The 72,089-nt window shown below is 43.7% G+C and overlaps 1 protein-coding gene across 1 annotated transcript; it reads left to right on the top strand.

Moving 5' to 3' along the window:
• The first annotated feature begins 28,756 nt into the window (after positions 1–28,756).
• LOC134226698 (probable cytochrome P450 28d1) lies at positions 28,757–46,154 on the top strand. The gene is made up of 3 exons (XM_062707646.1): positions 28,757–28,994; positions 29,059–29,305; positions 42,841–46,154. Exons 1-3 carry the CDS (start codon positions 28,810–28,812, stop codon positions 43,906–43,908), a joined length of 1,500 nt encoding a protein of 499 aa, XP_062563630.1. The 5' UTR covers positions 28,757–28,809; the 3' UTR covers positions 43,909–46,154.
• The last annotated feature ends 25,935 nt before the right edge of the window (positions 46,155–72,089 follow it).

Raw genomic sequence — 72,089 nt, 5'->3', positions numbered from 1 at the left:
GTTCGTGTGGTATATTTCATTAATTGAAATTTTCATAATTTAAAAATGAAATGGTTTTGCATTTTTGTGAATGGAGTTACTTCTAGCTATTGCCAAAACGTTGGGACAGATCTTAAACGGTTGTTCTAAAAATATCCAGACTGAAAATCCGAAACCTCTCAAAAAGATTAGCATAAGCTGTCGAACTCCCTATCTCTTCTCACTGCTCACTGCTCACTCCTCAATTCTCGTTTCCACTTTTTACTTTCCACATCTCACTTCATACTTTTTACTTCCACTTCTTTCTAAGAAAGAAAGAAGGAGAAAGAAGAAAGAAAGTGAAAGAATAAGGATAAAAGAAGAACAAATAATTAAAAGGGTAAAAGAAAAACAATAAGAAAGGAAGTAGAAGAAAGAGCACATAAGAAAGAAGAAACTTATTATTATTTATTTATTCAGACTAAGGCCAAAGTGGCCTGTGCGGTATATAAAAGTCTTCTCCATTCGGCTCGGTCCATGGCTACAATCCCAACCACGCAGTCTACGGAGGGTCCGCAAGTCATCTTCCACCTGATCGATCCACGTTGCCCGCTGCGCACCTCGCCTTCTTGTGCCCGTCGGATCGTTGTCGAGAACCATTTTAACCGGGTTACTGTCCGACATTCTGACTACGTGCCCGGCCCACCGCAGTAGTCCGATTTTCGCGGTGTGAACGATGGATGGTTTTCCCAGCAGCCGGTGCAACTCGTGGTTCATTCGCCTCCTCCACGTACCGTCCACCATCTGCACCCTACCATAGATGGTACGCAGCACTGTCCTTTCAAAAACTCCAAGTGCGCGTAGGTCCTCCATGAGCATCGTCTAGGTCTCGTGTCCGACTACCGGTCTAATGAGCGTTTTGTAGATAGTCAGTATGGTACGGCGGCGAACTCTATTCGATCGGAGCGTCTTGCGGAGTCCAAAGTACGTACGATTTCCAGCCACTATGCGTCTCCGAATTTCTCTGCTGGTGTCATTTTCGGCAGTCACCAGTGAGCCCAAGTACATAAATTCTCGCGGTGGGTGGCTCACATTGTCTTCTCTTGAACCTCTTCCTATCATGTACTTCGTCTTCGACGTGTTAATGACTAGTCCGATCCGCTTGGCTTCCCTCTTTAGTCTGATGTAGGCTTCCTCCATCTACTCAAAGTTACGTACCATACTATCTATGTCGTCGGCGAAGCCAAATAGCTGGACGGACTTATTGAAAATTGTACCGCTCGTGTTAATCCCTGCTCTTCGTATTCTCCCTTCCAAAGCGATGTTGAATAGCAGACACGAAATACCATCACCTTGCCGTAACGCTCTGCGCGTTTCGGAGAGACTCGAGAATACCCCTGAAACTCGAACTACGCACATCACCCGATCCATCGTCGCTTTTATCAACCGTGTCAGTTTATCCGGAAATCCGTGTTCGTACTTAGTTGCCATAGCTGCCAGAGAAAACTTACTTAGCACTTCATATTTCTTACTTTTCACTTCTTACTCTCCCCTTCTTTCTGCTCTCTTCTTACTACTTACTGCTCATTACTCATTTTTCACTTCTCGCTTCGAATTTCTTATTTCGTATTTCTCCCTTTTCACATCTCAATTCCCACATCTCAATTCTCACTTTTCACTTCTCACTTTTCATTTCTCACTTCTTGCTTTTCATTTCTTACTTCTTTTTCCATACTTCTCACTTTCTTCTTCTCACTTACCTTTTCGCACTTTAGCTTTGTATTTCTCCAACTTTTCACTTCTCATTACTCACTTTTCACTACTCACAATCAAAGTTTGTTTCCAATTATTTGGCCAAACAAATTTCTACCAAACGGCCCCAAAGTTTATCTATCTCAGATAGATATCTGAGTGTATTTTACAGTTAACAGATCCCTAATTTAAGTTCAATCATCATTCATCCTTGATATAAGATATTTTACTCCAATTTTGGGTTGTTCCATTTTTAATGAAAGTGAGATAAATTCGACTCTATTTTGAGTAGATAATATTATTATACGCCGTTGATATTATTATACGCCTGGAGCTGATTTTGACTAAGTCGTTTTTCATTCCGGCCAGACGGTGGACCTCAGATGTTCTTGTCCTAGGAGGTGTGTTGAGGATCATCCTCGGGAATTTGTTTTGTACCCGTTGAAGTTTGAGGTGGTGGGTTTTAGCGCAGCTCTCCCAGATCGGCGGGTGGAGTCCGTTAACACTAATATTGCAAAACGGCATATAAGTCACATTGTCAGATTACGGCAAAACAGTCCGACTTCCTCAGTTGTGCCCTACGGCTGCTTCGTAATGAAACCTCGTTGTAAAATGTTGGCGAGCCTGGTCGTCACTCTTGCAATAGCACTCCTCTACTCTGCGTTCCAGCACATTCTTCCGACGATGGTTAAGTGTCCATTCCGTACGCCAACCTCGCATTCTTCTCTGCTACGAAACGAACCTTGGACAAGTGAACAGATTGTGCTCAGTCGTATGTCACGTCTGAATGATCGAACAGGCATGGGAAGCCGCAAGGGCAAGGGTGGCTCAAAAAACACTTTTTCAAATTTTTTGATGGGCCGCACTCCTATTCGGTTCTATTTCATGCCCTGATGCTCTGGACCAAAATTCAGCCAAATCGGTCAACGTTTGGGCGGTGCTAAACTCGTTGGAAGTTTAAATAAAAAAATGTATGCAGAAACACCCAAAAACAGTGATTTACAGTTGAACGCCACAATTTATGATCAAGAAACATGATACTCATTCAGTTCTTGTAGAATTAAATACAGAATGTTATGCTGAAAACCGCGAGAAGATTAGAGTTTATAAGGCAAAGATATTAGCATTTTACTGGAGTGTTGTAGGGGTGAATTTATTTCTTTTCAAAGGTAAAAGAAACGAAATTTGCTCAAACCCCAGTTCAGAGAAATGCTAATAACTTAGTTGGGCAAACTCTAATCTTCTCGCGGTTTTCTGCATATCATTCTGTATTAAATTCTGCAAGATCTGAATGACTATCATAGTTCTTTATCATAAGTTATGCCGTTCAACTGCAATTCACTGTTTTTGGATGTTTCTGCATATGTATATTTTTGCATATAAACTTCCAACGAGTTTAGCACCGCCCAAACGTTGACCGATTTGGCTGAAATTTTGTCCAGAGCATCAAGGCATCAAATAGAACCGAATAAGAGGGCGGCCCATCAAAAAAATTGAAAAAAGTTTTTTCTATACTAATTTGAGCCCCCCTACTGTACAAGTATCACTTGAAGCATCCGTGACCTGGGTCAAGCCAAAGAAAGTCCAGCTCTTCAGTAGATCTGTTAATCCAGTTCAACACAATTGGGACTAGGCGGTACACATGCACTTGGTCGAGTTGTCCCTCTCCCTCTACTATTTGGCTACCGTTGCTGCCTTGATATTCATCCGCGCTTTAACGGTCCTTATGAAGGCTTAGAATTCCTCGTTCTCCTTGACCAACATTTTGATAATCATCGTACCCGCGAATAGTACTCTCCATAGACGGATGTTGCAGTTCACGCTCAACAGTCTCGAGCTGGGCGCTATCATCCTCGATAGTGTTGCTATCGTCGTCGACGCGCGCTTTTAGGCTTAGTCGACATGGCTGCTAAACCTCAGATTATCATCGAACATCATCCCAATTGTTTGTGAATTCTCTCGAAAGTGATGCTGCAGACGCCGACTCATTTCTACCACTACCGACTACCATTTCTTTTTTTATGAAGCGCCACGCCCATCATGCTAACGATTTAAAAGCTTCTATAGTATAAGAGAAAGGCAAAACCATCTCCCGCCAAACAATAGTTTTACGATGAAGATCCAAACAAATTCATTCACATATACAGCCGAGATGGTGCCTTGATAGTATTGAGCTAATGTGACCAGACGTCCGGCATTTTTCAGCTTCGTTTGACAAATTTTCAAACAGCCTTACAAATATTTTTCCAATTTTTTTGGGCCAAATAATCTATGCGAATGCACTTTTGGAGCATCCATTTCCAAGCCAGTGACGCAAACTAGATAAGCGTCCCGCGTTTCGCAGGACGCTTGCTGGTCACATTATATTGAGCTCATTTTCCTAATGCCGTCTTACTAGGTACATAACAAATATCAAAATATATGTAAATTTCGCAAGTAATCGTTACCGCAAGTACAACCATTTCCTCTACAATCGACACGTGAGACGAACCGAAGCAAACCTACGTAAGAACCCAAAAAACTTTTGGTCGTTTGTTAATTCCAAACGGAAGGAATCTGGGCTTCCTTGTTCTATGTTTCTTGGAAATGACACAGCAGATACCGAAAAAGAGAAATGTAATCTGTTCGCCCGACAATTCAAGCAAGTGTTTCACGATTTCACTGCCTCGCCGGTGCAAGTGTTATGGGACGCCACGTGATGTGCTGCATTTTGACATTCCCCGCATTACTGAAGACATGGTGATGGCCGCAATGCGCAGACTGAAGCTCTCCATCACAACCGGGCCAGATGGGATTCCATCATCAGTTTTGAAACGTTGTGCTGTAAATCTCTGCCGCCCACTTGCCAGAATTTTCCAGCTTTCGGCACTGCAAAGCGAGTTTCCTTCGCACTGGAAACATTCGTATATATTTCCGGTGCACAAAAAGGGAGATAAGCGGAACATTCTCAATTACCGCGGAATCACATCTCTGCCTGCCTGTTCGAAGTTGTTTGAAATTATCATGCATGACGCTTTATTTGCGTGTTTTAAAAACTACATTGATTTCGATCAACACGGTTTTTATCCGAAGCGGTCGGTTACTACGAACTTGGTTCAATTTACGTCCAGCTGCCTGCATTGTTTGGATTCCGGATGTCAGGTTGATGCAGCATCCCGGGTAGACGATAATGCATGGTTTCCCAAACTGTGGGTCCCGACCCCCAGGGGGGTCGCGAGCGGGTTGTTGGTGGGTCGCGCTGAACAAATAATAATTGCAGCTCGAATGCCGAACCTTTTGATCATTTTTTAGGAACATTATTTCAAGTTCAAACATTCTGATGACATTCTGATTCAATTAATGCTTAATACTATTTGGTAAAATACATTTTTTCATAGGTGGGTCGCGAGACATATAATTATAAGTCTATCACTGATTTATTCTAAAAAAAAGAACTTTATTTGCTACTTTTACATTACATGCAATCACTTTTATAACTAATACGAAAAAATACCGATCCTAAAGACTGATTGATTAATACTGACTCTCGAAGAGTCGATTGATTCCTATTTAAAACCTAAACTTGCCTACTCTGCTTTTCCTGGCCGACCTAGTTGGACGGTTCTGATTCTGCTGACGGTGGCTTGGTAACCGGGCTGCATGTTGGACGGCGTGGACGGTGGTGTGACCGCGTGGCGTACTTTGGACCTTAATACTCAGCATTAATGCGATGACCGGCGCATAATTCCTCCGGGGGTAGATCGAAGGGCGTCCTCGAACTTCTTTTCATTCCTCCTGGGATGGGGTGTCCTTTTGAATTCCAATTTTGATGACCGTTCTCTTTCTAAAAATACAGATTATTGCTATGACAATTAAAATTACCATTGTCGTTGACAATCCTCCAAAAGCGGCCAACAATAAGTTTTTGTGCTCGTACTGCTTCAGTTTGACGTGCTCCAATTGGTTTCTATTTTGCATGGTTTGATTATGGATGACGGGTATCTCGTGTCGTTGTGCGATGTTCCAATTTATCGCAAGATTTGGAAATGCTCCTTGAATTTCTCTTGTTTTGCTTATCAACTCTTCTGAAGTGAAAACGTGATCGTCAACCTGAATACTGCAATTGTAAAATGTTAAGACGAAATTTCCTTGAAGTTTTCGATTATGTGGTCCGCAATTTGATTTCAAATGTGAATTTTTAGCGTTGTTAATCAGGACCTTGTTGTTGGCTATTAGCGTGACTTTTGTTGTGTCATCGAATTTCGCTTCACAATGGCTTTCTATTCCAAGGATTATATGAAGCGAGCAATTATTCCTTAGTGGTTCAAGGAATGTACTTTGCTGGATAAAGCTCTCTGGGTTTGTGGTACTAAAACATCGTTTCCACTCCGTATGACGTGTGGAGGGAGTTGTGTTATGACATAGTCATGAACTGTTAAGGGTATAATCCTAATAATTTCGCAATTTCCTGTGACTTTAGGAATTTGCAAGATATACAGTAGAAGATCACCTTTGATTGCTACTTTGGGTTTAGCGTAGTGGAGGGCTTCCTCAGGAAAATTTGTGTTTATCCCTTGTTCATTAAGTAAAGTTTCCATAGTCAGAATTTCATTAAGTGAGAGCAACTTACTGTTGGCGAGATTGATCCGAGTCCTCAGAATTGTGTCTTCCAAATCTTCCAGGATTTTGTTCGTTGTATCCATGTAAAGAAGTAGTGTTATGGCATCCATTTCTTCTAAAAGGATTTTGTTTTCTGTTGATTGTTGGTCAATAAGCCTATTGACAGTCGTCATTATTGTGTCGATTTTGGTGTTGAGTACGTTGTTGATTCTTATTTGTTGATTATTTTGGGATATAAGGTCCTCGAACGTAGTGTTGATTATTCTCAGGTCTTCGGCGTCGGGGAGCCAGCGATCCATTTCAAGCGACTCCTAATGCGTCCCATCTCTTGGGTCTCCTAGATTTCATCGGTTTAAGTTGGTACAGGTTATTAACAAGTTCCCTACTTTTTGAAAAATAAGATTTGATATTGGAATTTCCCTATTTATCTGCCTAGCTATTTTGGAAAATAAATAAACATTGTTCTCTAAGTTTGTAATATTTATCGGATGAATGATTTTAATAAATCCTGTTTGTAATTTGCAATCATTTAACTTCAGCAATAGGATCGGATCGTTCATCAAATTTTTGATTTCTAGAGATTCTAACTTAGCTGTTGTTGAAAGTATTAAAATAAAAATGATATTGTCAGTGAGTGCATCTGAAAATATAAGAAAAATTATAAGATTTCATTAGTATGTAATTTAGGATTTTCTACATCTTTTATCTTGTTTTTGTGTCTTTTAATGGCCTTGTTATTCTTAAATGTCTTGTCAGTAATAGCATTTGCGTTAGTCGGTTTAGCCCTAGGGTCTAGTTTTTCCTGATGTTGGGTATCAAAATACTTCCTGCTGGTTTTCTAAATGAGGCGGGTTCTCTTTGTTATTGTTCTGATTTTCTTGATTTGATCTAGCTTTTTCGATGTTTGCTTTAACTTTAACGTATACTTTTTGAGAATTATCTTCTATCTGATTCGGGTCAAGTAAATTGTTGTTATTAAAGATGACTTCATTGGGGTGAATTTCGTTGCTGAATGAATGGAAGAATTGTAAAGAGAAATTGCTAACTTTACTAGCGCGGTAGTGTCTATATCTGGGAATTTATACTTATTTGTGTTTATAATTTCTATTATAGTCGAGTGGGTTTTTTCGACTTGGCCATTAGATTCAGAGCAAGATGCATAAGCTAACTCGATATTCAGAGCGTCTAAGTAATTTTTAGTTGTAATGACATAAACGTCGTTTCATGGTCCGTAATGATCTTCCTTGGTGTACCATAAATTCCGAAATAGTCTGCGAGAGCAGTTTTGACGTCTGTTAAATTTTTAGTTTCCATAAAGATCATCTGGGCATGTTTTGAAAAGGAGTCGACTAATGATAGAAAGTTATGTCGGTTTATCTGAAAAATGTCCATATGGACCCGGTCAAAAGGTTTGTCCGTTGTTGGTCTTGGTGAAAGTTTAATATTATACGGTTTCCTCTCGTATTTGTGCATGTTGCACATTCTACATGTTTGGGTCACCATTTTAATTTTTGATGTCATCCTAGGAAAGAAATAGCTACGCTTCAACTGGTTGTCGACTTCCGTAACTCCACGATGAGCTCGGTTATGTTCCTTGTTGATGATTATGTCTTGTCTTTGTTCGTTAGCTACGTCTTCAACTTGCAACTGGGTCAAAACAAAGTGTCCCTTTTGGTTAAAATGTGTTTTATAGACTTCTTGTATGATTGGGATAATGTGTTCTGGTGCCATAATTGCTGTTTGTCGGTTATTATGGTATTTCAAAAGAACGTCTTTAATAATGTCCTCGTCGTATCTATCTCTGCAAATAATTGTCCTATGAAAATGTGTAAATGGTGTTTCTGTAATGTCCGTGTTTAGTCGGGATATTTTGAAAATGATTTGGTTTTTGTAGTAATTTAAGGGACGTTCGACACAGTGTATAAAATAGTCATCGGAAGTGTCTGCGGAATGTACCGTTTGTGAGTCAGTGTCAATGTCTAATTCTTCTGCGGGTGATGAGCTTTCCGAAATGGTTTGTTCTCCTGGATTACTGGTGGTGTCTGAAACAAATGAATTTTCATTATTATTTATGTTCATGGTATGTTTTTCCTCTTGGTTGGTTTATTTTCTGTCTTGTAATTCTTCGGTCGTGTATTATCTGAAAATAGAAAAGTACTATTAGTATTTAGTTCCGGTGAATCTTCTGTTTTCCTGCTGAGAGCATCAGCTACAACGTTTGTTTTGCCTTGGCGATATTTGACATCGTAATCAAAGTTCTCCAAGTCAAGGCGCCATCTCAAAATTTTGCAATTTTTTGTAGAATTTTTAATAAAGTCAATGGTTTATGGTCAGTTATTAAGGTAAATTTGTTACCATGTAGATAATTACGAAATTTATCAACTGCCCATATAATTGCAAGGGCCTCTTTTTCGGTAGTCGAATAGTTTATTTCGGCTTTATGCAAAGTCCTACTACCAAAAGCTATTGGTCGTTCGATATTATCTTGTATTTGAGACAGTACTGCTCCTAGCGCGTAGTTACTAGCATCTGTCGTCAATATGAAAGGAATATTAAAGTCCGGGTAAGCTAGTATTTGATCGGAAGTTAGTATCAGTTTCAGCTTTTCAAACCCATTTTATAATCTTCATCTTTAGTATTAACATTCTGCTCTTTCTTTAAATATTTTGTAAGAGGCTTAGCCAATTTAGCATAATCTCTTATAAAACGCCTGTAATACCCAGTTAGACCTAAGAATTGTTTTATTTCTTTTTTGCGTCGTGGGAATCTTCCAATCCAGAATCTTCGTAATTTTACTAGGATCTGGTTTTACACCATCAGGTGTGATAACGTGCCCCAAAAACTCAGTCTCTCTTTTCAAAAACTCGCATTTATCGAGCTGAATTTTCAGATTGAATTCGGAGAGTCGCTTCAAAATTTTATTAACATTTTCTATGTGATTTTTGAGGTTGTATCCTACGATAATGATATCGTCTAGATACACGTAACATATTGCACCGATGAAATCATGCAAAATGTTATTCATAGCACGCTGGAAGGTGGCAGGTGCATTTTTTAAGCCAAAGGCATCCTTGTAAATTCAAAGTGGCCTTGGTCTGTAGAAAAGGCTGTCTTAGCCTTGTGTGAGGGATCCATTTCAATTTGATGGAAGCCTGATTTGAGGTCGAGCGTTGTGAAGTATACGGACTTCCCAAGGCTGTCTAAGATATCCTCTATCTGTGGAATTGGGAATTTATCGTCAATTGTTTTATCGTTCAGTTTACGATAATCGATGACTACCCTTACTTTCCGTTTTCCTGATGCATCCAATTTTTAGGAACTACCCATATTGGAGATGAGTATGGGCTGGTAGAGTGGCTAATTATCCCGTTGCGTAACATCTCGCTTATCTGTTCCTCAACATCCCTTTTAAAATGATGCGGATATCGATATGATTTTGTATACGTTGGTTTTTCATCGCTAGTATGTATCTGATGTTTTATGGCAGTTGTTGCCGTAAGTTTCTCATCAGCCTTCAATAACACAGCTTGGTTTCTCAAAACAGTTTTAATTAATTCTTGTTTTTCCATTTTCGACAAATGATCCATTCTAATGAAATTAGAAATAGCAGTTTCATCTAATTCAGTTTCTCCATTAATCGGTATAGGTGTTACTGTTTCAAAATTATTTACTCTAATTTCAAGTTTAGCTTTGAGGCAAGGTGGCACTCTTTTATTGGTAAGAATTTTCACAGTCGTCTTTTTGTTTCGAGATCTGTAAAGACCTGGTTCAATGACGGCGGTGTTGCATAATTTCTGAAAAGATGGTACTAACCAATCGCCATCTGTTGTAGTGTCTAGCTCAATTTGGTAGGAATGGAGCTTTTTGCTGGAAAATATTTTTCGAAAGGAATGGTGATATTGGAAAATTTAATTTCTTCACGTTCATAATCTATTTTTGCTCTATTTTTCGCAAGGAATTGGGATCCAATTATCCCATCAAAAAAATTGTGAAATTCAAGTTCATAGTATGTTTGAAGTGGAACATTTGGTCCTAGCAGACTTGCCCTTCCTTTCTGATTTATAATATGGTTCCCGGAAATGTTCTTGATTTCTGTTTTTCTGATAGATTTCACGTTTGTTAAGATTCCAGGGCGTATGACATTCTTATTTGCACCTGTGTCAATTAATAGCCTAATATTTCGATTTCCATTTAAGGTGGTAATGAAGGGAAGGTAATTTAAGTTTGAGTGTTCGCTTTTGTTGCCAAGCAAAAATTTAAATCAATATCCTCATCTTCCCTTTCAGAATCTGAAGATTTTTCATCTTCGGACACTTCATTGTTATTAATTTGTCTTTTGTTTAATGTTAATCTGGATTTAATAGACCCTGTTTCCATGGGTTGCGGGTCGCTACTTATTTGCTCTGGATGTGTCCTTATCCTATCATCTTTTGAAAATTGCTGCTTAGTTGTGTTTGGATATTTGTTGTTACGGAATTTATCTTCTTTGGGGTCAAAGCTGCTCGGTTTTTAAAATTATCTCGGTTAGAAGCTGTTTCAATTTTGCTTCTGAACTTACACACGAAAGCATAGGCTGCTTCCATGTCTTCGGGTCCAGCTGCTTGAGCGTACCCGAAATAAGGCTCTTTAGACCGGCAAGGAATGCTGCTAATGCATCCTCTTCGATAAAAGAGTTGATAGCATCCCAGTTATCTTGGTATTTACGCTTCTGTTTAGCAAGGGACTTGATATTTTGGACTATCTCTTTACATCTATTATAGTATTTATGAACTGACATGTTGTCAGTCATTTTCGTTTGCCACAACTGGCTTTTGTAATACGTAAGCTCTTGACGATCGCCGAGAGCGCTTGTTAGGATGTCCCTAATCTCCTCAAACGTTTGTGGATTTCCAGCAAGGCAAATGATATCCTTTGCTTTTCCTTCTATTTTATTCGCAACCGCAGTTACGAAAATATCGAATTGATCAGGATTAACCAGATTCTTAAACCTGTTCAGTGTGTTTTCCGCGGTGGTTAACCAAGCGGACAATTGCTTCCTATTCCCATCAAACTTAGGTAATGATTTTATTAGGTCAGGAATTTTATACAGAGACTCTACGCTTACTGCTGAGTTAGCGCTTTGTTGCTGTATGTGGTTTTGGGTTGCACTCGCTTGCGCTTGGCCATGCGATAGTGCTTCAATTTGTTGTTGTTGTTGCTGCTGTGTGTTTCTCATTAACTCGAGAAGTTGAGCGATGTTATTGACCTGAGCGGACAGCTGTTCCATATCTGTGTCAGTGTCGTCCAGGGAAAACTTTTCAATGTTTGGCACGGTGTTAACTGGAATATGCGAAAATTCCGCGCTTTCCTCACTTGATGCCTCAGACTCGGTGCTGCTATCAGTGATTCTCACTTTAATAGATTTTAGCATGCGCCTTGTCTCTTTCAAAGCACTCAAAGACTGTTTGACTTTTGGCATCTAAATTTGCCGTAATACTTAGTCTTGTGGCTTATTTTGGGGATTTTAACAAAAGATTTCGAAGCACACTAAAAGTGTTGTATCACTTCATGGAGGCCCACCAAATTGGTGTTGTTTCGCTTCCCTACCCGCAAATTCAAAGTTTCAAATCAATTACCCGTTTCTCGTTGTACCTAGTGTACGTACGATCTGCGTTAGCTCGCAAAAGAGTTGTAATGAAATTTGCAGGGACGCAAGTTATTTTGTGCACTTAAATTCAACTACACACTTCTCACTGCACCTATCTTATAGTATGCGAGCAATACGTGTCGTCTCGCAATTGAAAAAGGAGAAACAAAATTACTTACGGTTTTTGCTGTCGTGGTGTCCTGTGTAGGCCGGGCTGACGATGCTGGTACTCCAGGTGTAACTCGCAGGGGATCCTCAACTCCTTGACCACGTTTCCGTCCGTGTGTCTTGGATGCGTAAATAACTGGGTTCACAGTTATTGTGGCAGAATCACTTTAATCGCGTTTGTTAATCGCGACTTTTCCACTGTTCTCACAAGTTATCACTCAGCCGACTCCGGACGGCTGCGCCAATTATAAGTCTATCACTGATTTATTCTAAAAAAAAGAACTTTATTTGCTACTTTTACATTACATGCAATCACTTTTATAACTAATACGAAAAAATACCGATCCTAAAGACTGATTGATTAATACTGACTCTCGAAGAGTCGATTGATTCCTATTTAAAACCTAAACTTGCCTACTCTGCTTTTCCTGGCCGACCTAGTTGGACGGTTCTGATTCTGCTGACGGTGGCTTGGTAACCGGGCTGCATGTTGGACGGCGTGGACGGTGGTGTGACCGCGTGGCGTACTTTGGACCTTAATACTCAGCATTAATGCGATGACCGGCGCATAATTATATAGAATTTTGCTAGGTGGGTCGCATACCCAAAGGTGGGAAGCTCTGCGATAATGGCTCATTAACAGTAAAACGTGATATTGATAACAAAACATGATGTTAACTTGTTTGAAATAAGAGTAAAAATAACAAGCGAAAATAACAAAAAATTGCACCAAAATATAACAAATAAAAATATCAGGTTTTGCCATTAATAAGAACTAATCAATAACTTGAGCTATTAGTTTGTTCTTGTTAACAGCAAAACTAGATATTTTTATGATATTTCGGTGTAATTTTTTGTTATTTCCGCTAGTTATTTTTACTCTTATTTCAAACAAGTTAATATCATGTTTTGTTATCAATATCACGGTTTCTACCCGGGATATATGGATCTGAAAGCCGCTTTCGATACTGTGGACCATGAAATTCTGCTTGCTAAGCTGATGTTACTCGGCGTCTCATCAACGGCTACCGATTGGTTTAGGTCATATTTGCAGAATCGTTCGATGCGTGTGAAAATTGGCACTTCAGCTGTTGTCACAAGGCTGCCGCCTCTTCTACGCAGACGATTCAAAAATCTATTACGTTATAAAAAACTTGACAGACTGCAACGAACTGCAAAATATGTTGTATATTTTTGCGGACTGGTGCTCAAGAAATCTCATGGACTTAAGTATTGAAAAATGCAACATCATTTCATATCACCGGAAAAACGCACCAATCATCTTCGACTATGTTCTGTCAGGACGATCGCTCACTCGCGTTCAGTATATTAAGGATCTTGGCGTTATCCTCGATAGCGGACTTACATACAGACCTCACTACGATGACATTGTAGCCCGAGCTAATCGTCAATTGGGTTTTGACGTAGAACTACGTCTGTCTTTTCTATATTGGGGTACACTTAAAAATTGCAAAAAATCGAAAAAACGTCACGAAAATATGATAGACTTTGATCGTTAATATCTCAGCCATTTCTCGATGGATTTTCAATTTTCTTGGACCATCCGATCAAGGAAGAGTCAACGCTTCATTCCCGTGTACACTGAAGTCGTTTTTTACGCGGTTGTTTTTTACACGAATCGCTTTTTATGCGATTTTTTTTCACTCGAATTTCGGGATTTCTGCGGTTCATTCAGACATACTTTGGAATTTACGCGGGGCTTAACTTTGTTTTAATTCACGTGGCCCATATCATCCGCATAAAAAATGACTCCAGTGTATTACAATATATATACGTATGATAATATTTAGTATTGAAACTTGCTAACAGTTTAGGAATTGGTTTCGGTGAATCAGTCAATCTCATAAGTGCTTTGCAAGCTTCTTCTTCCATAGCACTACATTCCAACTGGAACTTGTCCTGCTTTTCAACTTAGTAATCTATTAGTATTTCTTTAGTTATTGATTAAAAGCTTTCCTTGATCGCCATTGCATTGGTATGTATCTTGTGTGGTAAATACAATGGATACACTATGCCCAGGGTGTGAGAATGTTTCCCACCCGAAACATCCTAGATCGGATCGAGAATCGATCTCGCCATCTCCGGATTCTGCGCCTTTGTTCTCAAGGCTAACTGGGAACCTCAAGCCGGCATAGACGTCAAATTAATGCAACTTACAGGACTTTTAACTCGATTCTGCTAACTTACACGCGCGTTTTCTCTGTAAAGCATGGGGGCGTTTGACGACAGCTGATCGCTTACGTCTATTGATGCCAGTAGAGAGGCTCGGAATCTTTTTCGCTGCTGCAATAAATGCGTTCTGGTAATCTTTCTTCGGCTCTTGGTGTCTGCTGGAGTAAATGCAAAGTCCGACTCCTCACGTGAAGGAATGATAATTATTATCAATAAACTCTCAAACTGTCAAGCAGCGGCCAAGGCAGCGCAGCGGTACACTATCAGCCAGATTTTTGGAATTATCATTTGATAACTTCGCAGGTGTGAAAAGTATAGGCGAGTTGTTATCGGCGATAACTTTTCAAATCTTGCAATACAAAATTATTATTTTAATGTAAACCAAACTAATCTAATACCAATTTAATGTAAACAATGAAGCTCACTCGAATGTTTGGCATTGTGTTTTGGTGTTATGTAGGGAAAAAAAGTTCAAAAGTAGCATTCACCAATAATGCTTCGAATCAAGATACAATTATCGAACGATTCTTACTCTCTAACGAGTTTTTATTAATTGATAATTTGCATATGTGATCGCTGGAGAGTGTTCTTCATCCTCGTTTATTTGAAAAAAAATATTTTTTATCATCCTTTTTGAATGTTAGTTTAAAATCTCACTCAATCTCAGGAGAGCAGGATAAACAGCGAAAACAGATTCACCCTGGGCTTGAAACAAAAGATATTTTAGTTACTAGATAAAGATTGTCGCTTCGGTTCTCTTTGTTCTGCTGTCCGGAACATGTTGGGTACCAAGCTGTCAAATCGTATGAATTTTCCTTCTTTGACATTTAGCTCCCCTATCCTCGCCAGCAAAAGATGTTCCGGACAGCGACGACAGCGACAATCTTTATCTGGTAACTAAAATATCTTTTCTTGAAACACGCTTGTTTTGGTCTCATCGAACAGAAAAGTCGAAAACCTGTACATTACATACAGCTACGTAGTTCAACGTCACCTTTGCGTACAACCCGATTGGGCTGCACCTTTGAGTTTTATTTTCAAAATTGCCGGTGAATTCCGTGATCCGTCATGCTTTAGATCCCTGTACTTTTCCCTTGTGCGATCAATACTGGAATCATCCGCTGTTATTTGGTGCCCTTTCCAGACCACATGGATCGCTAGGATCGAAGCCGTTCAACGGAAGTTTCTAAGATACGCTCTTCGATTCCTAAGGTGGCGTGATCCGACGAACTTGCCACCGTACGAGGAGCGGTGCCGGTTGATTAGCATCGAACCACCAGAGTTTAGACGGATCGCCGCTCAAGCTACGTTTACTGGGAAGCTGCTCACGGGTCACATCGATTGTCCAGCACTACTGTCGCAGTTAAATCTATACGCACCTGAAAGACCTCTTCGTCAACATCCATTTTTGCTTCTAGAACCACAGACTAGCAACTATGCACTACACGAATCAATTCGATTCATCAGTCGCCGCTTCAACGAATTCTTCGATATTTTTGACTTTAATTCATCAGTTGACGTGTTTCGTCATCGGTTACTAGACTTTTTCCGTACCGCTGACCGTAACCAATTAGTTTAACTAATATTCATTTAGACATTCATTGTCAGTTGAATTATTTTAATAAATAAACAAATAAACAAATAAATAAAAATATAATTTGTATTGATGTGTTAAAGGGGCATAATTGACTCTAAATTGGGCAAGACTCTGCCAAACATAGTGTCTTGGTACCTGACAGGAGAGGAAAACCACAACCAGGAAACTGCGAATCTTCTCAGGAGAAAAACCATATAAAACTATTGCAGCGGATACGAAACAAAAAATGTGATATTCATGAGCTACAGTAATCTTTCACAGCCAAAAAGTAGTGGAAATGATGATCTAAGTATAATTACTTATACTGATACTCACCTTATAAACCCATTATAAAAATCCCCCTGGAGCGAGAGGAAAATGTTCATTAATTTTCTGTGCCATAGGTGTGACGTGACGAGGAAATTATATGCACATAGAGGAACTGTGCCTTTTTCCATCTTACCATCCATTATTTTCTATATCGAAGCAAACAATAATGAGTATAAATTGAGTTGTCCAAATAATGCTTTCAATTCATTGGATTTTTATATATCTTATATGGGAACCAAGAGTGGAAGAACCGGATAGACTACCCTAGGTGTTCGCGATTTTGAGTCCCTGAAAAACCTATTGAAGTTTCCCCAAGGCAACTTAACTGGGAAGTGGTACGATGAGAGCAACCTTCGTGGGTTCATTAAATTTTCAAATTAAACTATACCGCTTGAACGAAAATAGTTAGTAAGAAAAAGTTTTTGGCTCGATGAATCTAGCGTAAGGGATGACGATGATGATGCAGTCAAGAAAATAATGGTGCTGGCGCTGAGCTGAAACCAATCGAAAATACTACAACTTGATCGGTTCAGTGCAGTGTAATGTGATTCGCATCTAAACGCAAATGAACAGCCGTAATTGATATCATGTGCATGTGAAACAAAGAAAAAATGCAAGGAAATCAAAATTACACTCATATATAATATATGATCGAAGGAAATGAACTTAACCTATGTATGATGTGTCAAAATATCACAATTTCCTTTATTTTGTAGGCTCAGTCGTGTGTGACACTTTGCGAAGCCGCAATTTTTGAATTGATAGTTTTTACGGTTAGTTAAATAGGGGGAAGGGTCGTTTGGCCGAAAGCCATTTGTCCGAAAGCCACTAGGCCGAAAATTGTTTGGCCGAATACACCATTAAGCCGAAAGTCATTTAGCTGAATGGGTCATTTGGCCGAAAGGGTCCTTTGGCAGAAAGGGTCATTAGGCCGAAAGGTTCATTTGAACGAAAGTGTCATTTGGACGAAAAGGTCGTTTGGCCGAAAGTGTCATTTGGCCGAAAGGGTCGTTTAGTCGAAAGGGTCGTTTGGCCGAAAGGTTCGTTTGGCCGAAAGGGTCGTTTGGCCGAAAGGGTCGTTTGGCCGAAAGGTTCGTTTGGCCGAAAGGGTCGTTTGGCCGAAATGGTCATTTGGCCGAATAAAACATTTGGCCGAATAAGTCATTTGAAAAGTGAGAAATTAGGAGTAAGAAGAGAGAGACGTGTAAATTCTCATGTCCTATTCGGCCAAATGACTCTTTCGACCAAAAAACCCTTTGCTAAATAACCAGTTCGGTCAAATAACCCTTTCGGCCAAATGACCCTGTCGGCCTAATAACCCTTTCGGCCTAATGACCTTTTCGGTCAATTGACCCTTTCGGCCAAATGACCCTTTCGGCCTAATGGCCCTTCCAGCCAAATGACCCTTTCGGCCAAATGAGTTTCGGCCAGATGAGCTTTTTCCTAGTGACAGTCGGTCAAATGGCTTTCAGCCGAATGGGTTTCGGCCAAACGACCGTTCCCCGTTAAATAGAGTAGTTCACTGATTCTGATCCCGCCGGTAGGATTTGTTTGATGATGGATTATTCCAAGTGTGCGATGGGTGAAAGGTGATTTACTTCGGAACAAGGCGATATGAACCGGTTTAGTAAGAATGTTTATATTAAAGTGTGATTATCAAAACACACAAAATAATTTTGAATTTTGTTGATTTCCTATGTTGCTAAAATTCGTGAAAAGTACTTTTTGAATGTTGCTCCGTTAAAAAAAATTAAAGATGCAAGTTCAGCGGGGAGTTTAATAAAAAAAAGTTCTATTGGTTTAGTTAAGGATGGATCACAGTTCTGCGTGAAAAGACACCTGCGTCCAAGTTTTCCTTCCTCTGCGTTGGTGGGACGCCCGCAGGAAGAATTGTGTTATTGTGGATCGGAATGATCACAATCCTGCGTGTTGGGACGCCCGCATTCAATGTAAGCTTCCTCTACGTTGGTGGGACGCCCGCAAGCAGAGTGGCGTTACTGTGGATCGGAATGATCACAATTCTGCGTGGTGGGATGCCTGCATTCAAGTTGTCTTCCTCTGCGTTGGTGGGAGGCCCGCAAGAAGAATAGTATAACTATAAACCGGAATGATGAGAACTCTGTAGTAGAACGTCCGTAGGCAAGTTTTTATTTCTCCACAATGGTAGAACGCCCACAAGAATTATGATTTTATCGTGGATTCGTAAGGTGCTCGTGGAGATTGATTGCATTGAGAAAGGATATCCGTCTATAGCTAAGCACAGTTTATCGATACTCTTCCGGTTTGGTTTCTAGTTTTTGTTGCTGGTTGTTTGACATTAAATAATAAATTTTATAGTTACACATTGACATAGACGTGTGCTCAAAGAAAGTAAAGGTAGTGTTAGTTCTGATGATTTGTACTAGAAGCAAAAGAGGGTTATTAAAAATTGTGTTTCCATTGCGAGTTACCACTGCACGGGAATGTCTTGAGAATGATTTTCCATATTTAGGTTGGGCTACCATAATGATAGTGTGTCCACAGTGTTTTTCGATTACGAAATTAGACGCTCGCTGCACAATAATGCGCCGAAAGTGATCGTTTTATTCAAGATGCCTTTTTTATCATAGTGAGAGAGTAAACAATCAACAAGAGAGTACGGACCGGAACCATCGGCGAAGACCACTGCGACGAAAAAGGACTAGCGATTGGAAACTCGGTTCGTGGAACTGCAAATCTCTCAACTTCATCGGGAGCACACGCATACTCGCCGATGTGCTCAAGGACCGTGGATTCGGCATCGTAGCGCTGCAGGAGGTTTGTTGGAAGGGATCAATGGTGCGATCGTTTAGAGGTAATCATACCATCTACCAGAGCTGCGGCAACACACACGAGCTGGGAACAGCTTTCATAGTGATGGGCGATATGCAAAGGCGCGTGATCGGGTGGTGGTCGATCAATGAAAGAATGTGCAGGTTGAGGATCAAAGGTCGGTTCTTCAACTTCAGCATAATCAACGTCCATAGCCCACACTCCGGAAGCACTGATGATGATAAGGACGCATTCTACGCGCAGCTGGAACGTGAGTACGACAGCTGCCCAAGCCACGACGTCAAAATCATCATAGGAGATTTGAACGCTCAGGTTGGCCAAGAGGAGGAGTTTAGACCGACTATTGGAAAGTTCAGCGCTCACCGGCTGACGAACGAAAACGGCCTACGACTAATTGATTTCGCCGCCTCCAAGAATATGGCCATTCGCAGCACCTACTTCCAACACAGCCTCCCGTATCGGTACACCTGGAGATCACCACTGCAGACAGAATCACAAATCGACCACGTTCTGATTGATGGACGGCACTTCTCCGACATTATCGACGTCAGGACATATCGTGGCGCTAACATCGACTCTGACCACTATCTGGTGATGGTTAAACTGCGCCCAAAACTATCCGTCATCAACAATGTTCGGTACCGACGACCGCCGCGGTACGACCTAGAGCGACTGAAGCAACCTGATGTCGCCACTGCATACGCGCAGCATCTCGAGGCAGCGTTGCCGGAAGAGGATGAGCTCGATGGGGCCCCTCTTGAGGACTGCTGGAATACAGTCAAAGCAGCCATTAACGACGCAGCGGAGAACAACGTCGGGTATATGGGTCGAGGTCGACGGAACGATTGGTTCGACGAAGAGTGCAGACAGATTCTGGAGGAGAAGGACGCAGCGCGGGCGGTCGCGCTGCAGCAAGGTACCCGGCAGAACGTGGAACGTTATAGATGGAAGCGGAGACAGCAGACCCGCCTTTTTCAGGAGAAGAAACGCCGCCTGGAAGAAGCGGAGTGCGAGGAGATGGAACAGCTGTGCCGTTCTCAAGAAACACGCAAGTTCTATCAGAAGCTCAACGCATCCCGCAAAGGCTTCGTGCCGCGAGCCGAAATGTGCAGAGATAAGGATGGGAGCATCTTGACGAACGAACGTGTGGTGATCGAAAGGTGGAAGCAGCACTACGAGGAACATTTGAATGGCGCTGAGAGTACAGGCAGTGAAAGTCAAGGCAGCGGAGGAGATGACTACGTCAGTTCAGCGGACGATGGAAGCCAACCAGCCCCCACCTTGAGGGAAGTTAAGGATGCCATTCAACAGCTAAAGACCAACAAAGCCGCTGGTAAGGATGGTATCGGAGCTGAGCTCATCAAGATGGGCCCGGAAAAGCTGGCCACTTGCCTGCACAAACTGATAATCAGAATCTGGGAAACCGAACAGCTACCGGAGGAGTGGAAGGAAGGGGTTATATGCCCCATCTACAAGAAAGGCGACAAACTGGAGTGTGAGAACTTTCGAGCGATCACCATCCTTAATGCCGCCTACAAAGTGATATCCCAGATCATCTTCCGTCGTCTGTCACCATTAGTGAACGAGTTTGTGGGAAGTTATCAAGCCGGCTTCGTTGACGGCCGCTCGACAACGGACCAGATCTTTACTGTACGTCAAATCCTTCAAAAATGCCGTGAATACCAGGTCCCAACGCACCATCTGTTCGTTGATTTCAAGGCGGCATACGACAGTATAGACCGCGTAGAGCTATGGAAAATTATGGACGAGAACAGCTTCCCTGGGAAGCTTACCAGACTGATCAAAGCAACGGTGGATGGTGTGCAAAACTGTGTGAAGATTTCGGGCGAACACTCCAGTTCGTTCGAATCGCGCCGGGGACTAAGACAAGGTGATGGACTTTCGTGCCTGTTGTTCAAGAAGGTGTCATGCGGAGAGCCGGGTGTAACAGCCGGGGTACGATTTTCAACAGATCCAGTCAATTTATTTGCTTCGCGGATGACATGGACATTGTCGGCCGAACATTTGCAAAGGTGGCAGAACTGTACACCCGCCTGAAACGTGAAGCAACAAAAGTTGGACTGGTGGTGAATGCGTCAAAGACAAAGTACATGCTTGTGGGCGGAACCGAGCGCGACAGGGGCCGCCTGGGAAGCAGTGTTACGATAGACGGGGATACCTTCGAGGTGGTCGAGGAATTCGTCTACCTCGGATCCTTGCTAACGGCTGACAACAACGTTAGTCGTGAAATACGAAGGCGCATCATCTGTGGAAGTCGGGCCTACTACGGGCTCCAGAAGAAACTGCGGTCGAAAAGATTCGCCACCGCACCAAATGTGTCATGTACAAGACGTTAATAAGACCGGTTGTCCTCTACGGTCATGAAACATGGACAATGCTCGAGGAGGACTTGCAAGCACTCAGGTATTCGAGAGACGGGTGCTTAGGACCATCTTTGGCGGTGTGCAAGAAGACGGTGTGTGGCGGCGAAGAATGAACCATGAGCTCGCCCAACTCTACGGCGAACCCAGTATCCAGAAGGTAGCTAAAGCCGGAAGGGTACGATGGGCAGGACATGTTGCAAGAATGCCGGACAGCAACCCTGCAAAGATGGTGTTCGCTTCCGATCCGGCAGGTACGAGACGGCGTGGAGCGCAGCGAGCAAGATGGGCAGACCAGGTGCAGAACGACTTGGCGAGCGTGGGGCGTATCCGAGGATGGAGAGATGCGGCCTCGAACCGTGCATTGTGGCGTCAAATTGTTGATTCAGTGTTATCTGTTTAAATGTTAACTAAATAAATGAAATGAAATGAAATGAGAGAGTAATCCCATCATTAATAATATGTCGGTAAAGCTATTTTTTTCTTTAAACATAGATGCCAGCCGTTTTTTTTTTTAGATAAGCGGAGAGATGTGTGGCGTTGGACAGGCCTACAAACATGAACAAGTCTAATATACTGTTCCTCAGTCACATGGCAGATCGTAGCAGCCATCGCATGCAAGAGACACATTTGCAGTCAGTCAATTCCTTCTCCATCACGAGGTGAGTCGCTGGAACGATTACGCTTCTTCCTCATCTGGTGTCAAAACTGTATTGAATGCGGAATCATTGAGCAGTTTTTTGATCTGTGGGCCAACACCTTTCTTTATCTTTGCGTCAGATAAATTTAGTAATACAGATTTCAAGTACTGGAATGCAGGCCCTTCTTTTTGCAACGCTTTGACGAAATTTTTGAATAGCCCAAGTTTTATATGTAGTGGTGGAAGTATTATGCGTTCTTCCAAAAGAGGATCATTTTTAACGTTTTCTTTACCAATTGTGAAACTATTTTGTTTTGGCCTATCTTTTCTGACGAAGTGTTCCTTACGAGCTCGACTGTCCCATTTACACAAAAAAAAACACATATATTTTGTGTATCCCTGTTGCAATCCAGTCAAATTTTGCAATTGAGTTGATTGTAATTTATCAAATTGAGCAATAGAGCCATTGATTCATACGTTTCCTTCATATTAACGGCATGAGCTAATGGAATAGAAGGTTTCTCATTCCCTTGATCCAGTAAAACGGCTTTCAAGCTCAACTTGCTACTATCGATGAATAAACGCCATTCAGCTGGATCATATAGCTCACCAAACTCTTCAAACAAGCCGTTTACGTCATGGCAAAAACATGCCTTGTCCTTTGTAGAATAATATTTGTCAAATTTCTTATGACGATTCCTGTGATAAGAAATTTTGACCTCCTTGCTCAGCATGTTGTGTTCTTTCAAGCGTGATGCCAGCAATTCAGATTTCTTCTTCGATAAGTCGAGATCTCGCACCAAATCATTAAATTCGGATTGTGTAAACAGTTTTGGGTTTCTTTCCAATTCCACCTCGAAGTCTTCCTCGCATTCCTTCTTGAATTCCTCCTCACTTTTTGTAACGGTCGATTCAACAGAGGGCGCTCGTTTCCGCTTTGGATAAACAGGATACGGGACCGAACTTGAATGTGGAACAGGTTTTGTCATAGAAGCCACTTATGGATACTCAACTGTTTTGTGACGTCCTTGTTGCTTAACTTTTGTCAAGCAGAAATAACAATCCGTTGCATGACAAAGCGGTCGAAACGGTTATTTCAGGAACAAAATTCTGGTATCATTTTTGTTATGTTGGCTGTTAATTCAACCAAAATGATAACAAGTTCATTTATCAAAATGTAGAATTTGTTATCAATCAGTTATTCGTCATCCTTGACCGGGTCGAGAATCGAATTCGCCATCTCCAGATTGGCAATCCTACGCCTTTGCGACTGGAGACATATAATCAAACCTAATGAATTATGTTTAAAGCATTACCCATTGCTCGTTTTCCTTTTGATTTAGAATTATATAGTCCACAGGAAGGATAAAAAATGTAATGAATAAGGTACCAGTCAAAACGATTGATGCAAGAGATGGCGTTTTTTCAGTGGTAGTAAAATCGAAATTTAATCACTATAAAACTACTAATCAGTGCAAACTAAGTGCAGGAGATAATCTTTTCACCTCATACTTCATTCCTTATCACTACTTTCTTCTAAAACACTTCCATTTTCCATAAATTTGCAAAATACTTGATTTTCCCATACATTTTATCGATTTCCAACTACCATTCTTCCATGAGCTCATGGTGGAAAATGTGAAAATCTCAGAACATAGAGTAGCAGGCTTAACAACACAGATAGAAACGCCGGTATCGCCACTCAGTGACGAGTACCGTAAACATGGGGCACGGAAGGTTGTTGTCTACACTTTTTACGGCTGCTGCACCCTGGAAGTAAATGTCATCGAAGTAAACAGTCGGTCCCTTATTAAATACAAATCTTTAGTGTATATGAAATCATATATTTCGGCGTTTTGTCTAACGCTGCAGATCCTGAATTCTCAAACATTACACAGAATCATAGGTTCATGGACCCTCCTTAGCCATGCGGTAAGATGAGCGGCTACAAAGCATGATCATGCTGAGAGTCGCTGGGTTCAATAAGGCAAAGACAAAGTTGTTGTTTGAACGAGATGGCGCCACAACATTTAAAGTAAAATGAATTTCCTTGTATGGACAAATCATCCGTTCTCATCAACTACGCATCGCATCAATATGAAAGCTAGGTCAAAAAGCAACAAATAATTTTTAGATTTTGTGTACCCACGACTTGTTTTACAGTTCTAAACAATAAAAGAGATTTCATTGTACTTCCATACTAAATTCTAGCTGTATACTTTCAATTTCTTCAAGACTGTTCTCCACCTCGTGTGTGTGGAAGGAACATTGAATGCTTACGATATCGAACAGCAGGTGCCACTAGTGTATATGCAATATTACATTGATACAAACACGCAGCAACACCACATGTCGCCTGATAATGGAAATATTGCAATGAATTATTGGCAGTGGCTGATTTTCTACCCGCCGCTGTCACATCCAGGCGCTATAGTATATGCGCAAAATAGACAGCAAGAGTTAACCGCCAGAAATTTGTATGGCGAAAGTCATCTAACGCGGGTTTTCTCAAAATAAGAAACTTTTCATGAAAAACTATTTGGTACCGATTATGTAGGAAGGTGTCCGCTCCCATGCCTACCAAATATTTTTTTGATGAAAGTGCTTAATTTTGAGAAATCGAACCTTAGATGCCTTTCGCCATACTGATTTCAGAAAGTTAACTCCTAGTGTGCCGCTGTAAGCACGCTCAAAGCAGGCGATTCATTAAACCATCAGGTGTAGTGGCTATTGTTAAAATGTTTTGAAAGGGCCTCAAGCGGATTTTTTGCTAAAATGCAACTGACGACCTCCTATTCCCGGCGCTGTTCTAGGCAATTTTTGGATTGGAAATTGTCTCGACATTCCTGGGCATAAAAGTATCATCGTGTTAGCCTCATGATATACGAGTATTGTAATCCTAAAAATCTGTACTTTCACCGATTAATCACTAAAACAAATAAAGTTTTACCGAAAATGTAGAAAAACCTTTATCGACGATTTGTTTTTTTTTTTTTTTCAAACATTTCTGGTATTAAAATTTCTGAACACGACGTTATTTTGTTACCGAACAAATGAATGTCAATATCCTAGCTTCAACTGGACATATACTAAAATTGGAACGATACAGAGAAATTAATGTCAGGTCATAGTGGACCAAGGCTTTCCGTGCAACGAACTACTGGTGAATAATTTCAGAAAGTAAGCATACGACAAGGTTGTTTTTGCATTTCTCACTCTGTTGCTAAAAAAGAGTTTTTAAGAAAATTATTAAGCTCTTTTTTAGTGGAATGTTTTTACTGTTATGAGACGAGTTTAGTACAATTCCATTTAGTACCACCCCCGCCTATTGATTTTACATATACGTATTTCGACCTCAACTGTGAGGTGTCTTCAGTGTCTCGTACTAGATTCGACTTGGCATGGCTAAACACCGCTTTAGAGTTTAGCAGAGGTGAAGTAATTGGCCCCAAATAAATTAATCAAATGATATTCAGTATAATGCAATCTTCATTTCCCTCATTTTCACCATCTTTCATTTTCATAGACAGTTTTTGTTTGATAAAACAAAAGAAAACTTTTGCGATGACATCAGTGCCATCTACGTAGGGGCGGAAACGAAATCTGTAAACAAGCATTAGACTGGAACCCAGCGGGACATCGCAGCAGAGGCAGACCCAGAGGCTCATGGCGGCGAGGCCTCAATAAAGAAATAAAAGAAGTCGACCAAAATCTAACCTGGCAACAGGTTAAAGCGATAGCCGGGCAACGCTCAGTATGGAGATCTTTCAAGTCGGCCCTTTGCACCACCGGAGGTGTACACGATCCATAAGTAAGTAAAAAATCAGTGCCAAAACTCGTTCTAAAGGGACATCAATTGATGTCGGTTGAATACATTCCACTAAAAGAGCGTTATATATTTTTCTATCAATTGATGGCTTACAGGGTATTGTTGTAGATGGTTCACAACATGAGCAACTGGAACCACGATAATAGTTTTACAATTATTGTTAATGCAATAATCAATCCTTAGAAAAACGAGGTGAAAATAATTAGAATTTGCCCAAGAGACTTATCAAAATCTGTTAAATCAACTTTCAATTTCATTCAAAAAATGTTGCTTGGTTCTTAAATAGAAAAAAAGTTATCCTCAATCAATAAAGTGTACCTAATAATTTGGAAAACTTTGTTCCAAATTATTAGGTACACTTGATTGATTGAGGATAACTTTTTTTCTAGAAGAAAAATATTTATTATTTGATTAATGTAGTGCTTCCTCGAAGTGCCGCATATGAGCGATGTGTTGATCACCCTGTCTCCCTTCGCACTAGCACTCCTGATTCCCTTCTACTACTTATGCTTTCCAAGAATAACGAGCCGTCGGAAGCAATTCTTTTTCATGGGTCCATCTTTCGGAATCGCTTCGAAAAAATTGGTTCAATCATAATATCATGTTCCTCCCGAAGTAAAGTTATACTTGAGTCTGACGCCTCTCAACCACGTCGTCGGCACCGGGCGGGCAACAATTCGCAATGCTCGCTTTGCTTTGCGTGGGAGTGCACTCATCCTGGATTAGTTCACTTGGCACAGACCAACCCAACCAGGCCCAACATACGACAGAAAAAAAATCGAGACCGGATGATTGTAGCTGGTGGATACCTCGCACGTTTTGCGGGTTGGTATTAAACTCCATGAGCTAAGCAGTAACGACCTGCAAAGCTGGCTGGATTTGCCTGCTCTGGTGTCAGAGGAGCCACCTCTAACCATGTTCGGCCTAGCATTTGGGGATGGCATTATTATTTTTCCAGAAAGCCTCTAAGCTGAATAATTCTAGGAATGACCGGTTTGCATAAATAAATATTCTGGGAAGCTGGGAAGTTTCGTTTAATCTGGCTTCGACTTAAGTTCAAATACTTGCAGTCTCTACCTACGGTTTCGTAAGGAAAAATTCTGCAAGCTAATCGAATCGGGATTAATGAAAAGGCCAAAATATATTCGATTAGCCTAAATTACGAAATTATTCGTTTCATCCCTACATACGTTAGGTTGGGCGTGTGAACCGAGAAAAATCTAATTCGAAAACCGACCATTTTTGGATTTGTCAACGTTTTGCAGTTGCGTGAAAGCCTTTTGGTGAAAGAAGATGGAATGGCGAAATTTCATTTGTATTTTTCCGAAATAAGTAATGTAGATCGTCCTCCTCATGATTATCCGAAAACATCTTCTCTTGAAAGAGATTTTATTATCCGCTGCCTAATCCAAAAAATACGGCACCTGATCTTATCACTTTCTTCGGATTACATTTACTGTTTACGAAATAATATCACATTACAATAATTGGAGCTTATCGGATTCGGGCGACGAAAACATCTCCCATTTCCACACACGCACATCTCATCGGATGGTTTCCACGATTGCAACCATCTGGTTGAGTGGGTGCTTATCGATGGTGCGGCTTTATCACGAATAGTCGGACTTTGGTAATGCGACATTGACTTTGATTCTCACTGTGCAAGCAACAACATTCTTTCGTTCCTTTCGTACCATCGCATCGCCATTCATCTTAGAAAGGAAGATCAACCATCGTTGATTAGCGCACGGTGAAATTGATGATGGGAGACGAATTTGGCATTGATGGGTTTCACAGGCCATGGATGTTGCGCTATTCATTTTTACGACCCAAATTAAGCCACGATGGAGGGTGACGACGAAGTTAGAGAGGTGCTATAGATTGTGCCGAAGTCGTTTCGATAAGCTGGTGGGTCATTATGAAGCTGGCCGTTTGCGAGTAAATCCGTTTTTAACTTCGAAGCCAATTTTGAAAGAGTGGTAATAGTCTTAATTGAGTGATTTTGATTTCAGAGGATGATTACTTTTAAGCTTGTTTTCCAAAGATAAATTTTCGAACCAAATTTTTAACTTCTTTTCTCGATTTCCACCAACGTACAACTTCATGAGAACAAGTAGCATATTTTAGAAGTTCGTATTTGTCTAGACATGGGGTCTTCCTTAGCCGTGTGGTAAGATGCGCGACTACAAAACAAGACCATGTTATCAGGCTGGAAATTTTATCGACTTTCCTGGGCATAAAAGTATCATCTTATTAGCCTCATGATATACCAATGCAGAAATGGCAACTTGGCTTAGAAACCATACAGTTAACAGTTAACAGTTGTAAATAAATTCTAAGCTGTGAAGCGGCAATACATCAGTGAGGAATGTAGTTCTGAATCGAAAAATATTAAACACACAATTTATTTAGTCGTGCGATAACATTTCTTAGATGCTTCAGTAGTAGGAAATGAAGTAATCTAAAATTTCATAAAGAGAACACCGAACCGTTTATCAATGAAAGACATGAATGTCCAAATGTAATCAATTGCGCATCAAATATTGTACTGTTTGCCATCAAAACAACACCTAATCTATATGAGCAAATATTACGATCCATACGTAGCATGTACTGATTCCACAGGTCAGGCTTTCTAGATTGTTCTGGATCATCGCCTTTTTTGAATCAGAGTTTTTTCCAGTTATCGGCTCTTATCAAACCCAACGAGTGCTAAAAAAAATGCACTTTTACTTATGATTTATAGCCCCCTGGGAGTGGCTTTGACAATAGAACTAATCGGCATTCTGCGAACCGTTTCGTAAATAATTTAAATTCTCGCTGATAAGATTCACGAGGTCACTATCAATGGCTCACGGAAGTCGAACCAACCCATCACGCCAGCGATGAGCTGCTGGTCAGTGATGCTTCGGTCGTTGATCGACGCGCATAGGAATATCAGCAGCCATGCTCGTATCAGTGGTATTACTTTTGGCGGTGATCGTTGTCCTGTACCATTATCTAACGTGGCATTTTGATTACTGGAAGAGCCGCGATGTTCCGGGACCGAACCCTTGGCCGCTGGTGGGCAACTTCCCGGCGTTTTACAGAAGAAATCGACCAGTGATGGAGGAGAAGTACCAGATATACAAGTATGGAAGATGATCGACTTGGTTTTATTGGTTTGTACTTAACATCCAGCGATTGCTTTTGCAGAGACTACAGCTCAAAGTTCAACTTTGTAGGAATATTCACCAATCGTGCGCCACAGATCTTCATCACTTCGCCAGCGTTGGCGAAGGATATTTTGGTAAAATACTTCAAACATTTTCATGACAACGAGATTGGCATGATTACCAACAAGGAGCTGGATCCTTTGTTTGGAAGAAATCCCTTCGTGATGAATGGAGCTGCATGGAAAGCGAAGCGAACGGAAATCACTCCGGCGTTTACTTCTGCAAGGGTAGGTAGTAAGGGTATGTGACATTCCGAATTATTCCGTTCGAGACAAACGATTCTAAGAAACTCCAAAAAATATTTTTAAACTTTTTCAACTAAGCACACATAAAACGAATCCTATTCGACTACGCATATGAATGTTCCTAATTTGTTACTAATATTTTACCTTTTTTGAATGCTTCACACTCGACATAAAGCAGGGTCATTCCAAGTGACCGAACCACTTGTGATCGATTTACACTGTTTTGAATCAAATTTCGGGCCTCTTGAAAGGAAGCTTCCGGGCCTCTTGAAAGGAGGCTTCCGGGCCTCTTGAAAGGAGGCTTCCGGGCCTTTTGAAAGGAGGCTTCCGGGCCTCTTGAAAGGAGGCTTCCGGGCCTCTTGAAAGGAGGCTTCCGGGCCTCTTGAAAGGAGGCTTCTGGGCCTCTTGAAAGGAGGCTTCCGGGCCTCTTGAAAGGAGGCTTCCGGGCCTCTTGAAAGGAGGCTTCCGGGCCTCTTGAAAGGAGGCTTCCGGGCCTCTTGAACGGAGGCTTCGGGGCTCCTGGAACGGAGGCTTCGGGGCTTCTTGAAAGGAGGCTTCTGGCCTCTTGAAAGGAGGCTTCTGGGCCTCTTGAAAGGAGGCTTCGGGCCTCTTGAAAGGAGGCTTCGGGCCTCTTGAAAGGAGGCTTCGGGGCTCTTGAAAGGAGGCTTCCGGGCCTCTTGAAAGGAGGCTTCCGGGCCTCTTGAAAGGAGGCTTTCGGGCCTCTTGAAAGGAGGCTTCGGGCCTCTTGAAAGGAGGCTTGGGGCCTCTTGAAAGGAGGCTTCCGGGCCTCTTGAAAGGAGGCTTCCGGGCCTCTTGAAAGGAGGCTTCCGGGCCTCTTGAAAGGAGGCTTCGGGCCTCTTGAAAGGAGGCTTCTGGGCCTCTTGAAAGGAGGCTTCCAGGCCTCTTGAAAGGAGGCTTCGGGCCTCTTGAAAGGAGGCTTCCGGGCCTCTTGAAAGGAGGCTTCGGGCCTCTTGAAAGGAGGCTTCAGGGCCTCTTGAAAGGAGGCTTCCGGGCCTCTTGAAAGGAGGCTTGGGCCTCTTGAAAGGAGGCCTGGGCCTCTTGAAAGGAGGCTTCCGGGCCTCTTGAAAGGAGGCTTCGGGCCTCTTGAAAGGAGGCTTTGGGCCTCTTGAAAGGAGGCTTCTGAGCCTCTTGAAAGGAGGCTTCGAGCCTCTTGAAAGGAGGCTTCTGGCCTCTTGAAAGGAGGCTTTCGGGCCTCTTGAAAGGAGGCTTCCGGCCTCTTGAAAGGAGGCTTCCTGGGCCTCTTGAAAGGAGGCTTCCAGGGCCTCTTGAAAGGAGGCTTCTGGCCTCTTGAAAGGAGGCTTCGGGCCTCTTGAAAGGAGGCCTGGGCCTCTTGAAAGGAGGCTTCCGGGCCTCTTGAAAGGAGGCTTCGGGCCTCTTGAAAGGAGGCTTCCAGGCCTCTTGAAAGGGAGGCTTCCGGGCCTCTTGAAAGGAGGCTTCCGGGCCTCTTGAAAGGAGGCTTCCAGGCCTCTTGAAAGGAGGCTTCGGGCCTCTTGAAAGGAGGCTTCTGGGCCTCTTGAAAGGAGGCTTCCGGGCCTCTTGAAAGGAGGCTTCAGGGCCTCTTGAAAGGAGGCTTCAGGGCCTCTTGAAAGGAGGCTCTGGGCCTCTTGAAAGGAGGCTTCTGGGCCTCTTGAAAGGAGGCTTCCGGCCTCTTGAAAGCAGGCTTCCGGGCCTCTTGAAAGGAGGCTTCCGGGCCTCTTGAAAGGAGGCTTCCGGGCCTCTTGAAAGGAGGCTCGGGCCTCTTGAAAGGAGGCTTCCGGGCCTCTTGAAAGGAGGCTTCGGGCCTCTTGAAAGGAGGCTTCAGGGCCTCTTGAAAGGAGGCTTCCGGGCCTCTTGAAAGGAGGCTTCCGGGCCTCTTGAAAGGAGGCTTCTGGGCCTCTTGAAAGGAGGCTTCCGGGCCTTTTGAAAGGAGGCTTCGGGCCTCTTGAAAGGAGGCTTCGGGCCTCTTGAAAGGAGGCTTCGAGCCTCTTGAAAGGAGGCTTCTGAGCCTCTTGGAAGGAGGCTTGAGGCCTCTTGAAAGGAGGCTGGAGCCTCTTGAAGGAGGCTTCTGAGCCTCTTGAAAGGAGGCTTCGAGCCTCTTGAAAGGAGGCTTCTGAGCCTCTTGAAAGGAGGCTTCTGAGCCTCTTGAAAGGAGGCTTCTGAGCCTCTTGAAAGGAGGCCTGAGCCTCTTGAAAGGAGGCTTCTGAGCCTCTTGAAGGAGGCTTCTGAGCCTCTTGAAAGGAGGCTTCTGAGCCTCTTGAAGGAGGCTTCCAGGCCTCTTGAAAGGAGGCTTCCGAGGCGTCTTGAAGGAGGCTTCCAGGCGTCTTGAAGGAGGCTTCTGAGCCTCTTGAAAGGAGGCTTCTGAGCCTCTTGAAAGGAGGCTTCTGAGCCTCTTGAAGGAGGCTTGAGCCTCTTGAAGGAGGCTTCTGAGGCCTCTTGAAAGGAGGCTTCTGAGCCTCTTGAAGGAGGCTTGAGCCTCTTGAAAGGAGGCTCTGAGCCTCTTGAAGGAGGCTTCCAGGCCTCTTGAAAGGAGGCTTCTGAGCCTCTTGAAAGGAGGCTTCCTGAGGCCTCTTGAAAGGAAGCTTCCAGGCCTCTTGAAGGAGGCCTGAGCCTCTTGAAAGGAGGCTTGGGCCTCTTGAAAGGAGGCCTGAGGCCTCTTGAAAGGAGGCCTGAGCCTCTTGAAGGAGGCTTCTGAGCCTCTTGAAAGGAGGCTTGAGCCTCTTGAAGGAGGCTTCCGAGCCTCTTGAAAGGAGGCTTCCAGGCCTCTTGAAGGAGGCTGAGCCTCTTGAAAGGAGGCTTCTGAGCCTCTTGAAAGGAGGCTTCTGAGCCTCTTGAAAGGAGGCTACTGAGCCTCTTGAAGGAGGCTTCTGAGCCTCTTGAAAGGAGGCTTCTGAGCCTCTTGAAAGGAGGCTTCTGAGCTCTTGAAAGGAGGCCTGAGCCTCTTGAAAGGAGGCTTCTGAGCCTCTTGAAGGAGGCTTCTGAGCCTCTTGAAGGAGGCTGAGCCTCTTGAAAGGAGGCTGAGCCTCTTGAAAGGAGGCTTGAGGCCTCTTGAAAGGAGGCTTCCTGAGCCTCTTGAAAGGAGGCTTCCAGGCCTCTTGAAAGGAGGCCTGAGGCCTCTTGAAAGGAGGCCTGAGCCTCTTGAAGGAGGCTTGAGCCTCTTGAAAGGAGGCTTGGAGGCCTCTTGAAAGGAGGCTTTGAGCCTCTTGAAGGAGGCTGAGGCCTCTTGAAAGGAGGCTTCTGGGCCTCTTGAAGGAGGCTGAGGCCTCTTGAAAGGAGGCTTCTGAGCCTCTTGAAAGGAGGCTTCTGAGGCCTCTTGAAAGGAGGCTCTGAGCCTCTTGAAAGGAGGCTTCTGAGCCTCTTGAAAGGAGGCTTCTGAGCCTCTTGAAAGGAGGCTTCTGAGCCTCTTGAAAGGAGGCTTCTGAGCCTCTTGAAAGGAGGCCTGAGCCTCTTGAAAGGAGGCTCTGGAGCCTCTTGAAAGGAGGCTTCTGAGCCTCTTGAAAGGAGGCTTCTGAGCCTCTTGAAAGGAGGCCTGAGCCTCTTGAAAGGAGGCTTCTGAGCCTCTTGAAAGGAGGCCTGAGCCTCTTGAAAGGAGGCCTGAGCCTCTTGAAAGGAGGCTTCTGAGCCTCTTGAAAGGAGGCTTGAGCCTCTTGAAAGGAGGCCTGAGCCTCTTGAAAGGAGGCCTGAGCCTCTTGAAGGAGGCTTCTGAGCCTCTTGAAAGGAGGCTTCTGAGCCTCTTGAAGGAGGCCTGAGCCTCTTGGAAGGAGGCCTGAGCCTCTTGGAAGGAGGCTTCTGTGCCTCCTGGAAGGAGGCTTCTGAGCCTCTTGGATGGAGGCTTCTGAGCCTCTTGGAAGGAGGCTTCTGAGCCTCTTGGAAGGAGGCTTCTGAGCCTCTTGTAAGGAGGCTTCCGGGCCTCTTGAAGGAGGCTTCCGGGCCTCTTGAAAGGAGGCTTCCGGGCCTCTTGAAAGGAGGCTTCCGGGCCTCTTGAAAGGAGGCTTCCGGGCCTCTTGAAAGGAGGCTTCCGGGCCTCTTGAAAGGAGGCTTCCGGGCCTCTTGAAAGGAGGCTTCTGGGCCTCTTGAAAAGAGGCTTCTGGGCCTCTTGAAAGGAGGCTTCAGGGCCTCTTGAAAGGCTCCTTCTGGGGCCTCTTGGAAGAGGGCTTCCGGGACCTCGTGAAAGGAGGCTTCCGGGCCCTCTTGAAAGGAGGCTTCCGGGCCTCTTGAAAGGAGGCTTCTGGCCTCTTGAAAGGAGGCTTCTGGGCCTCTTGAAAGGAGGCTTCCAGGGCCTCTTGAAAGGAGGCTTCAGGCCTCTTGAAAGGAGGCTTCCGGGGCCTCTTGAAAGGAGGCCTGGCCTCTTGAAAGGAGGCTTCCGGGCCTCTTGAAAGGAGGCTTCCGGGCCTCTTGAAAGGAGGCTTCTGGGCCTCTTGAAAGGAGGCCTGGGCCTCTTGAAAGGAGGCTTCTGGGCCTCTTGAAAGGAGGCTTCCGGGCCTCTTGAAAGGAGGCTTCTGGCCTCTTGAAAGGAGGCTTCTGGCCTCTTGAAAGGAGGCTTCCTGGGCCTCTTGAAAGGAGGCTTCCGGGCCTCTTGAAAGGAGGCTTCTGGGCCTCTTGAAAGGAGGCTTCGGGCCTCTTGAAAGGAGGCTTCTGGGCCTCTTGAAAGGAGGCTTCTGGGCCTCTTGAAAGGAGGCTTCCAGGCCTCTTGAAAGGAGGCTTCTGGCCTCTTGAAAGGAGGCCTGGGCCTCTTGAAAGGAGGGCTTCCGGGCCTCTTGAAAGGAGGCTTCCGGGCCTCTTGAAAGGAGGCTTCGGGCCTCTTGAAAGGAGGCTTCCGGGCCTCTTGAAAGGAGGCTTCCGGGCCTCTTGAAAGGAGGCTTCGGGCCTCTTGAAAGGAGGCTTCCGGGCCTCTTGAAAGGAGGCTTCAGGCCTCTTGAAAGGAGGCTTCTGGGCCTCTTGAAAGGAGGCTTCAGGGCCTCTTGAAAGGAGGCTTCGGGCCTCTTGAAAGGAGGCTTCCGGGCCTCTTGAAAGGAGGCTCTGGGCCTCTTGAAAGGAGGCTTCCGGGCCTCTTGAAAGGAGGCTTCCGGGCCTCTTGAAAGGAGGCTTCTGGGCCTCTTGAAAGGAGGCTTCCGGGCCTCTTGAAAGGAGGCTTCTGGGCCTCTTGAAAGGAGGCTGGGGCCTCTTGAAAGGAGGCTTCCGGGCCTCTTGAAAGGAGGCTGGGCCTCTTGAAAGGAGGCTTCCAGGCCTCTTGAAAGGAGGCTTCTGGCCTCTTGAAAGGAGGCTTCCGGGCCTCTTGAAAGGAGGCTTCGGGCCTCTTGAAAGGAGGCCTGGGCCTCTTGAAAGGAGGCTTCCGGGCCTCTTGAAGGAGGCTTCCGGGCCTCTTGAAAGGAGGCTTCCGGGCCTCTTGAAAGGAGGCTGGGCCTCTTGAAAGGAGGCTTCCGGGCCTCTTGAAAGGAGGCTTCAGGCCTCTTGAAAGGAGGCTTCAGGGCCTCTTGAAAGGAGGCTTCTGGGCCTCTTGAAAGGAGGCTTCCAGGCCTCTTGAAAGGAGGCTTCAGGGCCTCTTGAAAGGAGGCTTCCGGGCCTTGAAAGGAGGCTTCGGGCCTCTTGAAAGGAGGCTCTGGCCTCTTGAAGGAGGCTTCTGGGCCTCTTGAAAGGAGGCTTCCAGGCCTCTTGAAGGAGGCTTCCGGGCCTCTTGAAAGGAGGCTTCCTCTTGAAGGAGGCTCTTGAAAGGAGGCTTCCAGGCCTCTTGAAAGGAGGCTTGAGCCTCTTGAAAGGAGGCTTCCAGGCCTCTTGAAGGAGGCTGAGGCCTCTTGAAAGGAGGCCTGAGCCTCTTGAAAGGAGGCTTCCAGGCCTCTTGAAAGGAGGCTCTGAGCCTCTTGAAAGGAGGCTCTGAGCTCTTGAAGGAGGCTTCCAGGCCAGCCCTCTTGAAAGGAGGCTTCTGAGCCTCTTGAAGGAGGCCAGGAGCCTCTTGAAAGGAGGCTTCTGAGCCTCTTGAAAGGAGGCTTCTGAGCCTCTTGAAAGGAGGCTTCCAGGCCTCTTGAAAGGAGGCTTGAGCCTCTTGAAAGGAGGCTTGAGCCTCTTGAAAGGAGGCTTCTGGGCCTCTTGAAAGGAGGCCTGAGCCTCTTGAAGGAGGCTTCTGAGCCTCTTGAAAGGAGGCTTCTGAGCCTCTTGAAGGAGGCTTCCAGGCCTCTTGAAAGGAGGCTTCAGAGCCTCTTGAAAGGAGGCTGAGCCTCTTGAAAGGAGGCTTCTGAGCCTCTTGAAAGGGAGGCTTCTGAGCCTCTTGAAAGGAGGCTTCCAGGCCTCTTGAAGGAGGCTTCTGAGCCTCTTGAAAGGAGGCTCTGAGCCTCTTGAAAGGAGGCTTCTGAGCCTCTTGAAAGGAGGCTTCTGAGCCTCTTGAAAGGAGGCTTCCTGAGCCTCTTGAAAGGAGGCTTGAGCCTCTTGAAAGGAGGCTTCTGAGCCTCTTGAAAGGAGGCCTGAGGCCTCTTGAAAGGAGGCTTCTGAGCCTCTTGAAAGGAGGCTTCCGAGCCTCTTGAAAGGAGGCTGAGCCTCTTGAAGGAGGCTTCTGAGCTCTTGAAAGGAGGCTTGAGCCTCTTGAAAGGAGGCTTCTGAGCCTCTTGAAGGAGGCTTCTGAGCCTCTTGAAAGGAGGCTTCCGGGCCTCTTGAAAGGAGGCTGAGCCTCTTGAAAGGAGGCTTCTGAGGCCTCTTGAAAGGAGGCTGAGCCTCTTGAAAGGAGGCTTCTGAGCCTCTTGAAAGGAGGCTTCTGAGCCTCTTGAAAGGAGGCTTCTGAGCCTCTTGAAAGGAGGCTTCTGAGCCTCTTGAAAGGAGGCTTCTGAGCCTCTTGAAAGGAGGCTGAGGCCTCTTGAAAGGAGGCTTCTGAGCCTCTTGAAGGAGGCTTGAGCCTCTTGAAAGGAGGCTTGAGGCCTCTTGAAAGGAGGCTCTGAGCCTCTTGAAAGGAGGCTTCCTGAGCCTCTTGAAAGGAGGCTCTGAGCCTCTTGAAGGAGGCTCTGAGCCTCTTGAAAGGAGGCTTCTGAGGCCTCTTGAAAGGAGGCCTGAGCCTCTTGAAAGGAGGCTTCCGAGGCCTCTTGAAGGAGGCTCTGAGCCTCTTGAAAGGAGGCTTGAGGCCTCTTGGAAGGAGGCTTGAGGCCTCTTGAAAGGAGGCTTCCTGAGCCTCTTGAAGGAGGCTTCCGGGCCTCTTGAAGGAGGCTTCTGAGCCTCTTGAAGGAGGCCCTGAGCCTCTTGAAAGGAGGCTTCTGAGCCTCTTGAAAGGAGGCTTCTGAGCCTCTTGAAGGAGGCTCTGGAGCCTCTTGAAAGGAGGCTCTGGAGCCTCTTGAAGGGAGGCTTCGAGCCTCTTGAAGGAGGCCTGAGCCTCTTGAAGGAGGCTCTGAGCCTCTTGAAGGAGGCTTCTGAGCCTCTTGAAGGAGGCCTGAGGCCTCTTGAAGGAGGCTTGAGCCTCTTGGAAGGAGGCTTCCTGAGCCTCTTGAAGGAGGCTTCTGAGCCTCTTGGAAGGAGGCTTGAGCCTCTTGGAAGGAGGCCTGAGCCTCTGGAAGGAGGCTCTGGGCCTCTTGGAAGGAGGCTTCCTGAGGCCTCTTGGAAGGAGGCTTGGAGCCTCTTGGAGGAGGCCTGAGCCTCTTGGAAGGAGGCTTCTGAGCCTCTTGGAAGGAGGCTTCTGAGCCTCTTGGAAGGAGGCTTCTGAGCCTCTTGGAAGGAGGCTTCTGAGCCTCTTGGAAGGAGGCTTCCGAGCCTCTTGGAAGGAGGCTTCCGAGCCTCTTGGAAGGAGGCTTCCAGGCCTCTTGGAAGGAGGCTTCTGAGCCTCTTGGAAGGAGGCTTCCTGAGCCTCTTGGAAGGAGGCTTCCAGGCCTCTTGGAAGGAGGCCTGAGCCTCTTGGAAGGAGGCTTCTGAGCCTCTTGGAAGGAGGCTTCTGAGCCTCTTGGAGGAGGCTTCTGAGCCTCTTGGAAGGAGGCTTCCAGGCCTCTTGGAAGGAGGCTTTGAGCCTCTTGGAAGGAGGCTCTGAGGCCTCTTGGAAGGAGGCTTGAGGCCTCTTGGAAGGAGGCTTGAGCCTCTTGGAAGGAGGCTTGAGCCTCTTGGAAGGAGGCTTCTGAGCCTCTTGGAAGGAGGCTTCTGAGCCTCTTGGAAGGAGGCTTCCTGAGCCTCTTGGAAGGAGGCTTCCTGAGCCTCTTGGAAGGAGGCCTGAGCCTCTTGGAAGGAGGCTTGAGCCTCTTGGAAGGAGGCTTCTGAGCCTCTTGGAAGGAGGCTGAGCCTCTTGGAAGGAGGCTTCCAGAGCCTCTTGGAAGGAGGCTTCTGAGGCCTCTTGGAAGGAGGCTTCCTGAGCCTCTTGGAAGGAGGCTTCTGAGCCTCTTGGAAGGAGGCTTCCTGAGCCTCTTGGAAGGAGGCCTGAGCCTCTTGGAAGGAGGCTTCTGAGCCTCTTGGAAGGAGGCTTCTGAGCCTCTTGGAAGGAGGCTTCCGAGCCTCTTGGAAGGAGGCTTGAGCCTCTTGGAAGGAGGCTTTGAGCCTCTTGGAAGGAGGCCTGAGCCTCTTGGAAGGAGGCTTCCGAGCCTCTTGGAAGGAGGCTTCTGAGCCTCTTGGAAGGAGGCTCTGAGCCTCTTGGAAGGAGGCTTCTGAGCCTCTTGGAAGGAGGCTTCTGAGCCTCTTGGAAGGAGGCTTCCGAGCCTCTTGGAAGGAGGCTCTGAGCCTCTTGGAAGGAGGCTTGAGCCTCTTGGAAGGAGGCTTCCTGAGCCTCTTGGAAGGAGGCTTCCTGGCCTCTTGGAAGGAGGCCTGAGCCTCTTGGAAGGAGGCTTCCTGAGCCTCTTGGAAGGAGGCCTGAGCCTCTTGGAAGGAGGCTTCCTGAGGCCTCTTGGAAGGAGGCTCTGAGCCTCTTGGAAGGAGGCTTCTGAGCCTCTTGGAAGGAGGCTTCAGCCTCTTGGAAGGAGGCCTGAGCCTCTTGGAAGGAGGCTTCTGAGCCTCTTGGAAGGAGGCCTGAGCCTCTTGGAAGGAGGCTTCTGAGCCTCTTGGAAGGAGGCTTCCGAGCCTCTTGGAAGGAGGCTTTGAGCCTCTTGGAAGGAGGCTCTGAGCCTCTTGAAGGAGGCTTCTGAGCCTCTTGGAAGGAGGCTTGAGCCTCTTGGAAGGAGGCTTCCGGAGCTCTTTGGAAGGAGGCTTCTGAGCCTCTTGGAAGGAGGCTTCTGAGCCTCTTGGAAGGAGGCTGGAGGCCTCTTGGAAGGAGGCTTCCGAGCCTCTTGGAAGGAGGCCTGAGCCTCTTGGAAGGAGGCTTCTGAGCCTCTTGGAAGGAGGCTTCCGAGCCTCTTGGAAGGAGGCTCTGAGGCCTCTTGGAAGGAGGCCTGAGCCTCTTGGAAGGAGGCTTCTGAGCCTCTTGGAAGGAGGCTTCTGAGCCTCTTGGAAGGAGGCTTCTGAGCCTCTTGGAAGGAGGCTTGAGCCTCTTGGAAGGAGGCTTCTGAGCCTCTTGGAAGGAGGCTTCGAGCCTCTTGGAAGGAGGCTTCTGAGCCTCTTGGAAGGAGGCCTGAGCCTCTTGGAAGGAGGCTTCTGAGCCTCTTGGAAGGAGGCTTGAGCCTCTTGGAAGGAGGCTCTGAGCCTCTTGGAGGAGGCTTTGAGCCTCTTGGAGGAGGCTTTGAGCCTCTTGGAAGGAGGCTTCTGAGCCTCTTGGAAGGAGGCTGAGGCCTCTTGGAAGGAGGCTTCCGAGGCCTCTTGGAAGGAGGCCTGAGCCTCTTGGAAGGAGGCTTCCGAGCCTCTTGGAAGGAGGCTTCCGAGCCTCTTGGAAGGAGGCTTCTGAGCCTCTTGGAAGGAGGCTTCCTGAGCCTCTTGGAAGGAGGCCTGAGCCTCTTGGAAGGAGGCTCTGAGCCTCTTGGAAGGAGGCTTCTGAGCCTCTTGGAAGGAGGCTTCTGAGCCTCTTGGAAGGAGGCTTGAGGCCTCTTGGAAGGAGGCTTCTGAGCCTCTTGGAAGGAGGCTTGAGCCTCTTGGAAGGAGGCTTCTGAGCCTCTTGGAAGGAGGCTTCCAGGCCTCTTGGAAGGAGGCTTCTGAGGCCTCTTGGAAGGAGGCTTCTGAGCCTCTTGGAAGGAGGCTTCGAGCCTCTTGGAAGGAGGCTTGAGCCTCTTGGAAGGAGGCTTCCTGAGCCTCTTGGAAGGAGGCTTCTGAGCCTCTTGGAAGGAGGCTTCCAGGCCTCTTGGAAGGAGGCTTCCGAGCCTCTTGGAAGGAGGCTTCTGAGCCTCTTGGAAGGAGGCTTCTGAGCCTCTTGGAAGGAGGCTCTGAGCCTCTTGGAAGGAGGCTTCCGAGCCTCTTGGAAGGAGGCTCTGAGCCTCTTGGAGGAGGCTTCCGGAGCCTCTTGGAAGGAGGCTTCTGAGCCTCTTGGAAGGAGGCTTCCGAGCCTCTGGAAGGAGGCCTGAGCCTCTTGGAAGGAGGCTTCTGAGGCCTCTTGGAAGGAGGCTTCCGAGCCTCTTGGAAGGAGGCTTCTGAGCCTCTTGGAAGGAGGCTTGAGCCTCTTGGAAGGAGGCACGAGCCTCTTGGAAGGAGGCTTCTGAGCCTCTTGGAAGGAGGCTTCCGAGCCTCTTGGAAGGAGGCTTCTGAGCCTCTTGGAAGGAGGCTTCTGAGCCTCTTGGAAGAAGGCTTCCTGAGCCTCTTGGAAGGAGGCCTGAGCCTCTTGGAAGGAGGCTTCCGAGCCTCTTGGAAGGAGGCTTGAGCCTCTTGGAAGGAGGCTGGAGGCCTCTTGGAAGGAGGCCTGAGGCCTCTTGGAAGGAGGCTTGAGCCTCTTGGAAGGAGGCTTCCAGCCTCTTGGAAGGAAGCATTTGAGCCTCTTGGAAGGAGGCTTCCGAGCCTCTTGGAAGGAGGCTTCCGAGCCTCTTGGAAGGAGGCTTCCGAGCCTCTTGGAAGGAGGCTTCCGAGCCTCTTGAAAGGAGGCTTCCGAGCCTTTATGAACTAGGCTTCCTAGCCTTTTGAAAGGAGGCTCCCGAGCCTCTTGCCTCTAAGGACTCTTAGGACTAACCCGTAAGTTGCACGATTTTGATGTCTGTGCTTGTGATTGGTTGGTTTACCGATTTTTACAGTGCTGGACGAAATTCAATTGTTCAATAGCTTAGCACCTTTAACCCATTGATTTAATAGTTGGGCAAAATTTTATAGAGCTCGTCGATCGATTGATACCAACATCTCCAAAATCGGTTGGAAGACGGCTGAGTTATCAGCCCATACTTCCTGACCACTTTTCGTAGTAGCCTCAAATTTGAACCTGCACAATGACCCCCTATCTTCCCGAAGGATTTCACAAATTCGTGAAATAGGATCACTTTGAAGTGAGTCTACACGGGATTTATGGGAAACAGTTGAAAATCGATGGTCTTCTGTAACTAAAAGAAGAAGAAAAGATCAAAACAAATAAAACGAAGCAGCGTCTTTATATGTCTCGTCTCAATTCTGTGCCCCTTGGCGGAAACAGAGCTGGGTCACCACACAATGCAATCACAATATTGTTCCGCCAAATAACAATAGCTGGCACCAGAGCTGTGCAATATCATGATGATCTTTGGAGTGAGACAAAAAAAACTAAAAAAGTGCTCAATTGAGTGCTCAATCGCGCGGTATGCTTTTTAGATTTGGAAGTAATCACTACCTTTTAGATAGAAGCAATGCACTTTCCAATAGTTGAGATCTGTCCTGGTCACGTCCTTGCGAATGCTGAGAAAGGGGAAGAATGGTTGGACACCACCTTAAAAAAGATGCAAAGATCTCTACGACCCCTCATAGGTTCCACGGGAGGTTTTGGGATTGTTAGTGTGGAAGGTTTTAACAGTAGGAATCGTTTTGGTAGAACGTGAAACACAGAAAGAACTAAGATAGAAATACAAAGTAGGAAATGGACGAGCCTGGAATTGAACCCACGACCTCCTGCTTATAAGTCAGAAGCGGTAGCACTAGACCACCGAGTTCGTCAAGTCTTTGGGTTGGCTATAATTAAATAAATAATGGGCCGCCTCACAAAACTATCTTATACTCACAAACTGCTCGTGCTCAGTCAAATTACAACCAATTCAGTTAAAAATTTACGAGGTTCATTAGAATATCAAATGTTATCGTTCAAGAATAGGGGAGCGAAAAAGTAAAAATTTGAATCACTCTAAGCTCATGCTCAAACCAGTGACATAGGCAATCAAATGAATTATCTTATAATCTGTTTTACGTAGTTTACGTCGGGCGGTCGTATCTTGTATATAACCCTTCTGATTTTTTAATTTGATTATCAGACTAAGGATTCAGTCTTTGTACGTAACACAGTACAATTGTCACAGTCTATAGACGATTCATAAATCATCTGATAATTAATCAATCCATCACGCTAAAAATGAACTACTCAAAATTGAGTCGAATCCGACTCATTTTCATTAAAAACGGGACAACTCAAAATTTGAGTAAAAGATACTACTTCAATAAAATGATGATTGCACTTAAACTAGGAGTCTGTTTGACGTAAAATGCACTTAGATAGATAGATAAACTTAATTCGCATCTGTCGTATTAAAAATTGATGGAAGGCCAAGCTTAACTTTCGCGAAATCATCATTTTATTGAAGTAGTATATTTTACTCAAATTTTGAGTTGTCCCGTTTTTAATGAAAATGAGTTGGATTCGACTCAATTTTGAGTAGTTAATTTTTAGCGTTATGCTGCTCGTTGCGCGCCTCCTCTACTTGTTCCAGTCGGATAATCATCGAGAGTATTTACATCGAGTTGTTATTCAGTATTCTGGCTGCGTATTCAGCCCACAAAAGACGATGTTTCAAAGTTTACACCGAATATGGTGTATCCAAATTCAAAAAAAATTGAAATAAAATAAAGTCTTTGGTGTATTGATTTACAGCGGATGTTTTATAAAAATATAGGTACCATGATCAATATGAAGAATTGAGTTTTTAGTTTCTCGTTTGATTGAAACTTAAAAAAACAAATATCAGAATAAATAGCTAGTTGAATGTCGATATGTAAAATGGTCCTATATTTTAAGTTTTTTGCAACGTTTAATAAGTACTAGTCTATAAATTTCTAATATGACATCAGCATCTAGTCGAAGAGAATTTTTTTTTAATCCTGATGTCGTAAAAAGATGCTGATGTCATATTAGAAATTTGGAGACATTACTCGTTGATAAAAAAAACTCTTCCGCACGCGATGCCATATGACGAAATCAAACCACCTTCTTTTTGCCAGTGGAGATATATCAGCTTTCACACTGATATTCTTCCCTTCCCCTTCATACGGGAGTTTGGCAGAAGGAAGGTCGTGCGATATATCATTGTAAATCGTTTAACTTCACGTAGAAGGCTTCTTGGTGATATTATTTTTGACACTCATAAACTCGATAATGGCGTCGAGCAGCTCGACCACTGCCCTGATACTTGACGTGGTACCGCTGGTCGTAGCAGTAGTTGTAATCAGTACTGGGCATTGACGATCACGATCTGCATGCAATTATTATTTGTTTTCTCATGAAGATCACGAAGTCCTGTACTGCAAACTCATAATCATTTTAATTTTTTTTTTAGATCAAAGCTCTCTACGCATCCGTGGAAACAGTTTGCACGCAGATGACCAAATACGTCAAAGAACGTGCAGGATCTCCAATTGAGATGAAGGAACTTGGCGATAAATTTACGACGGATGTTGTGGCCAAGTGCATCTTCGGTGCTGATGCCCAGTCATTCATTCACGAAGACGCCGAAATCAGAGATATGGGTAGTAAACTGATGGACTCATCCCTCTCGTTCGCATTGAAGATGGCCGTAATGACTGTTCTCCCGAGCGTTGCCAAATTAGTTAAAATGAGTCTAGTGTCTAAGCCTCGTGAGGAGTTTTTCATCAACCTAATGGGCGAAGCGATTTGTCACCGGGAAGAAAGTAACGAAAAGCACTTAGATTTCCTGGATTTTCTAGCAACACTGAAAAAAGATAAAAACATTACCAAGCTGGACATGGCCGCCCACGGCGTTACATTTTTCCTAGACGGAAACGAGACTTCGAGTACAACTCTTTCACTGAACTTGTACGAACTGGCGAAGCAACCGGAAATTCAAAAGAAGCTACGAAAAGAACTACTCGAGGCCACGAACGACGATGGAACTATCTCCTACGAAACTCTTTCACAGCTACCATTCCTAGAGCAGGTGTTCTGCGAGGGACTACGCCTATGGCCGTCTGTGACCTTCATGTCCAAGGTTTGTACCAATCCCATCGAGCTGGAACTGACCGCCACCCGAAAAGTACCCATCGAGAGAGGAACCTGTGCCATCATTAGCATCTGGTCGCTTCATCGTGATCCGCACTACTATGACGATCCTCTCACGTTCAAGCCGGACCGTTTTGCACCGGAGAAGGGTGGGATTTTTCCATACCGGGAGAAGGGATGCTACATGCCCTTCGGGGACGGTCCCCGTCAATGTCTGGGGATGCGTTTCGGGCGGATGCAGGTCAAGCGCGGTATTTACGAGGTGATTCGCAATTTTGAAGTCTCGATTGCCGATCGCACCAGCGATCCGTTGAAAATTGTTTCATCTCCAGCCATTTCGCTCGGCTTGAGTGGTATTTGGTTGGATTTTAAGCCAATTGCATCGTAGCTTAGGAAAACTGATAATTATTATTATATTATATTATTTTTTATTATTTGTTCAAATAGAAGATTCCGTCAGGGGCCGTACACTAATTACGTAAGCATTTTTTTTTATTTTTCAACCCCCCTTCAACCATGAAAGATTTTTCCCATACAAATCATTTTTTATTTCTAGACCAACATTTGAAAAGGGCGTAACAGTCAAAATTGATTCCTTCTGATCCTTCGTCTTCATATATAGCTATATATGTGGGCGAAGAATCAGAAGGAATAAATTTTGGCTGTTACGCTCTTTTCAAATGTTGGTCTAGATTTATATGGAACGTAAGAAAATGGCGGACCCCCCTCCTCCCCCATAAGTGCTTACGTAATTAGTGTACGACCCCTTAGATTTTTTTCTGGAATATAATTGTTTCAGAAAAGATTATCCATATAATGTGAGTACAAGAACGATAGAATAGATGTATGCACTATGATATTTTGTTTCTATTTTGCAAATACCTACAGTGGGTCCAAAAAGTATTCGTCTAGCTGCATATTTTTTAGTAAGATGTAAAACTTAGGCGTGATAGAAGTGAAACCAAAAAACTTTCTTCTAAATTTGGTAGAAAACTTATCAACACATGATTATTATTCAAAAACAAATAGAAAATTCAATTACTTTTTCTGGTATGTAGAGAATATCTAAATTTCGTCAATTTCGCTTGCTCAAAAAGTATTCGTCTATTCAGAAAATAATCGAGCGAAACACGAATATAATAGTTTTATTCGCATGTAATTACACTAGCACACTCTAGTGATGTCTAGCAACATTTTGTCAATACTCAATGACAGATTAAATAATGTTTTTGTTTGTTTGTTTGAACTTGGCGCGGAAAACAGATGCACCATGGGTGGGAAAAGTAAAAAGATGAGTCCCAATGAAAAAAACTTATTCTACGCCTGCATAATTAGTGCAAGTTGACTTATGACTTTGTATGAAATGTGGGTAGACCAAGGGTAGCAAGAATTCAACCATTTTATTGGGGATTGGTCGCATCAGCGCCAAAAAAATCTATCAAAACAAATAACAGAGTGCTCATCAGCGATGGTAAACTGATAACGATGAGCGATTTATTGTGCGGAAAATAAAAAAATCCTTAAAAACGAGTTCACCCATAGAGGCAAGTGAGTTGGAGAGAAGAAGTGCCCAAATATGAACCAATACGAACAGAAATACTTGTGAAAAGTATGGGTATAATGGGCGAGTAACACAGAAGAAAATTCAAGTGAGCCATCAAATTATCAAAAACAGCTTGATTTCAGCTAAAAATATCGCTGGAAGAAGGATGACTTTCGGAATCAAGTCATGTTATCTGACGAAATCAAGTACATCATATTTGGATTAAATAGCCGATGTATGGTATGGCGGAAAAGGAATATTGAGATACAGCCGCAGAATCTCTTTTGAGCAGTAAAGCATGGTGGGGGCTCCGTCATGGTCTCTGAGGTGCTTGAGCGAAACCGGTGTGGGAAAATTTTACATTATTGAAGGAATTATGTATCACAAAATGTTCATCCGCATTTTGAAAGAAAATTTGAACTCTATTGCTGAGAAATTAGGCTTACAGGGAACATACATCTTACGGGGCGATAATTACCTTGAGTACATAGCCCAAAGTACTAAGCTGTAACTACTCTATAATACCCCAATCAACTCAAAACGCCTCTTCAGAGCCAAGATATGAATCCAATTTAACTCCATTTGAAGGTTCTGGACGACAAACTTTTCGTGAAATTCGTGAAAGTCATATTTCCAACAACAATGAATTGAAATTAGTGTTGAAAGAAGAATGGAAGAATATTCCGTCCCCCGTTACGGCTAATTTGGTCAGTTCCATGCCACAAGAACTACAGCCCGTCATAGATACACAGGGGAATCCAACGAAATATTGAATTCCATTCTACAACTCCTGTTTTCGTTTCAAAAGCGCGCTAAACCTGAGTAGACGAATACTTTTTGAGCCCGTATTTAATGAATTGTTATGTTTTGTTACCTTTGTTTTTGTTATTGTTTTATTTTTCTGATTGATTTTTAACAATAAAGATGAATTGATTATTTTGCTACACAATGTAATCGATAGTTTTATTTTTTTGAGCTTACTAGATTCTATTTTTGACATTTTCTAGAAAATGCACAGCTAGACGAATACTTTTTGGACTCACTGTATGTTGTAGTTGTTAGAATATATACTTATTACTTATTACATACTTATTTCAATAAAAAAGCAATATTCGACACATGTTTATAGTCTCATTGGATTGTTTACATAATCAATTTTGTTTCAAAAATTGTGAAACTATAGAAAACACTCAAATAACTGAAACTACTGTTTCTTGAATCGTCAACAATCAGTACCTATGCCAGACCAAGATGCAAGAGACTCTCCGGCAATCCCAGGGTCGGCTAACTACTGGGTAATCAAGGGTTTTTCGCGGTAAACAAAAACTAACACCGGGAACTTTCACTTTACTTATATAATTTTATTGATTCCTAATTGTGGCGTGTGCGTGTTGTTCTGTGTAATAAATTTGTGTAATTTGTTAAGTGTGACCTATGTTTAATGTTGGTACCGGTACATACCGCTGCTGCTTCGGTTGTTGGGGCCGGAATAGCCGGCACAGCGACTCCTGTCCAGCTGTGCGGCCAGAAATCTCGCCGGAATAGCGAGGCGAGCGGCTATGCGGACGATCGTCGTCCGACGGGACCAGCGGGCGTTGCTGGACGATGGTGGGCAGGCGTCTTCCCTCGCGATCGGCCGGCCGTGGCTTAGCCACCTTGGACGGCCGAGAGGGGAATTCCTCCGTGACAATTAGGGCCTACGGTCCGAGGAATCGTCCGGTGAAGAACGTCACAATCCTTGACGGATTAGGCGCGGAAGCCTGAAGGCTTCGCGGGCCGAGCCGTGTGCTGGACGGAAAAGCAGTCCGAAAACGTTGTAGAAAAAGAGACGTAGGAAAAGAGGTCCTGAACACTTTCCCCCAATGTGTAATCTAGCTCCTGCCAGGAAAAGGGGGGGTTGGTCACTGTTCTCACTACTGCACTTAAACACGTCTACAGCACACGGACGCCTGATATCAAAGAGGCCGAAGTTGGGCGATGGCTTCTCTTTTAAAACAAATTCCCTTCATAATTCTCCCGCTATTTTGCATTTTGCTTTCATCCAACATGGCATTTATCCAAGCATGATGCCATGTTGGATATTTTATAGCACTCTCATATCATTACAGCGGTACCAAACCCTAACGCTTCTGTGGTAGCTCTGCTGTTTTTACACGAGAAACGTGAAGGTTCCGAAATAACATCATAATTACAAAACAAAAATTAACAATTTGTAACCAAACGGTTACATAACTATTGATAAAAGATCATTTTCTTTTCGTTTTTCACAAATGTTTACTGTGCCAAATAACTTTTGTTCTAGCATTTTTCTCAAAGTTGAATTCTTCCTATTGAAATCTTAAAAAAAGCCGTGGAAAAGAAAGGGTTAAAGCATCAACGATCTTGGAATAGGGCAATGCGAAAAAGAACATTTTTAAAGTAGGGTGGGTGTACCAATTGACGCCATACATAAGAACAACTATTTAAAAAAAAAAATAAGTAAAAGGAATGTGGGTGGACTTTATGTATCAAGCGAAAGATTTTACTTCCTGCTCCTTGGAACAGCTGTAAAAACCACAATAAAATTTGTTATTATCCTCAAAGTTGATTAACCTTTGCATCCCCAACCTCTTTTGTGCATCAAAATTTTGGTGATGTTTTTGCTCTAATTCATTCAATTTTTGACCGATTTGTTTGAAATTTTCAGACATGAACCAAAAATTATCATAGATTCAGAGGACCGATCGATTAGACATGTCGGTCCACCGGTTCCGGATTTATACGGAATCCCAGTGGGGTCTGTCGGGTGGCCATTTAGGACATTTTTGACTTTTATGTTTGTTATTCGTACCAATATCGTCTTTTTATACTTGTATCATGAAGAAAACTTATTTGCGATGCTTCTGAACGAATTTGGATGCATGATGGCCACACTGGAACCAGTTTCGTGACTCTATCTGGGGACATATATCAGAATACTTCGAAATGTATCATGAGGCAAATCAATCATCGGTATTTTTTGGCGAAAGATATTTTGAAACTAATTTTGGATTTCTACTATCAATTTTGATTCTTTTGATCCAGTTGATCCAAACATCCCGGGACACCTGGAACCAATTCCGGGGACCCTGTGGAAGACTTGAATCCGGTTTTTGAAAAAACATATCATGCGACATATCAAACTTCATGATTCACAATGAAAAAAATGTAGGATAATATTTTTTAGATCTTGATTCTACTTCTGGCCACTTCCGGGAAAATCCGGAAGACGAAGGAAGCGGTTTTGAAGTTTGTTTCATAAGTTGAAGTTCGTTACCAAAGCTGTTAGTTGTACGCACATTTGGACTTTTCGAAATCAGATCAAGAAAAAACAATCATAGGATTGCCTCTAATATAATTTTGAACTTTATTGGTCATGTTTCAGGCACCCGGAACCGGTTCCAGGATAGACTTGTGCGCCGATTGCAATTTAATTGACGGCGGCGTGATGAATAATTTTGGGTAAGCGGTGGCGGCGTGCCGACGTCCCACCATTGATGATCGGAGGAAGCGGTGCGAAATTTACTGCATTATTTCGTTTGGAAGTTCCTTCAAGAATTCCACCCAAAGTTCTTTTAGGAAGTTCTTTCAGAAATTCCTCCGAAAGATCTTTCATAGATTTCTCCGGAAGTGCCTTCAAAAATTCCTCCGGTAGTTCCTCCAGGAATTCCTCCGGAAGTTCCTCCAGGAATTCCTCCGGAAGTTCCTCCAGGAATTCCTCCGGAAGTTCCTCCAGGAATTCCTCCGGAAGTTCCTCCAGGAATTCCTCCGGAAGTTCCTCCGGAAGTTCCTCCGGAAGTTCCTCCAGGAATTCCTCCGGAAGTTCCTCCGGAAGTTCCTTCAGGAATTCCTTCGTAAGTTCCTCCAGGAATTCCTTCGGAAGTTCCTCCAGGAATTCCTCCGTAAGTTCCTCCAGGAATTCCTTTGGAAGTTCCTCCAGGAATTCCTCCGAAAGTTCCTCCAGGAATTCCTCCGAAAGTTCCTCCAGGAATTCCTCCGAAAGTTCCTCCAGGAATTCCTTCGAAAGTTCCTCCAGGAATTCTTTCGGAAGTTCCTACAGGAATTCCTCCGAAAATTCCGCAGGAAGTTCCTCCGAAAATTCCGCAGGAAGTTCCTCCAGGAATTCCTCCGGAAGTTCCTCAAGGAATTCCTCCGAAAATTCCTCCAGGAACTCCTCCGGAAGTTCCTCCAGGAACTCCTCCGGAAGTTCCCCCAGGAATTCCTCCGGAAGTTCCTCCAGGAATTCCTCCGGAAGTTCCTCCAGGAATTCCTCCGGAAGTTCCTCCAGGAATTCCTCCGGAAGTTCCTCCAGGAATTCCTCCGGAAGTTCCTCCAGGAATTCCTCCGGAAGTTCCTCCAGGAATTTCATCCGAAGTTCCTCCAGGAATTCCTCCGGAAGTTCCTCCAGGAATTCCTCCGGAAGTTCCTCCAGGAATTCCTCCGGAAGTTCCTCCAGGAATTCCTCCGGAAGCTCCTCCAGGAATTCCTCCGGAAGTTCCTCCAGGAATTCCTCCGGAAGTTCCTCCAGGAATTCCTCCGGAAGTTCCTCCAGGAATTCCTCCGGAAGTTCCTCCAGGAATTCCTTCCGGAGTTCCTCCAGGAATTCCTCCGGAAGTTCCTCCAGGAATTCCTCCGGAAGTTCCTCCAGGAATTCCTCCGGAAGTTCCTCCAGGAATTCCTCCGGAAGTTCCTCCAGGAATTCCTCCGGAAGTTCCTCCAGGAATTCCTCCGGAAGTTCCTCCAGGAATTCCTTGCTTTCCGGAAATTCCTTCAAGAACTTGCTCCTGAAGAAACTTCCGGAGGAACTACCGGAGTAACTGCTGTAGGAACTTCCGTAAAAATTGCTTAAGGAACTTCCGGAGGAAATGCTGAATGAACTTTCGGATGATTTTCTGAAAGAACTTTCAGAGAAATTTCTGAAGTAACGTCTGAGAGAAACTCTTGAAGGAACTTCCAGAGGAATTCCTGAGGGAACTTCCGGAGGAGTTCCTAAATTAGCTTCTAGAGGAATTTCTGAAGGAAGTTCCAGTAGAATTCCTGATAGAACATCCGGAGGAATTCCTGAAGGAACTTCCGGAGGAATTCCTGAAAGAAATTCCGAAAGTATTCTTGAAGGAACGTCCGGAGGTATTCTTGAAGGAACTTACGGAGGAATTGTTGAAGAAACTCTCCGAAGAATTGCTGCAGGAACTTCCGGGTAAGTAGCTGAAGGAACTGCTGGTGGAATTTTCGGATGAATTCCTGGAGGAACTTCCGGTGGTATTTAGATGGAACTGTCCTGAAAAAACTTTCGAAAGAAATACCGAAGGAACTCGGGAGGTGTTCTTGAAGTTATTTTTGGAGCAATTGATGGAGGAATTTTTGGAGGTATTCCTGAAGGAAGTTCCGAATGAATTCCAGAAGGAACTTCTGGATGAATTCCTGAAGAAACTTCCAAAGGAATTCCCGAAGGAGATTCCAGAGGAATTGCAAAAGGAACTTTCCAAAGAATTCCTGGAGGAACTTCCGAAGGAGTTGCTGAAGGAACTTCTGGAGGAATTGCTGAAGGAACTTGCAGAGGAATTGCTGAAGGAATTTCTGGAGGAATTGCTGAAGGATCTTCCGGAGGAATTCCTGAAGGAGCTTCAGGAGGAATTTTTGAAGGAACTTCCGGAGAAATTCATGAAAGATCTTTCGGAGGAATTTCTGAAAGAACTTCCTAAAAGAACTTCGGGTGGAATTCTTGAAGGAACTTCCGAACGAAATGATGCAGTAAATTCCGCACCGCTTCCTCCGATCACCAATGGTGGGACGTCGGCACGCCGCCACCGCTTACTCAAAATTATTTATCACGCCGCCGTCAATTAAATTGCAAACGGCACACAAGTCTATCCTGGAACCGGTTACGGGTGCCTGAAACATGACCAATAAGGTTCAAAATTATATTAGAGGCAATCCTATGATTGTTTTTTCTTGATCTGATTGAAGGAAGTCCAAATGTGCGTACAACTAACAGCTTTGGTAACGAACTTCAACTTATGAAACAAACTTCAAAACCGCTTCCTTCGACTTCCGGATTTTCCCGGAAGTGGCCAGAAGTAGAATCAAGATCTAAAAATTATTATCCTACATGTTTTTCATGGTGAATCATGAAGTTTGATATGTCGCATGATATGTTTTTTCAAAAACCGGATTCAAGTCTTCCGCAGGGTCCCCGGAATTGGTTCCAGGTGTCCCGGGATGTTTAGATCAACTGGATCAAAAGGATCAAAATTGATAGTAGAAATCCAAAATTAGTTTCAAAATATCTTTCGCCAAAAAATACCGATGATTGATATGCCTCATGATACATTTCGAAGTATTCTGATATATGTCCCCAGATAGAGTCCCGGAACCGGTTCCAGTGTGGCCATCATGCATCCAAATTCGTTCAGAAGCATCGCAAATAAGTTTTCTTCATGATACGGGTATAAAAAGACGATATTGGTACGAATAACAAACATAAAAATCAAAAATGTCCTAAATGGCCACCCGACAGACCCCACTGGGATTCCGTATAAATCCGGAACCGGTGGACCGACATGTCAAATCGATCGGTCCTCTGAATCTATGATAATTTCTGGTTCATGTCTGAAAATTTCAAACAAATCTGTCAAAAGTTGAATGAATTAGAGTAAAAACATCACCAAAATTTTGATGCACAAAAGAGGTTGGGGATGCAAAGGTTAATCCATAATAGGAACGCTTGCACCAGTTGTGGCATTATTCTTAATTATGGTTCCATATTTGGCAAATCACATAGTTTTCTTATGTGATTGGCCAAATTGGGACCATTAGTGCGACAACTGGAGCAAAGGATGTCAAAAATAAAGCAACATCAATTTTCACAATTATGCTTTGCTTGTTTTGAAGGAAATCAAAGATGTTATCGTATCATATGAATATGCTTTATCGATATAAACTTGGTTTGAGGTGATTTGATTGGCCATTTGGCACATAAAGCACTAGTGCGACAACTGGTGCTATAGCCACAACTGGTACATCTAGCCTAAATGCAAACACCACATAAAGTTGTCCTCTTCTAATGATTGCTAGAAGTAAAAGAAGCAAAAATGAAAAATCGATAAAACTAGCTGATTCGACGAGATTTTTGCAATTAATCCTTGCTGGAAGTGAAGAAGAGATCAACTTTTATGAAGCTCAATTAACTATGTCTAAAAAATAATGTCAATCTGTTGATACAAAGGATGTTATTTGATTTTTCAACAGAACCAGAGGTAAATAAATCGACTGGAACGGAATCTCGTGTACCTGAAACTATTTGTATAAAAAGGACTCGATTAATATAATTTGAATACAGAATGAGCTAACCAAACAGCATTATGGACCGTCTATTCGGGCTCTCCGGGAAGGGTGCCTTCAAAAAGCAGTAGTGGGTGTAGACATAATTCTTCCATTTCCAGGAATATCGATTGCCAAGTCCCAAAAAAACACACGTCTCAAAAGGTAACTGCAACCATACAAAAAGGATAACATATTTCCATAGTAATTGCTTTCCACCCATTTAACCACCCATCAAGAGTCAAGTTCTCGATCCTATTTTCCGCAAAAACCATCTTAACCGTGTCCCGTCCATGTAGCTCCACATCCAATCAGCATTACGTATGTACTATACCTACTAGAGGAAGCTAGTAAATTAAATACGTATGTTTTGTTTGCTCTTACTCTGTTTATTTAAAAACAGGATTTAGCAGCCCGCACGAAACGAAAACACACACACTTGAGGTGCTACCGGAGCAAAAAGGTTTTCCTCGCCAGTGCGGGTCAGCCGAAGCAGGCCAGGCACCAAGGTGGGCAGCTTAGGGATGTTTATTCAATTTCTGGGGTATTCATTCGTGAGAAAACCCTCATTTCATATTGCTTTTTCTACGATTCGTTCTCAGTTACACATGTGACATCGACTACCGACTGCAGGTGGACAATAAAAGCAACATCATAATCAAGCTTGGGCAAAATTCTGCGAAAATTTTTCATATTTCAGGATCCGAATTTCATGAAGCGGACAAATCAACAAAGTTCTAGTCATTTGCAACTGGCCTTGATTGCATCTAATTTGGTATGTTATTCAATTTAGTGTTCTATTGGCATATGCAACTATGACAAAATGCAGAAAGACAAAAGTTCGAAAGGGCAAAAAAGAAAGGCATATGGTCGAAAGGATTGAAGTCCGAAAGAACAAAAAATAAAAAGCAAACGTCAAAAGGGACAGAAGGTCGAAAGGACAGAAGGACAAAAGGTCGACAGAAATAGGAAAGAAAAAAAGGCTGTTACGCCCTTTGCCCTGATCTAGATAAGAAGAAAAATGAAGAAGGAAGGAGGGTAGCAGCACTCTTTGTCATCATTTTGTTTATTCGAAGCTTAAAACTTTCTCAGATCGAACTTGATTCTTCAAGCTCAAAGAACACAAAAATTGCTTGAAAATTTGTACGAAGCTTATACGAAGAGTTTTTGAATTGAGAAAATATTTAATGAATAAACATTCATGTTATTGATATGTGAAATGTTTATTCATGAAATATGAACTCTATTTGCCAAATTTCAATTATGTAGTCAACGTTATGTAGTCTATGATTACATTAATTTAAATCCGACGATAATGGGACCGCCTGGAATCTATTTCCGGAATAACCTAAAAAATTCTCTGAAATGTCCTAGGTATCAAGTGGAATTATATTAGCCTCATTTAACATATATGAAGCAAAAATGGTAACATAGCTTAAAAAACGCTTCTCCAAATGCAGTCCACAGTTATCAATGTGGACTATACTTCGAGAGGGTAATTTTTCAGTTGGGGATATATTGCCCAACAAATCGAAAGGCAACTGTTAGCCACGTAGCTTACAGTCTCTTCTCAACTATCGGAACGGAAACAAAAACACACATTTTTTGTCTTACAAGCTGATGATGAGTCTGTCGCTCAATAACGTACGAAATAAACACTTCCAGCGGGTACGGGATAATGTGTTTTTGTTCCGTTCCAAACGGTCCTGTTCAAATAAACCTGTCAAGTGTAGCATAAAATTCCCATATATTGCTAAAGTTGGAAGTTTGTTTCTGGTGTCGCACTTATTTTTCTGTTTTGTGTGAAAAAGGCAGAATCGGGATATGCTACCACTGTGGTAGTGTGTTGATAGACGTATTCCCGATTTTATGCTCTGTAATAAGGATGAGCACGATTAACTTCCGGAATGGGCAATTCAGAAGATACTCAAAAAGTTTTTTATCTACGATTGAGGAAGTGAGGGCGTTGTTATGAAAGGCGACTGTGTGATATTTTGAAGAGAGGACATGCACATGCATAAAGGGCAGCAGGGACTATGTCCAAGGGCTTGACGATCCCTCCCCAGGCCATCTGCGAGTTGTGGGGCTTGCCTAGGATGTGGTGGGGTTTGACAGTGGGCCCTGTTAAACCTCTATAAAAAGCTGCATGTATCCGCAAGTAGGCCCCACCAAAGCGACCGTGTGCCGCTCAAAGCGCACAAGCCCAAGTCCTGGTGTTAGGTGGGACGCTAAACAGCCCTGACACGACGGCCCTCCGACGAGACAGGAGGTTTGCGCAGGCCCAATAAGCCGCCTAGAAAACCAATCATTACGAACAATATAAGAGATAATGCGACTCGATATAATCGGCAAAGACCTAGGCGACGAATACAGGATCACGATTGGAAGCTTGGAACATGGAATTGCAAGTCGCTAGGTTTCGCAGGTTGCGACAGGATGATCTACGATGAATTACATCCCCGCAACTTCGACGTCGTGGCGCTGCAGGAGATTTGCTGGACAGGACAGAAAGTGTGGAAAAGCGGGCATCGAGCGGCTACCTTCTACCAAAGCTGTGGCACCACCAACGAGCTGGGAACCGGCTTCATAGTGCTGGGTAAGATGCGCCAACGCGTGATTGGGTGGCAGCCAATCAACGCAAGGATGTGCAAGCTGAGGATTAAAGGCCGTTTCTTCAACTATAGCATCATCAACGTGCACTGCCCACACGAAGGGAGACCCGACGACGAGAAAGAAGCGTTCTACGCACAGCTGGAGCAGACATACGATGGATGCCCACTGCGGGACGTTAAAATCGTCATCGGTGACATGAACGCACAGGTAGGAAGGAGGAAATGTATAGACCGGTCATCGGACCGGATAGTCTGCACACCGTATCGAATGACAACGGCCAACGATGCATAAACTTCGCAGCCTCCCGCGGAATGGTAGTCCGAAGCACCTTCTTTCCCCGCAAAAATATCCACAAGGCCACATGGAAATCACCTAACCAAGAAACGGAAAACCAAATCGACCACGTTCTAATCGACGGTAAATTCTTCTCCGACATCACGAACGTCCGCACTTACCGCAGTGCGAATATTGAATCCGACCACTACCTCGTTGCAGTATGCCTGCGCTCAAAACTCTCGACGGTGTACAACACGCGTAGAAGTCGGACGCCGCGGCTTAATATCGGGCGGCTACGAGACGGTAGACTAGCCCAAGAATACGCGCAGCAGCTGGAAGTGGCACTCCCAACGGAAGAGCAGCTAGGCGCAGCGTCTCTTGAAGATGGCTGGAGAGATATTCGATCCGCCATTGGTAGCACCGCAACCGCTGCACTTGGCACGGTGCCCCCGGATCAGAGAAACGACTGGTATGACGGCGAATGTGAGCAGTTAGTGGAAGAGAAGAATGCAGCATGGGCGAGATTGCTGCAACACCTCACGAGGGCGAACGAGGCACGATATAAACAGGCGTGGAACAGACAAAACTCGATTTTCCGGAGGAAAAAGCGCCAGCAGGAAGATCGAGACCGTGAAGAAACGGAGCAACTATACCGCGCTAATAACACACGAAAGTTCTATGAGAAGTTAAACCGTTCACGTAAGGGCCACGTGCCACAGCCTGATATGTGTAAGGACATAAACGGGAACCTTCTTACGAACGAGCGTGAGGTGATCCAAAGGTGGCGGCAGCACTACGAAGAACACCTGAATGGCGATGTGGCAGACGAAGATGGCGGTATGGTGATGGACCTGGGAGAACGCGCGCAGGACATAATTTTCCCGGCTCCGGATCTCCAGGAAATCCAGGAGGAGATTGCCCGGCTGAAGAACAACAAAGCCCCTGGGGTTGACCAACTACCAGGAGAGCTATTTAAACACGGTGGTGAGGCACTGGCTAGAGCGCGGCACTGGGTCATTACCAAGATTTGGGAGGAGGAAGTTTTGCCGCAGGAGTGGATGGAAGGTGTCGTGTGTCCCATCTACAAAAAGGGCGATAAGCTGGATTGTAGCAACTACCGCGCAATCACATTGCTGAACGCCGCCTACAAGGTACTCTCCCAAATTTTATGCCGTCGACTAGCACCAACTGCAAGTCCACCACGGACCAGGTGTTCGCCATTCGCCAAGTACTGCAGAAATGCCGCGAATACAACGTGCCCACACATCATCTATTCATCGACTTCAAAGCCGCATATGATACAATCGATCGGGACCAGCTATGGCAGCTAATGCACGAACACGGTTTTCCGGATAAACTGATACGGTTGATCAAGGCGACGATGGATCGGGTGATGTGCGTAGTTCGAGTTTCAGGGGCATTCTCGAGTCCCTTCGAAACCCGCAGAGGGTTACGGCAAGGTGATGGTCTTTCGTGTTTGCTATTCAACATCGCTTTGGAAGGGGTAATACGAAGAGCAGGGATTAACACGAGTGGTACAATTTTCAATAAGTCCGTCCAGCTATTTGGTTTCGCCGACGACATAGATATTATGGCACGTAACTTTGAGAAGATGGAGGAAGCCTACATCAGACTGAAGAGGGAAGCTAAGCGGATCGGACTAGTCATCAACACGTCGAAGACGAAGTACATGATAGGAAGAGGTTCAAGAGAAGACAATGTGAGCCACCCACCGCGAGTTTGCATCGGTGGTGACGAAATCGAGGTGGTAGAAGAATTTGTGTACTTGGGCTCACTGGTGACTGCCGAAAATGACACCAGCAGAGAAATTCGGAGACGCATAGTGGCTGGAAATCGTACGTACTTTGGACTCCGCAAGACGCTCCGATCGAATAGAGTTCGCCGCCGTACCAAACTGACAATCTACAAAACGCTAATTAGATCGGTAGTCCTCTACGGACACGAGACCTGGACGATGCTCGTGGAGGACCAACGCGCACTTGGAGTTTTCGAAAGGAAAGTGCTGCGTACCATCTATGGTGGGGTGCAGATGGCGGACGGTACGTGGAGGAGGCGAATGAACCACGAATTGCATCAGCTGTTGGGAGAACCATCCATCGTTCACACCGCGAAAATCGGACGACTGCGATGGGCCGGGCACGTAGCCAGAATGTCGGACAGTAACCCGGTGAAAATGGTTCTCGACAACGATCCGACGGGCACAAGAAGGCGAGGTGCGCAGCGGGCAAGGTGGATCGATCAGGTGGAAGATGACTTGCGGACCCTCCGTAGACTGCGTGGTTGGCGACGTGTAGCCATGGACCGAGCCGAATGGAGGAGACTCTTATATACCGCACAGGCCACTTCGGCCTTAGTCTGAATAAATAAAATAATACATGCACTTCTTTTCCTGAAAAAAATATTATGCTATTCTTTTCATACAAAATTTCATATCCTATCACAAAATGAAAGTTTCAACTTCGAGAAAATCTGTCCCATATATGCTTGATTTCCTATCTACAAGGGGCAGTTCTGCTTTTATGGGCAGTAAATGTCGATAGGGATCTATTTGGAAAGCATGTGAATACATCTGTTAAATGTAGTAAACCTACATTCTTTTCTCATAAATGACCATGTCCAAGGACTTTAGACTGTTTTATTTCCATTCACTCGTAGAAGAAAGTTTACGCTTCAAGGCCCAGTAAAACAAATAATTACGAACAACATAAGAGATAATGCGACTCGATACTTACTTACTTGATTGGCTACAGTTCTTCGATGAACCTACGCCGAGTGGAGTATCCTTCTCCACTGGACTCGATCCTGGGCCAATCGCTTCCAGTCACCCTGAACATTGAGCGCCCTCAGGTCCTCTTCAACTGCAAAAGGCCATCGTGTACGCGGCCCTCCATGAAGCCTGCGGCCTCTTCCGGGTTCTCTACTAAATATTACTTCCACTATTCAACACCATTCCGCTACCACCACCACTAATGAACCATCGTTGATTGTCAGCGTCCATGTACTTCGTTTTGCTGGTATTGATCGTGGGTCCAATCCTCGCTGTCTCCTTCTCTCTGTCCTCTTTCTCAAAAGGCACTAAAGCTTCTTCCACGGCACGGCGATCAATCCAGATAATATCGATATCGTCCGCAAATCCCAACAGCATATCTTGTGATAATGTTCATGTTCAAGCATGATTTGCCATAATTCATTCCGTTTCACTGAATCGTACGCCGCCCTTAAATCTAAAACAGATGTGTCTGCAAGTTGTACTCCCGGAATTCATCAAAGATTTGTCTCAGTGTAAACATTTGATCCGTCGTTGATCGACCCTCACGAAAACCAGCTTGGTATTTGCCGACGAAGGACTCTTCAAGCAGACTCAATCTGTTGAACAAAATACGGGACATAATTTTGTTCGCCGAATTGAGAGAAGGATTATTCCTCTGTAATGCGAACTCCAGTCTGTGCCCGTGAAGCCGTCCAACCAGCTAGCAGGCAATTCCTCGTTCTCCCATATTTTCGACATAATATGGTGCAGAGCTTCATAAAGCTGCTTACTGCCATGCCATGTTTAAGAAGTTCAGCCGGGAGCTGGTCCTTCCCGCAACCTTATTGTTTTACAGCTCTTCAATAGCTTTTTTAACCTTATCTAGTGTAGGTGCTCCACAGCTTGTCCATCGTCGCTAATATTTATTCTGTTCATCGATGCACCGTTACTTCCACTATTCAACAAAGTCTCGAAGTGTTGCTTCCACCTGGCAGCCACTTCGGTTTTATCTGTCAGCAAATTCCCTTCTTGGTCATTGCACATGACGGGATATGGCGCTGTCTTTCTCCGCACGCCATTGACAGTCTCATAGAACCTCCGCATATCATTCTGCTCCATTTTTTCGATGGGTTCGTTTTTCAGCTGCTCTTGCTTCTTTGTACCGATCTCTATTCGATCGTGTACCTGACACCATCATCCGGTTTCTGGCATCGTTCTTCTCGTCTGTCACTCTCTGACACTCCACATCGAACCAACCCGCCCTGGATCGCCTCTATGCAATGCTTACCACTTCTCGTGCTGTTGTGCTCACCGCTCCATGTATCGAATCCCATAGATCGTTGATGTTGTCGCTAACGTTGATTGCACATCCGTTCGTCGAGCTTCTGGAGGTACTCCGCCGATACTCCTTCCGCCGACAATCGCTGAATATTGTAACGCATCGTTCGCTGTGATCTTTCGTTCGATACAGTTGACAACCGTGAACGAATTTTACTGACAACGAGGTAGTGATCAGAGTCAATGTCCGGACCTCTGAATGTCCACACATCGATAACATCCGAGAAATGGCGCTCATCCACCAGAACATGGTCTATCTGGTTGCAAGTTTCACCATTTGGGTGTCTCCAGGTGTGCTTTCGGATGTTCTTTCGTGTAAAGTAGGTGCTACTGATGGCCATCCCTCTGGCAGCAACGAAATTGACTAGCCGTCGGCCGTTGTCATTGGTAACGGAGTGAAGGCTCTTACCGATTTGAGCCTTAGCGTCTCCGATAAAAAAAATTCACATCATGCTTTGGGCACTCTCCTTAGGCTTTATCAAGACATTCATATAACGTGTCCTTCACGTCGCATATTTTTATAATCTGGACGGTTTTGATTTTTTAGATTTTAGGGAGGGGTGAGGGACGTTCAAACTGGCCCCTCCTAGAAATGAGAATTTTACGTTTTTTGGGATAACATGCAGTTTTGCCATATTTCCGTCTGAAAAGTAACATATTTATATATCGTTGTAAAGCTCTTAAACAGATCCATGCAATAGGCTTAATAATGTAATAATAGATAAAATAGATCCGTCCAGAATTTAGTTTTTAGTAGTTTTGTAGAAGCATATTTTATGTAGTATTAAACGAACAGAGCAGTTTGGTATCCCGCAGTACCCCGCAGTAAAACATCATGCACTACACTGTTGAACTCTTAAGGTTTGAGAAACATGAATAAAATTCTTCCCAAATTCACCATTTTGTGAGATACATGAATTTGTAAAATTGCCCATTTTTGCCTTTTCCGTATACAAAATATACCAAAAACATGTAAAAAAAAGCCCGAACACTTAAAGTTCATACCGATCGAATTAGTTTGATGAATTGAGGTGATGTCTGGGAAAGTGTGTGTGAATGTCTGTATGTGTGTAAGCAAAAATGCTCTTAACTCTTTGTAGGCACTTGCCCTAAACCGATTTACTTGCAACAAGTTTTATTCGTCAGAGAATGTTGTTCCATTGCTTCCTTAAAAAATGGGCTGGATCGGACTATGGGCTGCAAAGTTGTGACCAAAATACATTTGTTTATAATGAACGAGGAAAACAACATTACCGCTAAGGGATTAATTAAATTTTTCAGTAAACTTTTTTTTTCAAATTTCATCTGAGTTACTCATAAAATGGAAAGTTCAATACCACGATACACTTTAATAATGCCACTTTAATTGCATTTGGCAAGAACACAATTTACGTAACATTTTGAGGGGGAGTTGTCACAATACATTTTATATTTAAAAAGAAATCCTAACGTTCGGAGACGAGCCAGCCTCGGGCTGAAAGTCTCCTTAATAAAGACACAAAAAAAAAAAAAAAAAAATCCTAACGAAATGTCAAATAAATAAAATTCTATTTCGTTGATGTTATAATATGACGTCTGATGAATCAAGTCTACCTTTCTTGTGAGCTTAAGAATTGAATTGGATTTCAGTAAAAATTGACCCCAGTGAATGATCAACACCAGAAGCCAACAGTGCTTTTTTGATCATTTTAATCAATGTGTTGCGTCAATCTGTCTGTGACTTGAATCTATATATATAAAAACCAATCTATGTATGTATGTTCGCTAACTACTTCTGAACCACTTGGCCGATTTCAACCAAATTTGGTACACACATTCTCTATCCTCAGGGGAAGTTAACAAAGGGGGTGGGAGGGTCATTTGGGAAAGGGGGAGGGGTTTTGTTTAGAAAACGAACAATTATGTGTAACTTTCATCTCCCAGGACCGATTTCAACCAAATTTTGTACACATATTCACTATAAGGAAACAATCATATGAGAGATTTTGGGAAAGGGGGAGGGTCTGGTGGGATGGGTATTGTTCAGAAAACGGGTAATTTAGAGTAAATTCTGAACCCCTGCACCGATTTCAACCAAATTTGATACACACATTCTCTACCCTAAAGAAAAAGATAACAAATGGGGGTGGGGCGGTCATTGTAAAAAGAGGGAGGTATGGGGGAGGGTTGTCTTTATAAAACGAGCAATTCAGTGTTACTCCCAACTTCCAGTACCCATATCAACCAAATATTGTACACATATTCACTAATAGTAGTCGATCATATGGAAGAGTAATTTGGTAAATGGAGGAGGGGTCTGGAGGGAGGGGTATTGTTCAGAAAACAGGCAGTTCAGTGTATCTTCTGAACCCCTGGACCGATTTCACCCAAATTTGGTACACACTTTCTTTATCCTAAGGAGAAAATAACAAAAGGGTGGGATGATCATTGGGAAAAGGGGAGGGTAAGGGGGAAGGGTTGTCTTTAGAAAAAGAGCAATTCAGTGTAACACCCAACTCCCAGGACCAATTTCAGCCAAATTTGGTGCACACATTTTCTATTCTAAGGAGAAGATAACAAAGAAGGTGGGAGGGTCATTTTGGAAAAGGGAAAGTTATGGGGGGAAGGGGTTGTCTTTAAAAAATGAGCAATTCAGTGTAACTCCCAGGATAAATTCCAACCAGATTTGGTACACTTATTCTCTATTTTTGGAAGATGTTTATTGAAAAGGTAGGGCCAAACAAAGATATAAAAATATATTGATACAAAGGTTCAATTCTATGAGCGGTAGATCTACCTCTGTGGGTTTCGTGCTACAGCATTGGACATTTTAATTCTATAATTTACTTTTCAGTCCCTAGCAAAGCCGGATACATATAGCTATTAGCTATCTATATATCTCGGATACTTATTCAACGTATGTGACGTATGTGATTTTGTAAACAAAAATTTAAACGTTGATTTCTGCAATCTGATAGCACTCCCACGCAAACTATCGCCACATACAGGTAGGGAGGTTTCGGCTACATGTTCGTTGTATTGGTTTGCGTGGGAGTGTCATCATATTTGACAAATCGACGTATGCATCTTTGTTTACAAAATCACATACGTCGTTTTGAATAAGTTGCCGAGATATATAAAACTCAATGTTTGTATGTTTGTGTGTGTGCTCCAGCCTAACTTCTGAACCCATTATTGTATTGTTTAGTTATCGATCAATTCAACCATTTATCGAAATCATGGTTTGCCCAACGTAAAAAGCAATGATTAATGTGTTTCCTTCTGGATGGTGAATGTGATCCCTTCTTTAAAAATAGACGTTTGCTCGGAATAAGGCATCGGTGGATGTTTGTCCTTCTTTAGAAATAGACGTTTGCCCGGAATATGGCGATTATGGGTTCGCTCCCTTTTCCAAAATCAGTCAATGTTTTCAAATGAAATCTGCCTTCTTTTGATCAAATGATGAAGTATCGATAAGATAACGCAATTATCCTGTTGACCAATTGGTTTATTCATTTTCCGATTGTGAAAAAAAAACTGCGAATCAAACTGGCAATTCCGAGCAAGGCCGGGTACATAAAGCTAGTATACTAATAAAACCTTCGTATGACCATTAGAGTAGAGTGGGGCAAGAGTACGCACTTAGTTTTCAATAGACCATGGGGACCTTATGAAACAAGCTTCTGCATATCAAATCATTGTCGATGATTCGTATACTCTTCCTTTATGTTACCCAGTGGAAAAAATAATGAATATAATTAAATTCGTTCTAGCAGAACCCTTATTGCAAGACACCTAAAGAACGCACTCTTACCCCACCGGTGGGGTAAGAGTGCGCATTGGGTGGGGTAAAAGTACGCACTTTTCCAATCATGTGTTTTAAGTATTTATTAACACAAATATGATCTAACAACATTTAATTGATGTTTACTGAAAGTATATTTTGGAATGTTTAAAGATTACGTAACTCTGAAAGAGGGAGGGGACCTAGAAATGTGAACTAACATACGGAAAAAACCCATTGTGTTAGGGAAGATCCATAAAGTACGTCACGCAAAAAATGGCGATTTTCAACCCCCCCTCCCCCCTTCGCCACGTTTTTTGTAATAAACCCCTAAAAATTTTGTATGGATCGTCACGCAGCTCACAACCCCCCCTCCCCCCTAGAGGCGTGACGTACGTTGTGGACAGTGACGGGAAATGTCATATCGATGTCATGGGACTAACTTGCTAATAACTTTTCTCACAAGTCATTTACAATAATGTTTTCCATATAAACATGTAGCCTTCAAATGACCCGAAAACTTTTTCTAATAGGTAATTTCTCTAAATATGATATTGGCGGCGTGAGAGCCGAATTAGTGTCAGATGACATTAATGTCATGACATTCCGTGACATTTTTTTAATCTCGCTCTCATGGCTTACACTTTGTATTTAGAACAATGATCTGTTCGACAAAGTTCTAGGACCCTTTAAGTACTACATGTTGATTAAAAAATCCGAACTGTAAATGACTTTTGGAAAAAGGTATTACGAAATTAGTAATAGCAATGCCATGACATTTTTTTGACATTTCCCATCACTGGTTGTGGACGGCCCCTTATTTTAAATACCAAAAAACTATGGAGGTAAAAATATATCAGGTTTCGCGTGGCGTAAATAATGGAATTTTCCTTAAATAAAGTCCACTAATTACGTAACGCAAATTTCATCACCCCTCCCCCCTATTTTACAATTTTTGTATGAATCCTCTAGAAAAATGCATGGATCCTCATACATCTTGCAACAGCCCCCCCCCCAGCTAAGCGTTGCGTAATTTATGGATGTGTCTTTTGATAAAATGAAATAATCATTTAGATGACATTGTGTTTTCAAACTATGTTTGGATGTAAAACAATAACTAATACAATTTTATGATTTCTAATACCAAATGGTTTCAGCTTATCCTTAGAAGGAGAACCTAATAATTTAATTATTTCCGATTTCTATCCCTTTTTTCATTGTTGTGGATCTTTTCGCTTCGGAAGTAGTCTTATTTCGGCCAAAGATACGGATTTGACATCAGAACTTGAAGATTCACATGCGTACTCTTGCCCCACCCGTTCCTGCGTACTTTTACCCCACAGCCCCAATATCTATACAGTTAATGGTTTTGACCTCTTGGAAAACCAACCCAATTGATCTTTTGCACCATAACGTACTCTATACAATAGGTTATCGAAATGGTATAATGTTCACCAGATTGAACGTATATCGGGACCGCTTTGTGATTTGGGCGTAACTTATTTCGTAAACAAACATTGGAAGGCGAATTCCTGCTAAAACAAGCTTTTCATGGGGAAACCACGGTATGCATCCGACAGATTAAGCTTTCCTCTATCAGATGAGGGAATTAGTTTAGGATGAAAACGCTTGCATTCTCCGTAATCCATAAAGCAATGTTTGTTTACAAAATAAGTTACGCCCAAATCGCAAATCAGTCCCGATATATGGTAATGGAAAACTAGTTGCGAAAACGTAATAATTTTTAGCTAAATGACCAAAAAATTATCTTACTTATATCTCCCTTGTTGGTTATTCAAATCGTTCACAATTACACATGATAATAGTTGGCCAGAATACCTGTCAAACTGATGCAGTGCTGCTAGTTTATCTTTTTTTATAACTTCAAAAAATCAAAAACGTACTCTTACCCCACGCGCACTCTTGCCCCACTCTACTCTAGTATTTTATACAGCATCGAACAGGCTTATTGCAAGCCAAACAGTGACCAAATTCCGTTGGTTTTGTCGAAAATGACAAAAATCGATACTATGCCGAAAATTGATCTCATACCCCATTGAAGCCACAGAAAAATATATATCTTATCAATCTGTGTTTTTATTATGAATACCACTATTTATTGCAGAATCCATAATTTTGGTCAAAAATACCTCCTTTTTTTCCTATTGTGCGTCGTCGGATTTATCGTTTGTCGGTGCGTAAACGTTGATTAGGCTGTAATTGAAGAATTTTCCCCGTATCCCCAACATACAGATTTGTTCGCTTATGGGTTTCCACCGCATTACTCACTTCATCTGCTTGCCCATCACTACGAAACTAGCTCCATGCTATGCTTTTCCGCCGCCGCTGTGATAAATGTTAAACTTGAATGCAGTGTTGGTCGTGGGGTCCACGGCTCGAAATTCACGTTCTCCGGATCTAGGCCACCGGACTTCTTAAATAGCGGCCACGTTCACTCCACCCTTCTGTAGTTCACGAGCCAGAAGGCTCACTCGTCCAGGTTCATTTAGAGTCCTGGTATTCCAGGTACCGAGTTTCCAATCATAGTCCTTATTTCGTTGCCTGGTCGGTTGCCAAAAATAACGTTCTCTTTTTCTTTCTATCCCTATTTTTCGTAGTATTTGAGAGGCTTCAGTAAGCTACTTTACCGGGGTCGCGTTACCTACATCGCGCTGGTGAGAATTCCACCTTAGATATAGCTGACGCGTTACAGAATTTCGGTAATCAGCTGCTGGGTACCAGGCAGACGCTGTTTGAGCCGCACCTCCTGATGAACAGACGCTCGATGCTTACCTTCTCACTCTAGCTGATGTCAGAAGGACAACAGTGCCCAGGCTGCACTACCAGCTAAGTTGATGTTGTTACTACCGTTGGTTGCACTTATCCGTTCGGCGAGCTTCTGGCGGTACTCAGCCGACCTCTGAATGTCCGCACATCGATAACATCCGAGAATGACGGCCATTCACCAGAACTGGTTGCAAGTTCCACCATTTGGGTGTCTTCTGTCTCCTTAGTTGGCGGTCTTTTGTCATCGGACTACCCGTGGAAGCGTGAGATAGAAACTTGTGGAACTTGCGAATTGTATGGCAAATACCTAGGTGACGATCACGATTGAAAGTTTAGAACATGGAACTGCAAGTCGTTCTGCAGGTTGCAACAGGATAATCCACGATGCATTACATCCCAGCAACTTCGACGCCGTAGCGCTGCAGGAAATCTCCAGAACAGGACAGAAAGTGTAGAAAAGTGAGCATCGCGTGGCTACCTTCTACCAAGGCCGTGGTACCACCAACGATTGATTGGGTCAACGCGTGATTGGATGGCAACCAAGCAACGCAAGGATGTGCAAGCTGAGGATAAAAGGCAGTTTTTTTTAACATCATCAACGTGCACTGCCCACACGAAGGGAGACACGACGACGAGAAAGGAGCGTTCTATGCACAGATGGAGCAGACATACGATGGTTGCCTTGTGCAGGACATCAAAATCGACATCGGCTATATGAATGCTCAGTTAGGCAGGAATGAAAGGTATGGATCGAACGAACGTCCGCAATTACCGCAGTGCAAATATCAACTCCGAACACTATCATTGCAGAATGCCTGCGCTCAAAACTTTCGACGACGTACAACACACGTCGAAGTCGAGAGCCGCAGCTAAAAATTGCGTGGTTGAAAGGCGGTAGACTAGCTCAAGACTACACGCAGCAGCTGCAGCACTCACAACGGAAAAGCAGCTAGGGGCATCTTCTCTTAGAGATGACTGGAGAGATATTCGATCCTCCATTAGAAGCACCGCAAACGCTGAAGTAAGCAAGGTGTCCCCGGATTGGAGAAACGACTGGTATGAGGTCGAATTTTCAGCAGTTAGTAGAGAAGACATTCTGCATACATGATTCGGAGATGGCTTTTCAGTCTTGACAAAATCAAAACACTGTTATTTAATCTTGTCCAACGTTTCGGTCCGTTTGGGACCTTCCTCAGGGACTTTAAAGTATTTATTTGAACTTTGTAATTATTTCTAGTTGAGCATTTTTTGATTTAATTTTTACCAATTCTTACAGGTTTATCCTCAACTGTGGTTCTGCTGAACCATTGATTGTCATGAGGTCAGGATTTCTGTTTTATAATAACATTTTCGATTAATATTCATTTTACCCAGACAGTATTTCTTCCAGTGTACTTACTCCCACATAAACGAGAACGGTTCGAGCACCGCGTTTATGGTAAACCCTTTCCGTTTATCGTTCGTTGGAATTAATTTCGACATTGGTCGCAGTAGTAGTATTGCGACCAATGTCGAAATAACACATTTAAAGAAATATGTTGATGACCTGTTTCTCGTACTCCCCTCGGATAAAATACAAGAAGTCCTGGGCATCTTCAACCAACAGAACACACACATCCAGTTCACCGTAGAAATCGAAGAAAATAACCGGCTTCCATTCCTCGATATGCTTCTTATCCGCCAAGGGCTCCACCCCAGTACCCCGAATCCCAGTACCCCGAATGCCATTACCCCGAAGGCCACTACCCCGAATGGGACAGTGCCCCGAAAGTCATTACCCCGAATGGGACATTACCCCGAAATCCATTACCCCGAAAAGCAATTACCCCGAAAACATTTAGAATCTATAGTATTCTATTATTATGTTTAACATCAACAGATATCGATGAATCGCAACTGTTTTTATCTAACCAGTTTAAACAAACCGTTTTTCATTTTTCTTCTAATTAGCTTTAACTGTCATTCCTGTCATTTTGACCTGGAAAAGTACTATTCTTCGAAATGGAGTAATAGATCTTTTTTCCAACAGAACGCGTTTTCCCGGTATAAGGCGAACAGAGGAGATGATGCATTGTTTTGATGAACGAGTTTGCCCGGTATAAGGCATACAGAGTAAATATGACCTTTTTTTAATAAACGCGTTTGTCCTGTATAAGGCAGAAAGGGGAAATGATGACTTCTTTAAATGGACGTGTTTGCCCGGTATAAGGCAGACAGAGAAGATGATGCCTTATTTAAATGGACGCGTTTGCCCAGTATAAGGCAGACATAGAAGATGATGCCTTCTTTAAATGGACGCGTTTGCCCGGTATAAGGCAGACAGAGGAGATGATGCCTTCTTAAAATGGACGGGTTTGGCCTGCATAAGACAGACAGAGGAGAGGATACCTTCTTTAAATGGACGTGTTTGCCGGAATAAGGCACACAGATGGAATTATGCCTTATTTAAATGAACAACACAAACGAAGACAAACAACATCTTCCTCTCTCTCACTCTCATACACAAACTCTCACTCACTCACTTCCTATGTCTCACTAATTATTACTCATTCTCCCACTCTCATTCATTCACCCACTTTTACTCACTTAACCACTTTTACTCACTCATCCACTTTTACTCATTCATTTACTCTCACTCATTCGCTCTCTCTTTCTCGCTCACTCTTACTCACTCACTCTTACTCGCTCACTCACACACTCACTCTTACTCACTCACTCACTCTAACTCAACAATTCACCCCCTCGTCGATTTTTAGATTTAGACCACGTGCTACGTGCAACTTTTATTGAGTAACATTTTTTTCATTGAAATGAAGTATTAACTTGAAATAATGACTAATTCGGGGTACTGGCTCATTCGGGGTAGTGTCCCATTAGGGGTAATGGCATTCGGGGTAGTGACTTATTCGGGGTTGTGGCGTTCGGGGTAGTGGCCTTCGGGGTAATGGCATTATGGGTAATGGAATTATGGGTAGTGTCGTAGAGTCCCGCCAAGAAGACCGCACGATAAAAACTGAATGGTACAAGAAACCTATAGCTTCAGGTAGGTTTCTTAACTTCCACTCCGGACATCCAATGAGCCTCAAAATGAATGTTGCCTACAATTTTGCAAAGCGGGTTGTGCTATTTTTCACCAATTTGAAAACTAAAAGCATAAAAACAACAATATTTGAATTACTGCGAGTCAATGATTATCCAACGAACATCATCAATCGCATAATTAACCGGGTAAAAACGAGCAATGGGTAATGTTTTCAACATAACCGCGAGTAGACCTAGGACTCGTGTAAACGTAACGTATTTACATTTAACTTCTTACTTTTGCATCTATGGAGTTTGATTATAGGTATTGATATTAGAAACGACTACTTCCATGCTTTGTAGAATTATTAGCAATTTGTTTATTCAAAACCTCTGGAAATGAAACTAATAATTAAATACGTACTTAGAATTGCTTTGTTTCTAACTATTAAGCCCTTACTCAAGCTTACTCAAGCAAATGAAGGTCATTTATATATTTTTGCCTTTCTCGTACAACTAAGTTGTACCGAAAGGCTATCATTTCACTCCGAAAATGAACTTTTTATAGAAGCTTATGAGACCCATAGTATTATATACCAATCGACTGTATGTGTATGTGTGTGTATGTGTGTGTATGTGTGTGCACAAAAGCTATAAAAAACATAAGACAACTTTTCGTATAGTAATCCTTAATCGATTTTCTCGCATTCGACAGGGGACAAAGCCTTGTTGATCACTATTGAATTTTATAACGATCGGTCATTGCGTTTTAAAGTTATGAAGAAAATAGTACATCGGACCATATAAACCCCATATAAGGTTGGTGTCTTAACTAAATGCGAGAAAGGCATAACCAACGCTAGGTGGATTAATCTGGGTTTTTATTAATGATAGTATTTGAAGTTTAAAAATTCTATTTATTAAATTTACAGACCTGGGCAAAATGTGCTATTTTAGGGGAACTGTCCCGTTTTCCAAACAAAGAAATACAGCACCAATTTCGTTGCTTCTTTTTGGTAACATGCGTGCTTACTGCTGAAAAAATTCACAACAATAAGAAACAAGTCAAGGAGCAGTAACCCTACTAAAATAGAGGAGGTACTGCTAATACGTCAACGAAAAATTATTCAATGTTTTGATTCCAAACTCTACGTCAAGTTTATTAAGTCTACGTCAAGTTTATAAATACAATTTCTCAGAAAATGCAAAACAAAGAATAAGATAAAGTTTATTTAAATATTCTATTGGAAATATTTGTTTGTGAACTTTTTTAAAACATTTACAAATAATACAGCGAAATTTTCTAAGCTAAAATGGATATTAATACTATTGCTGATTGTGCATTTTTAATTGCTAATGCCTTCTGCATTATGGGGCCCTCCTTAGCCGTGTGGTAAGACGCACGGCTACAAAGCAAGACCATGCTGAGGGTGGCTGGGTTCGATTCCCGGTGCCGGTCTAGGCAATTTTCGGATTGGAAATTGTCTCGACTTCCCTGGGCATAAAAGTATCATCGTGCTAGCCTCATGATATACGAATGCAAAAATGGTAACTTGGCTTAGAAACCTCGCTGTTAATAACTGTGGAAGTGCTTAATGAACACTAAGCTGCGAGGCGGCTCTGTCCCAGTGTGGGGATGTAATGCCAATAAGAAGAAGAAGAAGAAGAATGCCTTCTGCAAACAAATGAAAGTAATTATTTTAATCAAATTTTTGTTTTCATCAGTGTAGTTGATTTTGTTTGCTGGGGAATCAGAACTGTTATAGTATAACCATGTTTTAATGTACGTGTCGTTTAGTACCAAGCACAACTTAACAAATTTGACATGACTCGTACCCATCCCGGGATCATGTGGACTATGAAACCAATCACCTGGATGAGCACACCAAATCTCTCTAATTTTATACTTCTTCATCCACCACCACTGCCCTGAGCTGCTGAGGCAGCAGCCATCATCGGCCTCTAGCCGTGAACCCCGAGCGATACGATGGGCGATTGCATCCATCTCAACTGACCACCGACCACCATCAAGCACAGAATGACAAAAAAATGTGCCCACTTCTTTCATGCATATTCGCAGACCCACCGGCAGTTCTACCGCTGGTGACTGCATGATGTCGCTATGTAGGTAAACACAGCGAACGAACGAACGAAACGAAAAAATGCGCGAGCAAAAAGCACGTCAGTACGCGCTGCTGTCACAAATTGTAATGACTCGCACACGTAGTAGTAAAATTCTTCTTTATTGTTTCATTTTCTGTTCTACAATTATTTTTTTTTTTACATGTACAGTGCTCGGCCGGCTTGGCCCTCCAACTTCAATTTTGAATTTTTACGTTTACATTGTTATCTAAGTTAAGCAAGTTTTAAGATATGATATATCATGACGGCCTTTAGGAGGCGCTGGTGTGTTTTTTTTTTTAAATTTGATAACCTAACTACTATGTACACTAATATTTACAATAAATAAATTTGATAACCTAGATTGGAACTAGCGCCCTAATTGGAGCCTGATCCGAATGCAAGCAACGGACCCTAAACTTTTCTTTACACTCACCAAAGCGTTCATGTAAGGTTTTTATTCCGGCCAGACGGTGGACCTCGGATGTTCTTGTCCTGGGAGGGGTGTTGAGGATCATCCTCAGGAATTTGTTTTGGACCCGTTGAAGTTTGAGGTGGTGGGTTTTAGCGCAGCTCTCCCAGACCGGCATGCCATATTCGATCACAGGGAGGATGATTTGCTTGTAGACAGCAAGCTTATTTTTCAGGGACAATGACGACCGGCGGTTGATCAAAGGGTACAGTAGTTTCAACAAGACGTTACACTTTGTCACCGTTTTGTCAACCTGTTGCCTGAAAATAAGCTTGCTGTCGAGGGTCAAGCCAAGGTAGCCGGCCTCGTTGGCCCATTCCACGGTCGTGCCATTGAGGATGATTTTACAGTCCCCAGGCGGAACAAGTTTAGGGGATTTGGAGTGGGGGAAAATGATGACCTGGGTCTTCGCCGCGTTGATACAGATCTTCCAGCTGGTGAGGTACTCTGTCAGGGCATCCAGGCCTCGTTGGAGTTTTGCCACTAGCGCTCTGATCACTCTACCGTTGTAGACGATGGATGTGTCA

Source organism: Armigeres subalbatus, chromosome 3, assembly GCF_024139115.2.
Source record: "Armigeres subalbatus isolate Guangzhou_Male chromosome 3, GZ_Asu_2, whole genome shotgun sequence".
NCBI lineage: Eukaryota > Metazoa > Arthropoda > Insecta > Diptera > Culicidae > Armigeres > Armigeres subalbatus.
The sequence above is the reverse complement of the archived record's forward strand: the minus strand, read 5'-3'. Positions and strand labels throughout refer to the sequence as shown.

Coding starts and splice junctions, on each gene's coding strand:
- LOC134226698 (XM_062707646.1), top strand. CDS start 28,810: ATGCTCGTATCAGTGGTATTACTTTTGGCGGTGATCGTTGTCCTGTAC. Junction 28,995..29,058: donor GAGAAGTACCAGATATACAA/GTATGGAAGATG, acceptor TTGCTTTTGCAG/AGACTACAGCTCAAAGTTCA. Junction 29,306..42,840: donor CGGCGTTTACTTCTGCAAGG/GTAGGTAGTAAG, acceptor TTTTTTTTTTAG/ATCAAAGCTCTCTACGCATC.